Source organism: Hemitrygon akajei, chromosome 9, assembly GCF_048418815.1.
Source record: "Hemitrygon akajei chromosome 9, sHemAka1.3, whole genome shotgun sequence".
In the NCBI taxonomy this organism is placed as follows: Eukaryota; Metazoa; Chordata; class Chondrichthyes; order Myliobatiformes; family Dasyatidae; genus Hemitrygon; species Hemitrygon akajei.
This window is the reverse complement of record NC_133132.1, coordinates 9,980,674-10,052,762: the sequence shown is the minus strand read 5'-3', so window position 1 is coordinate 10,052,762 and position 72,089 is coordinate 9,980,674. Positions and strand designations below refer to the sequence as shown.

General features: G+C 45.5%; 1 long non-coding RNA gene and 1 other non-coding gene across 2 annotated transcripts; one reads left to right on the top strand and one right to left on the bottom strand.

The window, feature by feature from the left end:
- Window positions 1-43,824: 43,824 nt before the first annotated feature.
- On the bottom strand, window positions 43,825-44,015 carry LOC140733817 (U2 spliceosomal RNA). The gene has a single exon (XR_012100376.1). It is a non-coding gene; the product is annotated as a U2 spliceosomal RNA (small nuclear RNA).
- A 3,052-nt stretch (window positions 44,016-47,067) lies between these two features.
- Window positions 47,068-49,514, top strand: LOC140732871 (uncharacterized). The gene is made up of 3 exons (XR_012100171.1): window positions 47,068-47,281; window positions 47,786-47,850; window positions 48,079-49,514. It is a non-coding gene; the product is annotated as an uncharacterized lncRNA (long non-coding RNA).
- The last annotated feature ends 22,575 nt before the right edge of the window (window positions 49,515-72,089 follow it).

The following is a 72,089-nucleotide window of genomic DNA, read 5'->3' as shown; positions in this document are numbered from 1 at the left end:
AAAGCGACGGTAAACCAGACGGAACAGTCCAGAGCAACATGACACAGGACGTAGTGGACAAGGCAAAGGGGAGCGTTGGTTATGGATGGGAAGACCCGGTAAGTTTCATTTATCTGGTACATCAGCACCTCGATAATCACCACCGTTAGATCCGCCGCTGCCATCGCCACCAGGTATCGAGTGATACATTTGGAGAGACCGCACTTCCCTCGGCAGAGAATGACAATTGCCACCAAGTTAACTGGGAAAAGAAAGGATACAACTGTAGAATAATAGACGTGTAAACAATTGAAACTGGGAGGATATGGGAGCTATGCATTCTATGTCTCGTTGGCTAAAATCACTCTTTAGCGACTAAACGAGCGTGTGACGACAATGTCAGCAAACGTTTGCATGTACAACGCTGCTCTGCAAACCCGAGCAAGCACTGCGGCACCTTGGTCAGCACGCTGTACACGTCCTCCTTCAGAGCGGGGAAACAGAGCACGGCGAACACAAACAGGAAAACGGGAAACAATGATCTCAAAACAGCGTAAATACTTCGATTGCTATGAAATGGTAGAAAAGGTAAGTTGGAATGAATTTAGCACTGATTTAGCTATAGCTGCCGTAGAGGAAAATAGTTGCCCGTTGAATTTGACACCGAAGGACAGCCAGCTGCGACTGAGGCATTAAATTTCAAAGGAAGTAACAGTGAAAGCATTGAAAAGCAACGATGAAAACTTCATCTCCCATACCGCGTGCGTCTGGCAACAAGCTGTCATTAGAAATTTCAAACAAATAATGAAACACTTACCAGGGACACCGACCAGGACAATTAGTACGTAACCAAATTCCCTATGATACAGCATGGCGTTTATTTCGGACTTCACCTCGCCAGCAGCGGAACGAGTCACCAAGGCTTTGAGTCACGTTTCTTTCACAGGAACTTTAACAATCTGAAGTAGATTTGCATAACAAAATCAATGCAAACAATTGCAATAAAGGATATCTGGAAAATTCCACCTTCTGTCTTTGTCGCGGTTACGAAACTGCTCCAGCTCTGTTACATTGGAACGTATTTGAGAATTTGGTGAGATTTAACAGCTCTTTCCAAAGTGTAGATGAAACGCTGAAATACCCCTTTTTATAGAACCTAATAAACAACTTGCACAACATGCGGTGTTAATTGCCGTTACTTAACAAAGACGGCAGCATTTCTGCTTCGCTAAACCTGGTGTCAGAATAGTAAAACAACTTGCCCTGACACTCTACCGTTTCCATGTAAAGAAATGGGCTAGTTACACATTAACTTCGCCAGTGGAGACCCCTCTCCGGTTCAGGGGATTGTAATTTAATTCTGACAACCAATGTGCTGACACTGTTCAGAAATTTATAGCCATGCCACAAAGGTATTGTTTCGTTTTCATTCAGACCTGTTCTTGACAGACTTTTAGTCATGTTCCGGACAGTTTATAATTGCAACCTCACTGCGATCATGAGCAATTGAACCAGAGAAAAGTGCGAATAAAATATTAGTTGGAGAAATGTGGCCTCTCTTCACTGGCCGGATAGAAATAAAAGAGACACATGATAGTAGGTCTGAATCAAGTAAATGAACTTGACTGCAATTCTCACAGTTGAGAATCAGGAACCGGCCTTTTGAACGCTTCTGTAATTAAAGCATCCAACACCTCCGAGGGAAGTGTGAAAGGGTGCGCCGCCATCGCATTTGAGCTACTCGTTTTGCACTGCGTACATAAGTATTTCAACCTCGGGACAATATACTGGTTGTCAGCTCCGTCTATTCTTCTCATAATCTCTATCAGGTCGCTCGGTAGCCCTGCCGCTCCAGAGCAAAAACCCAAAGACAATACAACCTCCGTATAGAAAATGCAGTCTAATCCAGGCAGCCTCCTGGAAAACCAGACTGTCCCCTGTCAAATGCCTCGATTTCCCTCCTGGAATGGCCGACCAGAACTCAATGTTTATGCGGCCTTATTGGAGATTAATAAACTGCAATATAACCAATGAACCATAGAACATTACAGCACAAAACAGGCCTTTTGGCCCTTAGCTGTGCCAAACCATTTTACTGCCTAGTCCCACTGACCTGCACCTGGACCATATCACTCCATACACCTCTCATCCATGTACCAGTCCAATTTTTCTTAAATGTTAAACGTGAGCCTGAATTCACCACTTCATTTGGCAGCTCAGTCCACACACCCACCAATCTCTGTGTGAAGAAGCCCCCCGCCAATGTTGAATTTAAACTTCTCCCCTTCACCCTTAACCAATGTCTTCTATTTGTTTTTCTCCCCTAGACTCAGTGGAAAAAGCCTGCTTGCATTCACTCTATCTATACCCATCGCAATTTTATATACCTCTATCAAATCTCCTCTCATTCTTCTACGCTCCAAGGAATAAAGTCCTAACTTATTCACCCTTTCTCTGTAACTCAGTTTCTCAAGTCCCGGCAACATCCTTGTAAACCTTCTCTGCACTCTTTCAACCTTATTAATATCCTTCCTGTAATTCGGTGACCAAAAGTGCATAAAATACTCCAAATCCGGCCTCACCAATACCTTGTACAACCTCACAATAACATTCTGATTCTTATAATCAATACATTGATTTATAAAGGCCAATGTACTAAAAGCTCTCTTTATCTCCCTATCGCCCTGTGACGCCACTTTTAGGGAATTTTGTATCTGTATTCCCAGATCCCTTTGTTCTACTGCACTCCTCAGTGCCCTACCATTTACCTTGTATATTCTACCTTGGTTTGTCCTTCCAGAGTGCAATACCTCACACTTGTCTGTATTAAGCTCCATCTGCCATTTTTCAGCCCATTTTTCCAGCTGGTCCAAATCTCTCTGCAAGCTTTGAAAACCTTCCTCACTGTTCATTACACCTCCAATCTTTGTATCATCGGCAAATTTGCTGATCCAATTTATCTCATTATCAACCCGATCATTGATATAGAAGACAAATAACAATGGCCCCAGTACTGATCCCTGTGGCACACCACTAGTCACAGACCTCCACTCAGAGGAACAATCCTCCACAACCACTCTCTGACTTCTCCCATTGAGCCAATGTCTAATCCAATTTACTACATCATCATGTATACCTAGCGAGTGAATCTTCCTAACCAACCGTCCTTGCGGGGCCTTGTCAAAGGCCTTACTGAAGTCCATGTAGACAACATCCACTGTCTTCCTTTCATCCACTTTCTTGGTAACCTCCTCCAAAAACTCTAATAGATTGGTTAAACATGACCTACCACGCACAAAGCCGTGTTGACTCTCCCTAAAAAGTCCCTCTCTATCTAAATACATGTAGATCCTATCTCTTAGTACTCTTCCCAATAATTTACCTACTACAGACGTCAAACACACCGGCCTATAATTTCGCACTTTACTTTTAGAGCCTTTATTAAAGAACGGAACAACATAAGCTATCCTCCAATCCTTCGGAACCTCTCCCGCAGATATCGGCATTTTAAATATATCTGTCAGGGCCCCTCAAATTTCAACACTCGTCTCCTTCGAGGTCCGGGGGAATACCCTGTCAGGTCCTGGGGATTTATCTACTCTGATTTTCCTCAAGATATCAAGCACCTCTTCTTCTTCAATCAGAACGTGTTCCATGGCCTCACTAATTGTTTGTCTTATTTCCATTGATTCCATGCAGTTTCCCAAGTAAATACAGACGCAAAAAAAACCTTTTAAGATCTCCCCCATTTATTTTGATTCCATACATAGCCGACCACTCTGATCTTCAAGAGAACCAATTTTATCCCTTACGATCTTTTTACTCTTAATATACCTGTAGAAGCTCTGTGGATTATCCTTCACCTTGACTGCAAAAGAGACCTCATTTCTTCTTTTTAGCCCTCCTGATTTCTTTCTCAAGTATGTTTTTGCACTTTTTATACCACTCAGGTACCTTATTTGCCACCTGTTGCCTATACATGTCATACGTTTCTCTCTTCTTCTTTATCAGAGATCAAATATCCCTAGAGAACCAAGGTTCCTTATTCTTACTCAGTTTGCATTTAATCCTGACAGAAGCATACAAACTCCGCACTCTCAAAATTTCTCCTTTAAAGGCCTCCCACTAACCGACGACATCCTTGCCAGAAAGCAACCTGTCCCAATCCACGTTTTTGAGATCCTTTCTCATTTCTTCAAATTTGGCCTTTTTCCAGTTTAGAACCTCAACCTGGGGACCAGATCTATCTTTATCCATGATCAAGTTGAAACTAATTTTGTTATGTTCACTAGAACCAATGTGTTCTCCAACACACACTTCCATCACCTGTCAATAGACAATAGACAATAGATGCAGAAGTAGACCATTCGGCCCTTCGAGCCTTCACCGCCATTATGAGATCATGGCTGATCGTCTACTATCAATACCCGGTTCCTGCCTTGTCCCCATATCCCTTAATTCCCCTATCAATAAGATACCTATCTCGCTCCTTCTTGAAAGCATCCAGAGAATTCGCCTCCACTGCCTTCCTAGGCAGTGCATTCCAGACCCCCACAACTCTCTGGGAGAAGAAGGTTTTCCTTAACTCTGTCCTAAATGACGTACCCCTTATTCTCAAACCATGCCCTCTGGTACTGGACTCTCGCAGCATCTGGAACATATTTCCTGCCTCCATCTTGTCCAATCCCTTAATAATCTTATATGTTGCAATCAGATCCCCTCTCAATCTCCTTAATTCCAACGTGTCCAAGCCCAATTTCTCTAACCTCTCTGCGTAAGTCAGTCCGGACATCCCAAGAATTAACCTCGTGAATCTACGCTGCACTTCCTCTATAGCCAGGATGTGCTTCCTTAACCCTGGAGACCAAAACTGTACACAATACTCCAGGTGTGGTCTCACCAGGGCCCTGTACAAATGCAAAAGAATTTCCTTGCTCTTGTACTCAATTCCCTTTGTAATAAAGGCCAACATTCCATTAGCCTTCTTCTCTGCCTGCTGCACTTGCTCATTCACCTTCAGTGACTGATGAACAGGTACTCCTAGATCTCTTTGTATTTCTCCCTTACCTAACTCTACACCGTTCAGATAATAATATGTCTTCCTGATCTTACTCCCAAAGTGGATAACCTCACACTTATTCACATTGAACGTCATCTGCCAATTATCTGCCCACTCACTCAGCCTATCCAAGTCACCCTGAATTCTCCTAACATCCTCATCACATGTCACACTGACACCCAGCTTAGTATCATCAGCAAATTTGCTGATGTTATTCTCAATGCCTTCATCTAAATCATTTATGTAAATCGTAAACAGCTGTGGTCCCAATACCGAGCCCTGTGGTACCCCACTAGTCACCACCTGCCATTCCGAGAAACACACATTCAACGTTACCCTTTGCTTTCTATCTGCCAACCAGTTTTCTATCCATGTCAATATCTTCCCCCCAATGCCATGAGCTCTGACTTTACCCACCAATCTCCTATGTGGGATCTTATCAAATGCCTTCTGAAAATCGAGGTACACTACATTCACTGGATCTCCCTTGTCTAACTTTCTGGTTACATCCTCGAAAAACTCCAATAGATTAGTCAAGCATGATTTGCCCTTGGTAAATCCATGCTGCCTCGACCCAATCCTATCACTGCTATCTAGATATGCCACTATATCCTCTTTAATAATGTCCCAATTAATTTCCTAGTTGGAGATCTAATATTGCATCCTCCCTAGTTGGTAACTCTATATATTGGTTTAGAAAACTTCCCTGAACACATTTTACAAACTCTAACCCGTCTCGACCTTTAACAGTATGGGAGTCCGAATCAACATGTCCCTATCACTGACAATCAATAACTCAATAACGTCCCTACTTGTTCCATCTCTGGTTGCTGTCTTTTTTTCCTTATGTGGGGAGGGGATTCGGGTTTTGATGTGCCTTTTCAAATTTTATATGCGAGGAGATCTAGGGGTTAATGTGCCTGTTCCAAACTATCTATCTATCTATCTATCTATCTATCTATCTATCTATGTATGTATGTATGTATGTATGTATGTATGTATGTATGTATGTATGTATGTATGTATGTATGTATGTATGTGTTTATTTGCGCAGTGAAGGGAAATACAGGGTTTTGATAATCGGACTATCATACTTTCTTTTCCGTCTTGGTCTCATGGCTCACGCAGAAGAAAACTTTCAAGTTGTAAACTTTGATAATAACAGAGCCATTGAACCAGTGAATCTTTGAACAGCAAGAACAAGAAAAACCTGATACAAACAATGACTCTATCAAGGAACTTAGCACATCTGCTTGAACGAGATATCAAGTGTTTGCTTAGTGGCAAATTGCTGGAGATGGCGTGTTCTGTAATAATCTGCGATAACTTGTTCATTTTTTTAAAAAAATGTGCACTCTCTAATAAGTGATTTACTGAGCTTGTACAACCGAGGAACGATCTATTCTGGCAATCTCTCATAAATCAGGACAATTCACTGAACAGATGCTTACCGTAATGTATGTTTACCTAATACGCGTTGCGAAGTGCATTTCATACCGCGACGAATATTATGGCTAACTGTTTGTCTAAGCAGCCTGTTATTGCTTTGTACTTGTGGTAGAAGTTTTAAGTTGCTTGCCGTTGAGATCGGCATTATTCAGTATATGGGCAATCACCTCCAAATGAATACTGTTGGATATTGTGAATGACAATATGTGAATTTGACAGCTGAATTAAGGACATATTTTTGGTGTGGGCGTAGGGTTAGAGTGTGGCTTGGATTTTCTTTCTCTTCGGGCAGTTTCATTGCGGAAGGTTACTGGGCTGGGTGAAGCAACGCATAACAAATGCTGTATTTTCTCTGCAAACTATCAGCGAGATCCTGGCATAACTTCCAACGGGACACAAAAACATTCTGTTTTCGGAGAGGCGGTTGGTAGTTTATGAAACGTATCGATCTGCCGAAAGACTTGCTTGTTGAGTTACACTGCTGACCTTTGGGTTTCAATCGTTTCCTGTTCACTTCCATGCATTTACCTGCTTTGCATTTACAGTATTTGCGACTTCATTTCTGTGCGGTTTCTACTAAAGCCAATATAATCTGTCACTATATCCTGAGGTCTCTCCACTTAGTAACAGATATATTTTATTTCCCCGAAACATCTCATTTCTTAAAGATTCACCGTTTGGTTGTTGTAAGCTATTGACAATCTGCATACTTAATTCTCTCGTTATGCATTTCACTGAGATGTATAAACACATTTCAATTCCGTCCATTTAACGACAATGCGTGGATAACATGGACGGTTTCGGTATCAGTCCCGGAATCACTGGACATGACCTGGTCATGCTTGTTAAAATTTCGCAGTCAAACGGTAAACGATATGGAGAAACTTTACTACTTGTTCATGCTGCAGTGAAATCTCATCTGAATGGTTGGAAAGTCTTTGCTGTTGCCTGTGGCTCCCGTATCGATTCTCTCTTTCCTGTTTTCGTTCCTGATGAAAAGTCCCATACATGATATATGAGCTAACATTACCCACGGATGCTGCCTGTCCTGCTGAATGCTTTGATTCATTGTCCTCTTTACTTCACCACGAGATGATTGCAGCAAATGTTGATGAATAGACAGTCTGCTCTGCAGAAGGGTCATTGCCCTGTACATTCGTGGGGCGAATACTGAATGAAGCCAGATACACTCCATAAATTCGCCTTCAGGCCCACTAGATATATTCTTTCAATTACATATCCATTCACTCTCCGCTGATTCGATTGAACTTCAGAGATCTCTGGTCTCTGTATCTTGACGTTCAAGTTCATCACCTGCTTTTTAACTTCCTGGAAATTTCAGACTATACTCTCTATTGAATGGTGGCTTTCAGTCTGCAAACACCTTTAGGTGAAACATCTTTCCCTGACCGTCAATATTTCCAACTCCTCGGCTTCAGACTGTGTCAGCAAGCCTCACACACTATGACGTTGTGGAGTTGTTTTTCAAATGAAGAATGCTGCCAATATTGTGAAACATACAGTACACCTCCGACGATTCGACTGGACTACCAGATTACCATCTTTTACTTAGTACACAGAAAATCTCGCGCTCGGAAACACACTATCGGATCACTGCCGCTCCATTTCATCTGCAAACACGCCCTTCAATGCGGTCCAAATGCACACGATGTTGCCTCACTGATTCGGTGAATGTGGTTAAAACATTATGGTCGTAGCAATACACAAACATGCTGGAGTAGCTCGGCAGGCCAGGCAGCATCTATGGAGTGGAGGACAGTAGCCATTTCGGCCGAGACACTTCATCAGGACTGGAGAAATAGCAAGATGATGAGTCAGTGGACGGAGAAGGAGGGGAGGATAAAACACAAGGTGATAGGTGAATTGTGGCCGCAGGACGACGCCCTCCTCTTACAAACAACATCACTTCATATAGAGGCATAGAATGATTCAGTTAGAGTGAATGGAATGGATACAGATCATTGAGCCCATCTCGTCACTTCCGCGGGGTGTGTGTAAATAACCGAGCTCCATTTTATCGGTGACTCGTGTCACTTCAAACATTTCCTGTGATGTACCTGTATAAACGAGACCAAATATCGTGCATACGCCTCTCACCACCCCCATTCACTTGCACAAAAACCTTCAGCGGGCAATGAGCTTTTACACAATGTTCGCTGTGTTCCCATGTCCCTTAAAGCTCTGTCCTACCGTCTTAGAAACCTGAAATACGTCACCCTGTGATTGAATTACACCCGTGTTGATCGACCCAATATACTAGCTGATCATTTTCACCTTGCATATTGATACTGTCCTGCTGACTATTGATCTTCATGTTATCTTCATGTCATTTTCAATCTGAGTAGCCAAATATTTTACTTTTTCACAGAGGTAATCACTGTGTGTAATTGACAACGTAGAATATGGAAACATATCTGAGTACCTATTATATTCGTTCTATCCATATCATGGCGCGCTGTCGTACTTAGGCACCGTCCACAATATATTTTAACGTTTTAATAATACCCTTTGCTACAACAACTTTTGGCGGCTGTCCCATCAAGCTACCCCAATCATTATGGAGAGATGGGGTCATCTTTAGTTCTTCCCCATATGAGTCGTGCTCCATGTTACACAATCTAGTATCATTCAACGCTGGGGAAATTGCATTACAGATACATTTATGATTTTCAAACTTCTTTATGGGCAACTGCGGCCTTGTGCATTCCAGGGAAACACAGTCACAGAAGCTAGAACAGTACAACACAGAAGCAGATTCTTCGGCCCACAATGCTGTGCCGAACTAGCCAAAAGGTGAATCAAACTCCGCCAGAATTAATCACTCCCAACTACATAATGCCCATACCTCTCCATCGTTCTCAGATTCATGTGCCTATCTGAACGTCTCTTCAGAGCCTCGAATGTAATTGCCTCCACCACCACACCAGGCAGAGAATCCCAAAAATCCACCACTCTCTGAAGAAAAAATACTTATCACTCATATCTGCTTTGAACCTAACAGACGTTTCTTTCTTGGGGAAGAAAAGGTAAAAAAAAAACAACGAAAGATCCCAATATCCAACATCCCAATAAACCTCTTCTGCTCCGTTTCCAAAGCCTCAACATCCTTCCTATGGCGGAGTAACCAAACCTGAACAAAGTGCTCCAGATGTGGCCTTACCTCAGTATGGCAATGTTGCAAAATAAACTGTTGACTTTTGAAATTAATACCTTGACTAATGAATGCTTTCCCGGCCGAAAGGGTCTCAGTCCGAAACGGCGACAGCACCTTTTCCCTGCCGGAAGGGCTCTGCCGGAAACGTTCATTCCATGGATGCCACAAGGCCTACCAAGTTCTTCCAGCCCTTTGTGTGTGTGTTTGCAATCATTCTACAAGTTTTTTTAACAATCTTTTCGACCTGCGTAGCCACTTTCATGGAGCTATGAATTTCGACCCCAAGATGACTCTACTGAGTACCATTTAATACAATTAGAGAATCATACAACACTACGACGCTAATCAAGGATTTTCCACCCGCCGTGCTCTTGCCGACCGACAGTTTAGTCGCGTCCGATCGAACTACAACTCAATGGTAGCCCTGCATACTCCACCCATTAATATACTTACATCAACTGCTTTTAAATTTTGAAACCGAACCTCGGATCCAACATTTCCGCTGGCATTTTTGCTTTACACTCGCACGACTCTCTGACTGAATAAGTTCTGTTCACAACGTGACTTTGATAACTGCAAACCGTCGGATCCCTCAAGACCTCTGTGGTTTTATTTTTCTCCAAGAGCTTGTGATGGAGCGGAGGTAAAACTGGAGTTAGTCCTGCAGCCCCACTTGCAGGGAATGTGGCAGTTGCTCTCAGGGAGGGCACACTGGAGTGTTCATCCACTAAGACAAGATGGCAGAGCTCTGGAACTGGATATAAGCGAACACTCTAGATTGTAGAACAGAGGTCAGCAGGGGATAGGGGAACAAATTTGTGGAAAGGTTAGACAGATTACCATGTTACAGGTTTTGTTAAGTGGTTCGTTTTAAATTCCCCAGAATTGTCTCGGACTGGAATAATAGCATCATGTTAGAATCAGTGCTTAGATCCCATGCATCTTCTACCTCCACCTACCCCATCTACTCAACAGCCGGAGCAAGTACTCTGCACTTGGTGTTCATGGCGTGGCAATTTAAACAATGGAGAATTTAACAAACACGAGGCGACCGTTGTAGAGATTATCAATCGTTTTACGCACAGCCATTTTAAATACTGAATGTAATTCGAACTGCATTTACCAATCCAGAGCTGTCTGTTCTCCAATGTCTTTCTTGCACCGAAGAAGCCGAATGCACTTTGGATGACCAACGTCTAATGTTCCAGCAGGATGTGGCCAACTGATCTGCAGCAGGAATGCCTAAATTTCAGGAAACGTTCAGCCGGCATTTTACCCGGCGCGCACACACATTGACTTGTCGGCTCAGACTCTTTATCGGTGTGCTCACCATTCTCATCGGACCACTTCCATCCAGTCAATTTCATCGACTTTGCCTCTAACTTCCACCCAGCCCTCAAATTCACTTGCTCCATCCCGGACACTTCTCTGCCTTTTCTCGATCTCTCGGTCTCCGTCTCTGGAGAGAGACTGTCCACTGACATCTTCTATAAATCCGCTGACTGTCATAACTACCTCGACTATACCTCTGCCAACCATGCCAAATGCAAAAATGCTATTCCCTATTCCCAGTTCCTCCGTCTCCGCTGCATCAGCTCCCAGGATGAGGCTTTCCATTCCAGGACATCTCAAATGTCCTCTTTCTTTAAGGATCGTGGTTTCCCTTCTGCCGTCATCTATAATGCCCTCACCCGCATCTCCTTCATTTCCGCACTTCGGCCCTCACCCCATCCTCCCGGCACCACAACAGCGATCAAGTTTCCCTTGTCCTCACCTACCGGCCCACCAACCTCAGGATCCAGCATATTATCCTACGCAACTTCCGCTACCTTCAACAGGATCTCACCACTAAGCACATCTTTCCCTCTCTACCCCTCTCCACCTTCCACCGGGGTAGTTCCCTCCGTGACTGCCTGGTCCACACGTCCCTCCCCACAGATCTTCCACCAGGCACTTATCCCTGCAGGCGTAATTGCTACACCTGTCCCTACACCTCCTCTCTTACCACCATTCAGGTCCCCAAACAGTCCTTCCATTTGAGGTAGCACTTCACTTGTGAGTCTGTTGGGGACATCTATTGCATCCGGTGCTCCCGCAGCGGCATCCGCTGCATCGGCGGGACCCGACGCAGATTTTGGGACTGCTTCGTCGAGCACCTCCACTCCGTCCGCCACAACAGACAGGATCTCCCGGTTTCCACCCACTTCAACTCTGTTCACATTCCCATTCAGATATGTCCATACATGGCCTCCTCAACTGCCATGATGAGGCCAAACTCAGGTTGGAGAAGCAACACCTCATCTACCGTCTGGGTAGTCTGCAGTCCCTTGGCATGAACACTGAATTCTCCAACTTCCGGTAATTCCCTCCCTCTTCCTTCTCCCATCCCAGTTTCACTCTGCCTCCTCCTCCAGCTGCCTATCACCTCTCTCATGATTCTGCCTTCTTCTACTACACATACTGCTTTTCCCTTACATTCCTTTTTCACATTTCCTGCCTCTTCCCTCTCTGCTTCCCTTCCTCTACCCCTTGATCTTTCTTCTTATTGGTTTTTCATCTGGACCCACCAGCCTTCTCCTTCCCACCCTCCGCCCACATTTTTAATAGGGGATTTGCCCCCTCCGTCTTCAGTCCTGACGAAGGGTCTCGTCCAGAAACGTTGACCGCTCGTTTCCACGGATGCTGCCCGATCTGCTGAGTTCCTCCAGCGTGTTGTACGTGTTACTCAGATAAAGGAGCTGTGTTGGACACCCTGCATACCCATCCCCATCAATAGAGTAGATGCGAAAATCTAAGGCTAAGGCTACTAGGGAGAGTTTAAAATAGAATTGTTAGGGGGTGGGAACCGAACTGAAGACACTGGGGAAGGGGAAGAGGCGGTGGGCTCACAAATATGGAAAGTTTGGAAACAGGGTGTGATGGTGGACAGGCAGGTGATAGAGAAGTGATGCGCTAAAACCGACGGTTTGAGATGTGTCTATTTTAACGCAAGGAGTATTGTGAACAAAGCGGATGAGCTTAGAGCGTGGATCAGTACTTGAAGATATGATGTGGTGGCCATTACAGAGAAGTGGCTGGGTCAGGGACTGGAATGGTTGCTTCAAGTGCCGGGCTTTAGATAATTCAGAAAAGACAGGGAGGGAGGCAAACGAGGTGGGGGCTTCGCACCGTTGATCAGAAATTGTGTCACGGCTGCAGAAAAGGTGGAAGTCATGGAGGGATTGTCTACGGAGTATCTGTGGGTGGAGGTTAGGAACAGGAAGGGGTCAATAACTCTACTGGGTGTTTTTATAGGCCGCCCAATAGTAACAGGGATATCGAGGAGCAGATAGGGAAACAGATCCTGGAAAGGTGTAATTATTACAGATTTGTCATGATGGGAAACTTTAATTTCTCAAATATCGATTGGCATCTCCATAGAGCAAGGGGCATAGATGGGGTGGAGTTTGCTAGGTGTGTTCAGGAAAGTTTCTTGACAGAATATGTAGATAACCCTACAAGAAGAGAGACTGGCTCTTGATTTGGTATTGGGAAATGAACATGGTCAGGCGTCAGATCATTTAGTGGGAGAGCATTTTGGAGAGAGCGATCATAATTCTATCTCCTTCACAATATCATTGGAAAGAGATACAAATAGGAAAGCATTTAATTGGAGTAAGGGGAATTGGGCGTTTATCAGGCAGGAACTTGGAAGCTTAAATTGGGAACAGATGTTCTCAGCGAAATGTACGGAAGAAATGTGGCAAATGTTCAGGGGATATTTGTGTTGAGTTCTGCGTAGGTACGTTCCAATGAGACAGAAAAGTTATGTTAGGGTACAAGAACCATGGTGTACAAATCTAGTCAAGAAGAGAAGAAAAGCTTCCAAAAGGTTCAGAGAGCTAGGTAATGTTAGAGATCTAGAAGATTATAAGGCTAACAGGAAGGAGCATAAGAAGGAAATTAGGAGAGCCAGTATGGGGCATAAGAAGGCCTTGGCGGGCAGGATTAAGTAAAACCCCAAGGCAATCTACAAGTATGTGAAGATCAAGAGAATAAGACGAGATCGAATAGGACCTATCAAGTGTGACGGTGGGAAAAAGTGTATGGATGCGGAGGAAATAGCAGAGAGTCAAAATGAGCAGTTTACTTCAGTACTCACTATGGAAAAGGAAAATTATCTTGGTGATTGTAGTGATGACTTGCAGCGGACTGAAAAGCTCAAAGATTTTGATTTTCAGAAAGAGGATGTGCTGGAGAGTTTGGAAAGCATCAAGTTGGATGAGTCGCCGCGACCGGATAAGGTGCACCCCAGACTACGGTGGGAGTCGAAGGAGGAGATCTTTGCATTATCAATGTAGACGGGAGAGGTTCTGGAGGATTAGAGGTTTGTGGATGTTGTTCCCTTATTCAAGAAAGGTAGCCCAGGAAATTATAGAGCAGAGCAGAGAGTCTTACTTCAGTGGTTGGTGAGTTGATGGAGAAGATCCTGAGAGGCAGGATTTATGGACATTTGGAGAGGCATAATATGATTAGGAATACTCAGCGTGGCTATGTCAAGGAGCATAGGACCATAGAACCACAGAACACTACAGCACAGTCAGGCCCTTCAGCCCTCCATGTTGTGCCGACCCATTTCATCCTTAAAAAAGGTACGAAACCCACACTACCTAAAAACCATTTTTCCTTCATCAATGTCCCTGTCCAAGAGGCTCTTAAATACACCTAATGCTTTAGCATCCACCACCATCCCCAACAATTCATTCCAGGCACTCACAAACCTCGGTGTAAAAAACTTACCCCTGATGTCTCCCCTAAACTTCCCTCCTTTAATTTTGTACATATGCCCTTATGAGTACACGTCCCTTAGGAGCCTGAGGGCGTGGAGTGGGCTGCCGGCAACGATGGTGGAGGCGGGTACGATGGGGTCTTTTCAGAGACTTTTGGATAGGTACATAGAGCTAAAAAAATAGAGGGCTATGGGTAACCCAAGTAATTTCTAAGGTAGGGACATGTTCGGCATAACTTTTGGGCCGAAGGGCCTCTATTGTGTTGTAGGTTTTCTATTTAAGCATATAACAATTACAGCACCGAAACAGGCCATCTCGGCCCTTCTAGTCCGTGCCGAACGCTTACTCTCACCTAGTCACTCTGGCTCTCAGTCAGCCCATTACCCTCCATTCCTTTCCTGTCCATATACCTATCCAATTTTACTTTAAATGACAATATCGAACCTGCCTCTACCACTTCTACTAGAAGCTCGTTCCACACAGCTAGCACTCTCTGAGTAAAGAAATCCCCGCCCCGTGTCACGCTTAAACATTTGCCCCCTCTCTCAATTCATGTCGTTTTGTTTGAATCTCCCATACTATTAATGGAAAAAGCCAATGCACGTCAACTCTATCTACCCTCCTCATCATTTTAAACATCTCTATCAAATCCCCCTTCAACCTTCTACGCTCTAAAGAATAAAGACCTAACTTGTTCAACCTTACCCTGTAACTTAGGTGGGGATACACAGGTAACATTCTAGTAAATCTCCTCTTTACTCTCCCTAGTTTGTTGACATCTTTCCTATAATTCGGTGACCAGAACTGTAAAGAATACTCCAAATTCGGCCTTAACAATGCCTTGTACAATTTCAACTTTACATCCCAACTCCTATACTCAATTCTCTGATTTATAAAGGCCAGCATGCCAAAGGCTTCCTTCACTATCCTATCCACATGAGATTCCACCTTCAGGGAACTATGCACCATTATTCCTAGATCTCTCTGTTCTACTGCATTCCTCAATGCCCTGCCATTTACCATGTATGTCCTATTAAGATTATTCCTACCATAATGTAGCTCCTCACACTTATCAGCATTAAACTCCATCTGCCATCGTTCAGCCCACTCTTCCAACTGACCTAAATCTCTCTGCAAGCTTTGAAAACCTACTTCATTATCGACAACGCCACCTACCTTAGTATCATCTGCATACTTACTAATCCAATTTACCACGGCATCATAATGTAAATGGCAAACAACATTGGACGCAGTACAGATCCCTGAGGCACACCACTAGTCATCGGTCTCCAACCTGGCAAACAGTTATCCACCAATACTCTATGGCATCTCCCATCCAGCCATTGTTGAGTCCATTTTACTACTTCAATATTAATATCTAATGATTGAACCTTCCTTACTAACCTTCCGTGCGGAACCTTGTGAAAAGCCTTACTGAAGTCCATATAGACAACATCCACTGCTTTACCCTCGTCAACTTTCCTCGTAACCTCTTCAAAAATTTCAATATGATTTGTCAAACATGACCTTCCACGCACAAATCCATGCTGACTGTTCATAATCAGACCTCGTCTACCCAGATAATTATATATACCATCTCTAAGAATACTTTCCCTTCATTTACCCACCACTGACGTCAAACTGACAGGCCTATAATTGCTAAGTTTACTCTTAGAACCCTTTTTAAACAATGGAACCACATGAGCAATACGTCAATCCTTCGGCACCATTCCCGTTTCTAATGACATTTGAAATATTTCTGTCAGAACCCCTGCTATTTCTACACTAACTTCCCTCAAGGTCCTAGGGAATATCCTGTCAGGATCCGGAGATTTATCTACTTTTATATTCCTTAAAAGCGCCTGTACTTCCTCCACTTTAATCGTCATAGTTTCCATAACTTCCCTAATTGTTTCCCTTACACTATTCAATATCCTTCTCCGTTGTGAATACCGTAGAAAAAAAATTGTTCAAAATTTCCCCCCTCTCTTTCGGCTCCACACATAGCTGTCCACTCTGATTCTCTAAAGACTAATTTTATCCCTCATTATCCTTTTGCTATGAATGTAACTATAGAAAACCTTTGGATTTATTTTCACCTTACTTGCCAAAGCAACCTCATATCTTCTATTAGCTTTTCTAATTTCTTTCTTAATATTCTTCTTACATTCTTTATATTCCTCGAGCACCTCACTTACTCCATGCTGTCTATATTTATTGTAGATATCTCTCTTTCTCCTAACCAAGTTTCCAATATCCCTTGAAAACCATGGCTCTTTCAAACTTTTAACCTTTCCTTTCAACCTAACAGGAACATAAAGTTTCCGGACCCTCAAAATTTCACCTTTAAATTAGCTCCATTTCTCTGGTACATCCTTCCCCTAAAACAAATTGTCCCAATCTACTCCTTCTAAATCCTTTCGTATCTCCTCAAAGTTAGCCTTTCTCCAATCAGAAATCTCAACCCTGGGTCCAGTCGTATTATTCTCCATAATTATATTGAAACTAATGGCATTGTGATCACTGGACCCGAAGTGCTCCCCAAAACATGTCTCCGTCACCTGACCTATTTCATTTCCTAACAGAAGATCCAACACTGCCCTTCTCTAGTCGCTACCTCTATGTATTGCTGCAAAAAACTATCCTGCACACATTTTACAAACTCCAAACCATCCATCGCTTTTACAGTATGGGCATCCCAGTCTATGTGTGCAAAATTAAAATCCCCTACAATCACAACCTTGTGCTTACTACAAATATCTGCTATCGCCTTGCAGATTTGTTTCTCTATTTCTCGCTCCCCATTAGGTGGTCTATAATACACCCCTATAAGTGTTACTACACCTTTCCCATTCCTCAATTCCACCCAAATAGACTCCCTAGACGAGCCGTCTAATCTATCCTGCCAGAGCACCGCTGTAATATTTTCTCTGACAAAAAACGCAACACCTCCCCCTCTTGTCCCTCCAATTCTTCTTCACCAGCGGGGAGGATGAAGGCCGAATAATGTTCGCCGCGAGAGATTCACTGATGTACTTCTCAGTGGCTTCTCTCTCAGGCCGGGACAAGTAAAACAAACGACTGGTGGGTAACGAGGCCCCGGAGAGAAGGTCGATAGCACAATCGTATTGTCGGTGTGGAGGCAGGGAAAGAGTCCGTTGTTTACTAAATAAATGTCCCAGAGTCGTTGTACTCTGCTGGAAGGCTGGGCAAGTCGAGGGGTTCCACGACAGTCAAGGCCGCGGTGATCTCCCCAGGGAATACTGCTGGCTGGAGTGACAAAACGGGCTCCAGTTGCCTATCCTCCCAGTAGACCCGTCTATGTTGGGATTATGGTGGCTCAACCAGGGGTATCCCAGAACGATAGTGGCTTGAGGAGAATGGATTAGATTAAATTGTACATGCTCCCGATGGTTTCCAGACAGAATGAAAGTCAGGGGTAGAATACAGTGGATGACCCCGGCCAGAAGTCTTCCGTCCAACGCCCGGCCTTCCAGACGGTTCCCAACAGTTCCCGAGGAATCCCTGCCCGAAAGATTTCCCTCGGCACCGGAGTCCACCAAGGCGGATAGAGTCAGGGTCTGTTGGAGTTGTGTGTATCTGCATCCGGGTTTGATGGATCGAACGGAGTGTCGTCTGGCTCACCAGGATCCCGCTTTCTATTGGTGAGCTCTGCTATTTGGCCGAAGAGAACAGGTATCAGGGAATGTCCAGGCTGACCGCATTACAGACAATCCCCTGGTCTCAATCTCCGGAGTCATTGTGTGAGAGAGAGACGGCTCCGTCCCAGCTGCATCGGTTCTTCCCGCAGGGTAGTGGGAACGGTTTAGAGTGGGAGCTATGCCAGGAGCGGAAGGGAGAGAGCGGTTAGGGCTGGTCGAAGATGGTAAAACGGGCCGTGGGGTGACCCAAGGATTGGAGTGACCTGTTTTCTCTCTCTGCCGTTCACGGCGTCGGTTACCTAGACTGGTGGCTGGAGAGACCAAAGAGCCCAAACTGTTTGTGTCATCCTTCGCCACCAATTCGCCTTTATCCTGTCACAGAGGCCCTGTAGAAATACTTCCTGGAGTGCCTCATCATTCCGTCGCCGAGTTGGCCGCTGGTATCCGGAAATCTGTGGAGTATATGGCTACCCTTCGCGAGCCGTGATGGAGAGTCTGCAGGCTCTTAGCGGCCTCATTACCGCGAATGAGATGTTCAAAACTCTTCCTCATTTCAGAAATGAAGGTGGGAAAAGCAGAGCATGTCTTTGGCTCGTTATCCTAAAACGTGGTAGCCGATGCTAAGACCTCCCCTAGCGACAACCCCATGATGTATGCTATCTTTGATCTGTCCGTGGCGTACGTACATGGCTGCTTTGAATAAGAAAGCCCGGCAGTCTCCTAGGTCGCCAGCCTAGGGTTCCGGTTCGGGTACGTGCGGCTGTCTTGGTGATCGTATTGGCCGACACATAGGGCGTTGCCATCACAGGCTGTGCGGGTTGATCAGACTGGGTTCTCGGAAGGGACGAAGTTAGAGGAGCGGATAGTCGGTCGACCTGCTCAATTAATTTCTTCACGTTCTCGGACAGGGCACAGAGATTCCCCAAGATATCTCTGAGCATTTGACCATGTAGTCCCAGTAGGGTACCCTGACTGGCGAGGGCCTGTTCCAAAGGCTTCGCGTCCGTTGGGTTCATTCTTGGCCAGTTCGTTCTGTTGCAAGGAGTGACTGGGGCGAAAACAAGTGCAGGACACAGACACGGAGATAGGGTTGACGGGTGCTTGCACAGTCGCGACGTGGAGCAGAGAACCGGGGAGTCTTGACCCGGAGACGAGGTTTTCACAGAATATCTGGAGACCGGAACTGAACGTAGAACTAACGGTTCTAAGTGATCGGAAAAGTGATCGACCAATGAACTGGCGAGCCTTGGTTGTGACGCCAGAGTTCTTATCCTGCAGTCACAGATGGAAGTCAGGTGTGCGGTAATTAAGTGAACGAGCAGCAATTGGGAATCTACCGCCTGGAATTAGGGCATAATCAAGGAGATAGGAGCGAGACGGGACCAAGACAAAGATCGCATTTCGTTCCTCCTTGACGTGCATATAAATGGAAAGCAAAAACAACGTTACTGAAATAGAGCGGCATTAGTTTGAAATGCGGGAATTTTATGAGAGAGAAAAAGTCTGTCAGCCTTCTGTACAAGGGTGCTCTCATTTTGTGCGGAAGTATCGAGTAGACGAGAAGCAGACATGCTGTGGGGCGGAAAAGACAGAATATGTGAGAGACAGAGAGGGATGTAATTAGCTGTTGGCAATTGGATTCCCTCCAGTAAAATATAGATTAGACCAGAGAGTTGTCGATAAGTTTTCTTTGCACACAATGTTTCTGTAGTTTTACAAGTGGCTGATTGGGAGTTCTCATGTTATCTTGGTAGCGTAGTAGTTTAATAATCTTCAATGTATGCGTGTGTCTAACCTCCTTGCGAATTCGTCAAGCTGTTGACTCAGAAAGGAGCAAGGAATAATTTTGAAAACATTTCCTTCGGTTTATTTTATTATTCTTTTCCCTCTTTATTCGGTTCTTTAGAATCATTCCCCTTACTTGAGCAGGATCATCATTCATATATTACTTGAAAATCTTTGGACTGGGCGCATACTCCCCTTACGCTTACAAATAATATGGCATACCTATCTGCCTGCTAATGTAGAACCGAAACGGATGAACACACAGCTCTTCTTGTCTATTAATATAATATGTCGTGACTTGCAATAAGCTTCTCTGAAATATAAGAAATGTCCAAACAGCGGGACATTTATTCGCATTGTTCATCGCAATAAATTTTGAAAGGAAGGTGTGTAAAGTTCATAAGTGCTGTTTAAAAGTTTTAATGTTATATTAAAACATATCTCTTCGTCACACAAAACATCAGACAAACATTGTGTTCTACAACGCTCTACAAACCATTGCACAGTAAGTGTCGTTGAAAAGATATTAACAGGTTCTCCTGTCGACACCATTACTTCGGGGCACTGAATAATATTCAATAATATTACTTCCGGCCATCTGCTAATCCAATGAACAGTGTTCAGGTTTAAATTTAAACTTATAATTCACAAATGACTTCAGTGTAACGGTGGCCAATGCATTTTAGTCTTACGGATGTGAACAGTTGCTTTCTGCGGACTGCTCTGAGTGTTATCTCCTTCCGATGTAATAATAAAAATAAAACACAGCGAGTGTTCTTTCTAAATAGCTTGAGTGTTTGCTGATATCCGTACGGGGGAAAAAAACGAACTTCATGATCAACTTCATTCGTATAGTTCTGCTGTGACGTGTTTAAAGACAGACCTTCACATTGCCAGTTAAAATGTTCGACTAACAACGACATTATTTGTGAGGATCATCATGGGAGTTCAGAAGCAGCTTAGTTCTCCGTGTGGACAGTGGTGGCACTGGATATGTAGTGAAATTATCACTGTGATCAGGGATGTGGGATTTGATCTGTAGGGTTCCTGTCAGTCTGGTCAGTGATTTGTCTGAATCCGCAACAATAATATAGAAATAGCTTTTTTTCCATCAGCCATTGGATTTCTGAATGGACAGTCAACCCATAAACATCCCTCACTACAGTTTGTTCTCTCTGCGCATTAAATTATTTTAACTGTTTTAATTAATATTAATGTCAATGAGATTTCCATTTTTTATTATCTATTGTAATTAGTGCTGCCGCATAACGACATATTTCACGACGTTTGCCGGTGATATTAAACCCCATTTTCAGTGATTCCATTCTAAGAGCCGACTCTGCTGTGTTTCTGGCCAAGCAGGATCCCTTTGAGAAATACACTGCGCCTGAGATAGCTGTCAAGTTGGAGACAAGCAATCACGTTACCTTCCTCATATCTGGTAACCTTCACAACCGGCTGTGCCATTACACACACAAATACTCTAAATTTCCAGAGTACCTCTGACTTAGGGTTCAGAACCCCTGTTTCTTCTGCATCAACGGTCCCTTTGAAGGACTCCTTTGTCCGTCTCGCGGGAGGAGAAAGATGCCCATTGTGATTATTTCCACCGCAAGATGGAATGAAGGCCACGCTCATAATGATTCATTCTGTTTGTAAGTTTATATTATACACGTAGAATTTCAAACACTTTCTGCGCAGGAACTAAACTTCAAATGAGCCACGTGCCTGCTATCAAATTGCATTATTGGATTGTTCAGTCGTTTCACTCCGTTGTCTGATCTGATCTGTAAAAATAGGTTATATCTATTGGTGTTCATGTCATAATTCCCAATCCTGAGTGTAATGGCGTAACTAAATTGAAACCAGATCGGATTCATTTTATCAAATTGCAATCTTTTGGCTTTAAATAACGACTTACTTGTTGTACATCTAAGTTAAAAGCCGATGAACAGGTGAGGCGGTGATTCTGTATTTGAGGTTAGCGGTGAAGCTGCAGGGAGGTAGCACCTGGATTAATTGTCAACCTGTGCTGTTAGTTACGCTTTCATATGGGCAGTATTGCCAATGCGACCTACGCAGTTAGCAACGAAAACATCAATGTACAGCATACAGGATTGCAATTAGCTGATTCCATTTATCTAGATAACCGAACATCAGCTGACTGCAGGAATCGCACAAGGAGTTGAATAAATCTCCAATTGAATTCTATGCGGAGAGCAGGATATTAAAAGATAGAGCACGCTGAAGAATAGTTCACCTGCTGAAGAAATTCCTCTTCATCTCGGTTCTAAAAGGACGCCGCTCTATGTGGAGGCTGTGTACTTTGGTGCTAGACACTCCTACCATGAGTAACATCCTCTCCATATTCACTCACGATCGTCCATCGATAATGCTTAAATGGCAGCATTTTGCTTCTTCCACTCGATGAGACGGTGTAATTCAAGAAGAGATTCCTGAGAGGGGATGGGTTTGTTAATCGTAATGAGTGCTGTCTGTGGAGATATCAGAGGTCATGGGATTGTGCACTGGTGTTAGTTTACCGGCAATTTAGAACCGAGATTTAGAGGAAATTATTTAACCGAGTGTGGTGAATATGTGTAATTGTTTGCCACAAACGGATGTGGAGACGCGGCCGTTGACTATATTTAGAGATTGGCATGTTCCTACTTAGTTAGAACGGCAGAGGTAACGGGGAAAAGGCTCGAGAGGAGTATTGAGAGGGAACATGAGCCACGATGGAATGGCGGAGCAACCTCGATGGGTCGAATGGCCCATTTCTTCTCCAATCTCTTCCGGCTTATGGTTTATAATGGACAGTACAGGTCACTGCGCTTGATGTAAACAGTGGGAAATTACTTACCCGTCCCTATGGGAAGTGAATATGGTTTTGCGAGTATTTTCGGTAATTTAATGTGTGGAAACATGCATGATTCACAACCAGGGTCACTGACTCTTTAGCAGACGGTCTATGTGATGACGTTATAACATAACGTGAAGATTTTTCCCCTGGCTTTATGTATATTTTTTCTTTTAACGCACTGTGTTTGGGGAACAATAAAGATGTTTATTTGTACTGTTTCTCTAAAACTTAAAACGCCTCTGCAGTCATTTTTAGGAGGGATTATGGTTATTCAGAATCCAGGCTAATTCAAGATGTCGGCCAAAGCAGCCACTTTGAAATTGCCGGATGTTTGGGACAAAAATGCCATCGCTTGGTTCCTCAGAAAGACACCAGATATTATTACACAAACGTCGCTGTGCAGATTCCGGGCAGCCACTTGAATCCCCGCCTAACCACGATAATATCTATTACCGAAAGCTCACCGTTACAGGCATTTTGGACCATCGGAATCTGAGCGTGCAAAAGAGTTGATTCTCTTGTCCGGTCTGGAGGATGCGAGGCCTTGGGAGCTAATGGGCCACGTGCTGTCTCACCTGGGAAGGCACAATCCTTGATTTAATGTTAAACATCTGTCCATGTCTGATGAAGATCGCATAGCCTTCGCTAATACGCCCATAAAACTATAGGTCGCTTGATAAAATGGCTGATAGTCTGCACTCAGCCAGCAAAACGAATGTTTAAGAGCGAGGGTAGGAGCAAAGGTCGTTACAGGTAGGCATACGACGGGTCGGACCGAGAGTGCGCTGAGTGTGGGGCAGATGCAGAGAAATCCGAGAGGGGTGGGAGAGAGAGAGAGAGAGAGAGAGAGAGAGAGAGAGAGAGAGAGAGAGAGAGAGAGAGAGAGAGAGAGAGAGAGAGAGATGGAGTGAGAGAGAGGGGGAGAGAGATAGTGAGAGACAGACAGTGAGAAAGATAGACAGAGAGAGAGACAGACAGAGAGAGGCAGAGAGAGACAGACAGACAGAGAGAGAGAGATGCCTGTGAATCTCCAGTACAGAGAACCACCAGGTTTTTCCCGGAACTCGTATCTTTACCTTTAAGGTGAGGCAGAAGATTTATCGGAACAAGTGAACGAACATGCGGTAAAATGAATTGGACCAAATAGCCTCTTCTGCATCTTAAATTCCCCACACTTTTGTCAGTGTGAAAGACACATCAGCATTGAGAAATCTGTAAAGGTACCGCAGCGAGGAGTGACAGAGTCTGACTGGTCGAGGGGAAACGGAGAAACATGACAAATCAAAAAGCACAGACGGTCAAACCACGCACGGCGAAATTCTGAATTGTGGTGATTAATTAATATCTTCGGGAATGCATGCAACCGAGAAACACTTAGTTCTAGGCCGCGCTTTCCGGATTGCATTGTACGTAACAAAGGAATTCTGAGAAAGGATCTGAAAAGGAAAATAAAATATTGAATGACATCCCCACCCCCCAGTGACGTTATTGCTGTGGTCCCTTTCGTCAGAGGCTTCTGAGGCGGTGATCCAATGTAAAGCAGCAGGAACCAATCGACACCGAACCCAGTGAACGTCCAACAGCAGCAAAAGCCAATTTCACGAGCAGTGCCATTTTAACCCTGTAATTCTTAAACTCAAGCCGAACTTGAAAATCATTTTCCAGACGCGTTGCCGCCCTGACATGTCGACAAGGATTAACTATGAGGACAGTTGTCCTTTTATCTCATATCCCACTTATGCTGGGATGCTTTGTAGCTTCAGAATAAATTATTTGGTAATTTGACGAACCTCTTCTTGAGTGCAAAGTATTTTAGAGCGACTGCACATTCTTTGTCTGTACGATAAATAAACGTATGGCAATAATCATCCCGAAAAAAAACAGATGCTACTTAGAAAAATCTCCGAGCCTCCAAAAGAAACAGCGGCCACTACACCGTCACACACAATGAAGGAGCAGAAACAGGGATATTGTAAGGTGCTTACCATCAAGTCAGAGCGAAAAGGATAGACAGCAGTGCCAGATAGTGGTATTTTAGAATAACTGTGGCTTTCTCCAAATGCGATGGAATGAATTATTTCATTGCATTGGCGACCCATGTCGTCTGAGAGTTGTAACCAGCAGTTTAAAAGGGGCGATAACCGCAATCTTCAGCTGCTCTCTGAACCTGGTCTGCGTCACTCCATAAATAAAAGTATTTGTGCAGCAGCTGAAAAGCTGAACTACAGTCCCCACATCCTGAACCTGAAAGAGCCGGATAGACGTTTCCAAGTCAGTGTAAAGACATCGCATGAGAATGAAGACCAGAGTAGTTGTCGCCCAGCAGAGAAGGAAACTCGCCGACAGGGAGAAGAGCAGAATGATGGATTGTCTCCGACTTTCCATCTCCGGATCTCGATGCTTCTCGCAATTTTCCTGTCCTCGGAGACGCCTGCGGACTCTGCTGGCCGCCAGGATCTGTCTGACTGTCAGGGTATTGAGAATCAAAATGAGGAAAAAGGGAAGTAGCGGGTTCAATAGACGGTCTATCCAGTAAAACACTTCAAATGTTCCCGACTGAGGAAGCGCGGGTCTCCCGAAACACTTCCTCTTACCGCGCACGAGAAAAGATGCTGATTCGAAATACAAAAAATAAAAAGGAATATTTTTCAAAGAAAGCGTAATGCATATTGTTCCAATCACCGCACACGCAGTTCTGGGTGTGCAGTATTTTGTCTTAAGCTTAGCCCAGCAAATTGCCACAAAACGATCGAAAGTGAAAGCGACGGTAAACCAGACGGAACAGTCCAGAGCAACATGACACAGGACGTAGTGGACAAGGCAAAAGGGAGCTTTGGTTATGGATGGGAAGGTTGGGTAGGTTTCAGGTATCTGGTACATCAGCACCTCGATAATCACCACCGTTGGATCCGCCGCTGCCATCGCCACCAGGTATCGAGTGATACATTTGGAGAGACCGCACTTCCCTCGGCAGAGAATGACAATTGCCACCAAGTTAACTGGGAAAAGAAAGGATACAACTGGAGAATAATAGAAGTGTAAACAATTAAAAACATGAGGATATGGGAGCTATGCATTCTATGTCTGGTTGGCTAAAATCACTCTTTAGCGACTAAACGAGCGTGTGACGACAATGTCAGCAAACGTTTGCATGTACAACGCTGCTCTGGAGACCCGAGCAAGCACTGCGGCACCTTGGTCAGCACGCTGTACACGTCCTCGTTCAGTGCGGGGAAACAGAGCACGGCGAACACAAACAGGAATACGGGAAACAATGATCTCAAAACAGCGTAAATACTTCGATTGCTATGAAATGGTAGAAAAGGTAAGTTGGAATGAATTTAGCACTGATTTAGCTATAGCTGCCGTAGAGGGAAATTGTTCCCGTTGAATATTCGTCGACACCGAAGCTGCGACTGAGGCATTAAATTTCAAAGGAAGTAAACGGTGAAAGCATTGAAAAGCAACGATGAAAACTTCATCTCCAATACCGCGTCGGTCTGGCAGCAAGCTGTCATTAGAAATTTCAAACAAATAATGAAACACTTACCAGGGACACCGACGACTACAATTAGTACGTAACCAACTTCCCTACGATCTAGCATGGCGTTTATTTCGGACTTCACCTCGCCAGCAGCGGAACGAGTCACCAAGGCTTTGAGTCAGGTTTCTTTCACAAGAACCTGAACAATCTGAAGTACATTTCTATAACAAAATCAATGCAAACAATCACAATAAAGGATATCTGGAAAATTCCACCTTCTGTCTTTGTCGCGGTTACGAAACTGCTCCAGCTCTGTTACATTGGAACGTATTTGAGAATTTGGTGAGATTTAACAGCTCTTTCCAAAGTGTAGATGAAACGCTGAAATACCCCTTTTTATAGAACCTAATAAACAACTTGCACAACATGCGGTGTTAATTACCGTTACTTAACAAAGACGGCAGCATTTCTGCTTCGCTAAACCTGGTGTCAGAATAGTAAAACAACTTGCCCTGACACTCTACCGTTTCCATGTTAAGAAATGGGCTGGTTACACATTAACCTCGCCAGTGGAGACCCCTCTCCACTACAGGGGATTGTAATTTAATTCTGACAACCAATGTGCTGACACTGTTCAGAAATTTACAGCCATGCCACAAAGGTATTGTTTCGTTTTCACTCAGACCTGTTCTTGACAGACTTTTAGTCATGTTCCGGACAGTTTATAATTGCAACCTCACTGCGATCATGAGCAATTCAACCAGAGAAAAGTGCGAATAAAATATAAGTTGGAGAAATGTGGCCTCTCTTCACTGGCCGGATAGAAATAAAAGAGACACGTGATAGTAGTTCTGAGTCAAGTAAATGAACTTGACTGCAATTCTCACAGTTGAGAATCAGGAACCGGCCTTTTGAACGCTTCTGTAATTAAAGCATCCAACACCTCCAAGGGAAGTGTGAATGGGTGCGCCGCCATCGCATTTGAGCTTACTCGTTTTGCACTGCGTACATAAGTATTTCAACGTCGGGGACAATATACTGGTTGTCAACTCCGTCTATTCTTCTCATAATCTCTATCAGGTCGCTCGGTAGCCCTGCCGCTCCAGAGCAAAAACCCAAAGACAATACAACCTCTCGCAATACAACCCATAGGGCCATAGAACCATAGAACACTACAGCACAGTCAGGCCCTTCAGCCCTCCATGTTGTGCCGATCCATTTCATCCTTAAGAAACCTACCAAACCCACTCTACCTCATAACCCTCCATTTTTCTTTCATCAATGTGCCTGTCCAAGAGGTTCTTAAATACACCTAAAGCTTTAGTATCCACCACCATCCCCAACAATTCATTCCAGGCACTCACAACCCTCTGTGTAAAAAACTTACCACTGCTGTCTCCCCTAAACTTCCCTCCTTTAATTTTGTACCTATTCCCTTACGAGTACACGTGCCTTACGCGTCTGATTGATTTGTTTTCAGGATGTGACGAAACACATTCATGAAGGAAGAGCAGTAGATGCAGTGTATATGGATTTCAGCAAGACTTTGATGAGGTGCCCCATGCAAGGTTTATTGAGAAAGTTAGGAGGCATGGGATCCAAGGGGACATTGCTTTTTGGATCCAGAACTGGATTTCCCGCAGAAAGCAAAGAGTGGTTGTAGACGGCAATATTCTTCATGGAGTTCGGTCACCAGTGGTGTGCCTCAGGGATTTGTTCTGGGACTCTTACTCTTCGTGACCTGGAGGAGGAAGTGGAGGGATGTGTTAGTAGGTTTGCTGATGACACAGAGGCTGGGGATGTTGTGGATAGATAGATAGATAGATAGATAGATAGATAGATAGATATATAGATAGATAGATAGATAGATAGATAGATAGATACTTTATTCATCCCCATGGGGAAATTCAACTTTTTTCCAATGTCCCATACACTTGCTGTAGCAAAACTAATTACATACAATACTTAACTCAGTAAAAAATTATATGATATGCATCTAAATCACCGTCTCAAAAAGCATTAATAGCTTTTAAAAAGTTCTTAAGTCCTGGAGGTAGAATTGTAAAGCCTAATGGCATTGGGGAGTATTGACCTCTTCATCCTGTCTGAGGAGCATTGCATTGATAGTAACCTGTCACTGAAACTGCTTCTCTGTCTCTGGATGGTGCTATGTAGAGGATGTTCAGAGTTATCCATAATTGACCGTAGCCTACTCAGCGCCCTTCGCTCAGCTACCGATGTTAAACTCTCCAGTCCTTTGCCCACGACAGAGCCCGCCTTCCTTACCAGCTTATTAAGACGTGAGGCGTCCCTCTTCTTAATGCTTCCTCCCCAACACGCCACCACAAAGAAGAGGGCGCTCTCCATAACTGACCTATAGAACATCTTCAGCATCTCACTGCAGACATTGAATGACGCCAACCTTCTTAGGAAGTACATTCGACTCTGTGCCTTCCTGCACAAGGCATCTGTGTTGGCAGTCCAGTCAAGCTTCTCGTCTAACTGTACTCCCAGATACTTGTAGGTCTTAACCTGCTCCACACGTTCTCCATTAGTGTAGTGGTCTGTCAGAGGTTACAGCGAGACATTGATTGGATGCAAAACTAGGCGAGAATTAGCAGATGGAGTTCAACCCAGTGTGAAGTGGTTCATTTTGGTAGGTCAAATATGATGGCAGAATATAGCATTAATGGTAAGACTCTTGGCAGTGTGGAGGATCAGAGGGATCTGAGTGTCCGAGTCCATAGGACACTCTAAGCAGCTGCACAGGTTGACTCTGTGGTTAAGGAGGCGTATGGTGTTTTGGCTTTTGTCAGTCGTGGAAATTAATCTAGGAGCCGAGTGGTAATGTTGCAGCTATATGGGAGCCTGGTCAGACCCTATTTGAGTACTGTGTTCAGTTCTAGTCGCCTCACGACATGAGGGCTGTGGAAACAATAGCAAGGGTGCAGAGGAGATTTACAAGGTCGTTGCCTGGATTGAGGAGCATGCGTTATAAAAGCAGGTTGAGTGAACTCGCACGATGAAATCTGCAGCTGCTGGAAATTCAAACAACGCACACAAAATGCTGGTAGAACACAGCAGGCCAGGCAGCTTCTATAAGGAGAAGCGCTATCGACGTTTCGGGCCGAGACCCTTCGTCAGGACTCAGCTTTTTCACCTTGGAACGACAGAGGATGAGGGGTGACCTGAGAGAGGTGTATAAGATGATGAAAGGCATTGATCGTATGGATAGTCAGAGGCTTTTTTCCCAGGGCTGAAATGGTTGCCACAAGAGGGCACAGGCTGCGGTTGCTTGGGTACAGAGGAGATATCAGGAGTAGTTTTTTACGTAGAGAATAGTGAGTGCGTGGAGTGGGCTGCCAGCAACGATGGTGGAGGCGGGTACGATGGGGTCTTTTCAGAGATTTTGGATAGGTACATAGAGCTAAAAAAAAATAGAGGGTGTGTGGTTAAACTAAAGTTGCGGAGGGGATTGGAGTCAGAATGCCAGAACGGATAGTGAATTGGGTGAATCCTCTACATGAGGAGTAGAAATCTTTATACTACTTCTCCATCTAAATGTGCAATGTGTAATTTATAATAAATACTTTGTTTATAGGACAGTCATTCTAACAGAGGTTGTATCAGAATGAATTAATCAGTCTGTTGTCCAGGTGGAAGGAGCTGTCCCGGAGCCTGTTAGTCCTGGCTTTTATGCTGTGGTACCGTTTCCCGGATGGTAGCAGCTGGAACAGTTTGTGGTTGGGGTGACTTGGGTCCCCAATGATCCTTGGAGACATTTTACGCAGCTGTCTTTGTAGATGTCCTGAACAGTGGGAAGTTCACATCTACAGATGCGCTGGGCTGTCTGCACCACTCTCTGTAGGTTCCTGCGATTAAGTTCCCATACAGTTCCCATACCAGGCAGTGATGCAGCCAGTTAGGCTACTCTCAATTGTTCCCCTGTAGAAAGTTCTTAGGATTTGGGACCCATACCAAACTTCTTCAAGCATCTGAGGTGAAAGAGGCGCAGGGCCACATACCACACAGCTGGTATGTACAGACCACATGAGATCCTCGGTGATGTGTATGACGAGGAACTTAAAGCTGTTCACTCTCTCAAACCCAGATCCATTCATGTCAATAGGGGTTAGCCTGTCTCCATTCCTTCTGTAGTACACAACCAGTTCTTTTGTTTTTGTGACTTTGAGGGGGAGGTTGCTTTCCTGACACCCAGACAGATGTTGTTCAGACCTCAGATAGAGTCAGCAATCAAATGGTTGAGCATGGTGCGATGAATGTGCTGAGCTGTTTATCTCACAATGCAGGAAGCATCATAGGAAAGTCAGATGAGCTCAGGACAGGGTATTATGATATTGTAGCCATTACTGGGACTTGGTTGCACCCAACAGACTGAGGGATTTAGAGGAACAACTTTGTAGAGATCGCAGACGATGCCAAGAAACAAAGGTTGATATAGTATGCGGTTTTAACTTTTCATGTATTGAGTGGGACTCCCATACCATAAAAGGACTAGATGGGGTAGAGTTTGTCAAATGTGCCCTTAATCACGACGTAGAATTCCCGACGTAGAAGTATGCAATAAGCTATTAGGAAATGATCCCGCATTAACGACAGAAATTAGTGTATCGGAACATTTTGTATCTAGTGATCGTAATGACATAAGATTCCAAATAAATATGGAAAAAGATAGGGCTGGACCATGGGTTGAGGTTCTAAATTGGAGAAAGGTCAATTTTGATAGTATCAGAAAGGATCTGACAAGTGTGGATTGGGACAGGCTGTTTTCTGTCAAAGGAGTACTTGTAAGTGGGAGGCCTTCAGAAGTGAAATTTTGAGTGTGGAGAGTTTGTCCGTGCCTGCCAAAATAAAAGTTGAAAGGTAACTGGTGCAGGGAATCTGGGGTTTCAAGAGATATTGAGGCCCCGGATATTTTGTTCCTCTCAATCCCTCAGGCTGTTGGGTGCTACTGTGGTGGTTTCTTGAAATAACCAGGAGACGCAGAAGATTCTTCGAGAAGTTTAAGCCTTTATTTGCAAACAAAAGCTGAGACAATTAATGACCATGTCACTAATTGTCCGCCAAGCCCTAGTTCACAGTATTCTTTATAGTAATTTCTTATCTTAGTTTCATTAGCATACCCCGTCTCCTATCTCAGTTACATCAGCATACCCCGTCTCCTATCTCAGTTACATCAGCATACCCCGTCTCCTATCTCAGTTACGTCAGCATACCCCGTCTCCTATCTCAGTTACGTCAGCATACCCCGTCTCCTATCTCAGATACCCCGTCTCCTATCTCAGTTACGTCAGCATACCCCGTCTCCCATCTCAGTGACATCAGCATACCCCGTCTCCTATCTCACATTACCATACCCCGTCTCCTATCTCAGATACCCCGTCTCCCATCTCAGTGACATCAGCATACCCCGTCTCCTATCTCACATTACCATACCCCGTCTCCTATCTCAGTTACATGAGCATACCCCGTCTCCTATCTCAGTCACGTCAGCATACCCCGTCTCCTATCTCAGTCACGTCAGCATACCCCGTCTCCTATCTAAGTTACATCAGCATACCCCGTCTCCTATCTCAGTTACTTCAGCATACCCCGTCTCCCATCTCAGTCACGTCAGCATACCCCGTCTCCTATCTCAGTTAAGTCAGCATACCCGTCTCCTATCTCAGTTACGTCAGCATACCCCGTCTCCTATCTCAGTTACGTCAGCATACCCCGTCTCCTATCTCAGTTACATCAGCATACCCCGTCTCCTATCTCAGTCACGTCAGCATACCCCGTCTCCTATCTCAGTTAAGTCAGCATACCCCGTCTCCTATCTCAGTTTCTTCAGCATACCCCGTCTCCTATCTCAGTCACGTCAGCATACCCCGTCTCCTATCTCAGTCACGTCAGCATACCCCGTCTCCTATCTCAGTCACGTCAGCATACTCCGTCTCCTATCTCAGTTACATCAGCCTAACCCGTCTCCTATCTAAGTTACATTAGAATACCCCGTCTCCTATCTCAGTTACTTCAGCATACCCCGTCTCCCATCTCAGTTACGTCAGCATACCCCGTCTCCCATCTCAGTTACGTCAGCATACCCCGTCTCCCATCTTAGTTACGTCAGCAAACCCCGTCTCCCATCTCAGTCACGTCAGCAAACCCCGTCTCCTATCTCAGTTAAGTCAGCAAACCCCGTCTCCTATCTCAGTTAAGTCAGCATACCCCGTCTCCTATCTCAGTTACGTCAGCATACCCCGTCTCCTATCTCAGTCACGTCAGCATACCCCGTCTCCTATCTCAGTTACGTCAGCATACCCCGTCTCCTATCTCAGTCACGTCAGCATACCCCGTCTCCTATCTCAGTCACGTCAGCATACCCCGTCTCCTATCTCAGTCACGTCAGCATACCCCGTCTCCTATCTCAGTCACGTCAGCATACCCCGTCTCCTATCTCAGTCACGTCAGCATACCCCGTCTCCTATCTCAGTTACATCAGCCTACCCCGTCTCCTATCTCAGTTACATTAGAATACCCTATCTGCTATCTCAGTTACATTAGAATACCCTATCTGCTATCTCAGTTACATTAGAATACCCCGTCTCCTATCTCAGTTACATTAGAATACCCCGTCTCCTATCTCAGTTTCATTAGCATACCCCGTCTCCTATCTCAGTTACATCAGCATACCCCGTCTCCTATCTCAGTTTCATTAGCATACCCCGTCTCCTATCTCAGTTACATTAGAATACCCTATCTCCTATCTCAGTCACATTAGCATACCCTCGTCTCCTATCTCAGTTACATTAGCATACCCCGTCTCCTATCTCAGTTACATTAGCATACCCCGTCTCCTATCTCAGTTACATTAGAATACCCCGTCTCCTATCTCAGTTACATCAGCATACCCCGTCTCCTATCTCAGTTACATTAGAATACCCCGTCTCCTATCTCAGTTACATCAGCATACCCCGTCTCCTATCTCAGTTACGTCAGCATACCCCGTCTCCTATCTCAGTTACATTAGCATACCCCGTCTCCTATCTCAGTTACATCAGCCTACCCCGTCTCCTATCTCAGTTACATTAGAATACCCTATCTGCTATCTCAGTTACATTAGAATACCCTATCTGCTATCTCAGTTACATTAGAATACCCCGTCTCCTATCTCAGTTACATTAGAATACCCCGTCTCCTATCTCAGTTTCATTAGCATACCCCGTCTCCTATCTCAGTTACATCAGCATACCCCGTCTCCTATCTCAGTTTCATTAGCATACCCCGTCTCCTATCTCAGTTACATTAGAATACCCTATCTCCTATCTCAGTCACATTAGCATACCCTCGTCTCCTATCTCAGTTACATTAGCATACCCCGTCTCCTATCTCAGTTACATTAGCATACCCCGTCTCCTATCTCAGTTACATTAGAATACCCCGTCTCCTATCTCAGTTACATCAGCATACCCCGTCTCCTATCTCAGTTACATTAGAATACCCCGTCTCCTATCTCAGTTACATCAGCATACCCCGTCTCCTATCTCAGTTACGTCAGCATACCCCGTCTCCTATCTCAGTTACATTAGCATACCCCGTCTCCTATCTCAGTTACGTCAGCATACCCCGTCTCCTATCTCAGTTACATTAGCATACCCCGTCTCCTATCTCAGTTACGTCAGCATACCCCGTCTCCTATCTCAGTTACATTAGCATACCCCGTCTCCTATCTCAGTTACATTAGCATACCCCGTCTCCTATCTCAGTCGCATCAGCATACCCCGTCTCCTATCTCAGTTACATCAGCATACCCCGTCTCCTATCTCAGTTACCCTATCCGCTTGCAACGCTTATCACCAGCACATTAGCTTCTCGATTCGCCACCAATATTTCTGCTCAGTAGCCCATACTTGCTCTAGTCTACTCCTTGGAACACGTGTCCCCCTTCCCGGCCTTGACTGGTCCCCACACCATCACACCATTCCATAGCCCATACTTGCTCTAGTCTACTCCTTGGAACACGGGTCCCCCTTCCCGGCCTTGACTGGTCCCCACACCATCACACCATTCCATAGCCCATACTTGCTCTAGTCTACTCCCTGGAACACGTGTCCCTCTTCCCGGCCTCGACTGGTCCCCATACCATCACACCACTCCATAGCCCATACTTGCTCTAGTCTAATCCCTGGAACACGTGTCCCCCTTCCCGGCCTTGACTGGTCCCCATACCATCACACCACTCCATAGCCCATACTTGCTCTAGTCTGCTCCCTGGAACACGTGTTCCCCTTCCCGGCCTTGACTGGTCCCCACACCATCACACCACTCCACGATCCCGTCTACCACCACTATCTCTACATGCTTACTTTCACTGTTAGGTACATTCTCAAGGCATTGATGTGTTCAATAGTACAGAGACATTACAGAGATTTCATTCTGGCTAATAAATTGGATACATAGCAAATAGCAAACACAAGGCTGGTTACATAGTTTTGGTTACACAGCAAACAATGCAACTTTATTCTCCAATACTACCAAGACTCATTAATGACTACAATATCATAATTCCATGTCCTGAGCTCATTTGAGACAGGAAGAGCATCAGAGAATTTGATGGTCATTCCGGAAACCAGCACTATGCCCAGTTACAAGATGATTTCTCTTTTCAACTTGGGTTGAACTTCACTGTGACAGTGTGATGTCAGATCACACCTTGACAACTCAAGTGATCTCGTCTGAAATGTTGTCCTACACCCATTGATGGATTTTGTAAATGTTTTTACAGGTTAAAAATGACAAAGAATTTGTCTGCAGGAATCTCAAACACAACACACCAGTTTTGCTGTCTCTGTCCAGATATTTAAGAAGTGGAGCAAGGGATTCACTCGATCATCCTTCCTACTCAGACTGTGGGGAGGGATTCACTCGATCATCTGACCGACTGGCACGCCTGTCATTTTACACAGGGGGGACCCATTCACCTGCTCAGACAGTGGGAATGGATTCACTCGGTCATCTGACCTAATGGCTCACCAGCAAGTTCACACCAGGGAGAGGCCGTTCACCTGCTCAGACTGTGGGAAGGGATTCACTTGCTCATCCCAACTGAAGGTACATCAGCAAGTTCACACTGGAGAGAGGCCGTTCACCTGCTCAGACTGTGGGAAGGGATTCACTCGGTCATCTAAACTGAAGGAACATCAGAGAGTTCACACTGGGGAGAGGCCATTCACCTGCTCAGACTGTGGGAAGGGATTCACTTGCTCATCTAAGCTGAAGGTACATCAGCAAGTTCACACTGGAGAGAGGCCATTCACCTGCTCAGACTGTGGGAAAGGATTCACTCAGTCATCTGAACTACTAGCACACCAGTCAGTTCACACTGGGGAATGGCCGTTCATATGCTCACACTGTGGGAAGGGATTCACTCGGTCATCTCAACTGAAGGTACATCAGCAAGTTCACACTGGGGAGAGGCCGTTCACCTGCTCAGAGTGTGGGAAGGGATTCACTCGGTCATCTAAACTGAAGTTACATCAGAGAGTTCACACCGGGGAGAGGCCATTCACCTGCTCAGACTGTGGGAAGGGATTCACTTGCTCATCTAAGCTGAAGGTACATCAGCAAGTTCACACTGGAGAGAGGCCATTCACCTGCTCAGACTGTGGGAAGGGATTCACTCGGTCATCTAATCTGAAGGAACATCAGAGAGTTCACACTGGAATATGGCCGTTCACCTGCTCAGTCTGTGGGAAGGGATTCACTTGCTTATCTAAACTGAAGGTACATCAGCAAGTTCACACTGGAGAGAGGCCATTCACCTGCTCAGACTGTGGGAAGGGGTTCACTTTGTCATCTAAACTGAAGGAACATCAGAGAGTTCACACTGGTGAGAGGCCGTTCACCTGCTCAGACTGTGGGAAGGGATTCACTTGCTCATCTAAACTGAAGGTACATCAGCAAGTTCACACTGGAGAGAGGCCATTCACCTGCTCAGACTGTGGGAAGGGGTTCACTTTGTCATCTAAACTGAAGGAACATCAGAGAGTTCACACTGGTGAGAGGCCGTTCACCTGCTCAGACTGTGGGAAGGGATTCACTTGCTCATCTAAACTGAAGGTACATCAGCAAGTTCACACTGGAGAGAGGCCGTTCACCTGCTCAGACTGTGGGAAGGGATTCACTACATCATCTCACCTACTGAGACACCAGTCAGTTCACACAGCGGAGAAGCCATTCACCTGCTCAGACTGTGGGAAGGGATTCACTCGGTCATCTAATCTGAAGGTACATCAGCGAGTTCACACTGGAGAGGGCCGTTTACCTGCTTAGACTGTGGGAAAGGATTCACTCAGTCATCCCATCTACAAGCACACCGGTCAGTTCACACTGGGGAGAGGCCATTCATCTGCTCAGACTGTGGGAAGGGATTCACTCGGTCATCCCACCTAGAAGCACACGGGTCAGTTCACACTGGGTAGAGGCTGATCACCTGCTCAGACTTTGGGAAAAGATTCTCTCAGCCAAATCAATCAAATGTGCATCACTGAGTTTACACTGGGGAGAGGCCGTTCACCTGCTGTGAATGTGGGAAGCGATTCACTCAGTCATCTAACCTTATGTAACTCTCACTTCAGCTAGCAGCTTAATATTGGGGGTGATAGCCCTCCAGCCCGGCCAAACTTAAGAAATCTCATTTGAGTGGATGCTGCGTGATGCGTCCCCTGTAACAGATCAGTATCCTGAAATAACAGACAGTACACAATATGTGATTAAATGATTGAGATTTATAATTCTTATTTTGACTATAGGGTTAGTGAAGTAAACAAAAAAATTAAAAAAGGGCCCACTCTCTCCATTCATGTCTTCTCATCTCTCCCCAGCAAAAGACCATGAAAATCTCTCTTCCAGACTCACAAGGAAGAACATTTCTCTCATTGGATAGTCCCTCACTCCAAAACCCTGTTATCTCTGGTCGTAACCTAAACATTGCTACTACAGAGAAACTATTACCTCAGCAGTGAAACACTGCAGAGAGGCCATTACATGATCAGTGAAACCTTACAGCGTGTTACAGTTGTGACACACTACCTGGTTCACACTGGGGAGAAAGTTTCAATAAGCTGCATACTGGATATTTGTCCATCGCCGTTGCTGAATGCAATTTCGAGAGTGACTGTCGGTGCTGAACTCTGCAATTATTGCTGCTGCTCACCACACCCAGTTCTGCACCCTGGTCACTGGGCACGGGAGGAGTTTCTTCTGCTGCACATTCACCTTTAATGGGACTGGAGTTTAATATTCTGGATCTGAGACAAATAAATCAGTTCTATTTTGAACTCTGCCTCCAGTACTTAGTGAATTTATAACACACCCATTATACGGTAGAGAGTCAACTCAGGCCGGCTGGACCCTGCCAGTGATTCTGTTCCACAACAGTCCTTTTAAATCCTCCCCTGTTGTTCCCCTCTCGCTCTCCCTGTGGTGATGGGTTCCAAACAGTCACCACTCTGTGGGTGAAGAGGTTTCCCTTGAATTCTCTGCAGACTGAAGAAGTCGAGCTGACTGCAGTTCTGTCTGAGATGTTCTTCACCCCTCAAATCTCTGGGCTGATGGAGAATGACACTGGGAGTTAACCTCCTTATTCAGTGCTCATTTCCACATTATGGGTCATTTTCCCTGCTTCTAAAGGGTTGTTAGAAAACACCCCGTCCTCTAAAGAGTGAAGGCAGAATGGGAAACCATCAGTTGGATGTTCAACGGAGCAGGGTCAGAAACCAGAGGCGGGTCCGCACAGGGCAGAGTTTGGGGCTCTGGACGATGGTCGGGGTAAGAACGTATGATGAGGAGAAGGGAATCAGCAGTGGGGCGTGGCAAAGAATGACAGAGTAGCAACATTTGGAAGCTGATTGACAGAGAAAATAATGTGTTTGTCTGACTGGTGACACAAACAATACCTGTAGTGAGGTGCTCCACTGTTCGAGGAACATGTGTGTGTTGGGAAAGGTTTTATCTATTGAGGGAGTTGTTCCTGCTTGTTTATCTTGTAATATTATATCCAGATGGTTATTATGGATTGTCGTATCTGAAATAATGTATTGATTGTCATATAATTTGTATGATTTTGACTCTAAAACTGGATCAGGTTTGAATTTATGGTGCCTTTATGAAGTGATGGAGGACATTCATGAGTTTGTATTTTAAAGCAAGGTTTTGGTGAATGATATTTGCCACTTGATTGTACCTGTGTAAGTAATCAGATTGAGTTAAACTGCTGCAGGATCCTGGAATGTGTTGGATTGTGTCTGGTTTCTCTCATCATTTTCTGCATTTATTGTCTTGTTTGTTTGTTTTGTATGTATTTTTAATTTTTTTTCTTACTTTTTGTTAACCACCTTGTCCTGTATTTCTGTAAGGAACCCCTCTGTTTCTGGGAAGAGGTCTCCAACTCTCTGTCAGGTGCTCGATGCTTCCTTGTCAACATCTTGTCTGCTCAGATCGTTGGGATGTCTCCCATGGAGGGTCATACTCATTCCACTGGTTAATGTTTTCTTCCATAGTGATGATTCATTTTTCTGAGTTGGCCTCTCATTTAGGTTTTCTGGTCTGTATTTCTTATCACGATTGCATATACACACATGGAGTGCTGAATCCTGGTCATTTTTGATGAAAATATATACTCAGAAGTTTTATCTGACTGTTGTGTGATTTTATTTTTCATGTGTGTTATTTCTCTTCCTCCTTCTGTCCAAAGTAATGTTAATCTAAGTGGGTATGAGTGTAAATAGTCTTTTCTAAAGTTCTTATTTGTCTTTGCAAATTTTACTGATTGAAATGGGGCCAAGAAATTTTCGTCAAAAAAAGTCAATGTCGGTATTGATGAAAGTGTTTATTGCCTGTGTTGTATTTGTTAACTAGTGGGCTCTGTTTGGCAGGTTTTTTTTAAGCCTTGAACTAAATTCTGTCAAAGGTTCTCCCTATTACACACTACTTTCTATTTTCTTTGCTTGTTGATATTCCAGATACGTGGGTGTCAAGAGTCCCGATGAAGGGTCTTGGCCTGAAATGTTGATTCCCATCCATAGATGCTGCCTGACGTGCTGAGCTCCTCCAGCACTTTGTGTGTAGTTCTGTAGATTGCTAGAATCTGCAGGTCCTCTAGTTTCCCAGATACTTATGTTTCTTGAAAGAACAAGCTGGTAGTGGGGTTGTGTGGCTCTGTTGGTAAAATATTAAATAAAATCATTAGAAAGAGGTGGCATGGGTTGGAAGGTGTAGAATCTGTGGGTAGAATTAAGGAACAGCAAATATATATATAAAAAAAACAATCCCTGAAGGCAGTTGTATCGAGTCCTCGAAACAGTAGTAAGTATGTGGTCCACAAATTACAATGGGAGATAGAAAATGCGTGCCAAAAGGGCAATGTTACAATAGTCATGGGGGATTGTCATACAGGTGATTAGGAAAATTAGGATGGTTTTGGTCTCAAGAGGAGGAATTCCTAGAATGCCTACAAGATGCTTTTTTAGAGCAACTCGTGGTTGAGCCCAATTGGTGATCAGCTATTCTGGATTGGGTTCTGTAATGAACCGGGATTAATTAGGTCACTTATGTTCAAAGAACCCTTAAGGGCAAGTGATCTGAATATGATCAAATTCAGCTTGACATTAGAGAGGCATGAGAGAAAAATTGGTCAAAATTGATTAGAAAAGAACACGGGTAGGGATGAAAACAAAGCAGCAATGGCTGGGATTTCTGGAAGCAATTCAGAAGCCACAGGATATACACATCACAAAGAGGAAGAAGAATTCTAAAGTTAAAGTGACAAAACCGTAGCTGATAAGAGAAACCAAAGACAACATTAAAACTAAAGAGAGGACACAGAACAAAAATTACTAGGAAGTTAGAGGATTGGGAAGATTTTAAAAACCAACAGAATGCAATTAAAATAATTGAGGAAAAGATGGAATACATAGGTGAGTTAGTCAGTAATATTAAAGAGGATACCAAATTTTTCTTTAGGTACATAGAGTGTAAAACAGAGGCGGAAGTGGATATCAGACCACTGAAAAATGATGCTGGGGAGGGGATGCAAGGTGATGGCAGATGAACTGAATAAGTATTGTACATCATTCTTATCTGTGTTTTCTTCACTACACCCCTCTCCCAGTTTCACCTATCACCTACCAATTCTTCCACCCCTTTCATCCCCACACTTCTTCCTCTGACATCTCATCTTTTTTTTTCCCAGTCCTGATGAAGGGTCTCGGCCCGAAACGTCAAATGTTTACTATTTCCCATATGTGCTGCCTGGGCTCCTAGGTTCCTCCAGAATTTTGTGTATGTGTTGCTTGGATTTCCAGCATCCACAGATTTTCTCCTGTTTCTGATAAAAACAAAAGCCGGGTCATATAATATAGCAAGAAAACACTGGGAAGTTAGAGGATTGGAAAGCTTGTACATAACCAACAGGAGACAACTGAAAACAACATACATGAGAGACAAGATGAAAAATTGAGATAACTGAACCAATAATATCAAGTATCAAAAGTTTTTTTCAGATATATAAAGAGTAAAAGAGAGGGAAGAGTTGATATTGAGAGATGATGCTGGAGAGTTAGTAATAGAACAAAGAAATAGCGGCCAAACGTAATAAATATTTTGTGTGAATCGTCACTGTGTGAGGCACCAGCAGTATAAGACCATCTGACATAGGAGCGGAATTAGGCCGTTCAGCCCCATCGAGTCTGCTCCGCCGTTCTAGCACGGCTGATCCCGGTTCTCACTCAACCCCGTGCACCTGCCTCCTTGGCATATCCTGACCCTTTGTCAGGCAAGATTTCCCTGTACAGAAGCTATGCTGGCTTTGACTTATTTTATCATGAGTCTGATAAAGGTGAATGAGCAAGTGCAGCAGGCAGTGAAGAAGGCTAATAGAATGTTGGCCTTTGTTACAAAGGGAATTGAGTACAAGAGCAAGGAAATCCTCTTGCATTTGTACAGAGCCCTGGTGAGACCACACCTGGAGTATTGTGTACAGTTTTGGTCTCCAGGGTTAAGGAAGGACATTCTGGCTGTCGAGGAAGTGCAGTGTAGGTTCACGAGGTTAATTCTTGGGATGTCCAGACTGTCTTACGCAGAGAGGTTAGAGAGACTGGGCTTGTACACGCTGGAATTAAGGAGATTGAGAGGGGATCTGATTGAAACATATAAGATTATTAAGGGATTAAACAAGATAGAGGCAGGAAATATGTTCCAGATGCTGGGAGAGTCCAGTACCAGAGGGCATGGTTTGAGAATAAGGGGTAGGTCATTTAGGAAAGAGTTAAGGAAAAACTTCTTCTCCCAGAGAGTTGTGGGGATCTGGAATGCACTGCCTCGGAAGGTAGTGGAGGCCAATTCTCCGGATGCTTTCAGGAAGGAGCTAGATAGGTAACTTATGGATAGGGGAATCAAGGGATATGGGGACAAGGCAGGAACCGGGTATTGATAGTAGATGATCAGCCATGATCTCAAAATGGCGGTGCAGGCTCGAAGGGCCGAATGGTCTACTTCTGCACCTATTGTCTATTGTCTCCTGGTACCCCCAAATCCTCATCTGTTATAATAGACTCCAACACCTTCCGAGTGTCTGAGGTTAGGCCAACTGGACTATAATTTGCTTTCTTTTGCCTTTCTCCCTTCTCAAAGAGTGGGGTGACATTTGCAATCTTCCTGTCATCCGGGACCATGTCAGAATCAAGTGATTCTTGACAGGTCATGATCAATGGATCTGTAATCTCTTCAGCAACCTCTCTCAGGACTCTGGGATGTAGTCCATCTGGTCCAGGTGACTTATCCACTTTAAGAACCTGAGTTTGCCTTGCATGTTTTCCTTTGTAATAGCAATGACACTCACTCCTGCTCCCTGACACTCTGCTAGTGTCTTCCACAGTGAAGACTGATGCAAAGTACCTATCAAGTTCATCTACCATCTTTTCCCCATTTCTACCCCACAAGTATCATTTTCCAGTGGTCCAATATAAACTCTCGCCTCCCTTTTGCATTTTTTATAATGGTTTATATTATTGTCTATTTTGCTCTCATATTTCACCTTTCCCCTTCATATAGCTTTCTTTTTTCAGTTGCCTGTTGTTGGATTTTAAAAGCCACTCAATTATCTAACTTCCTACTCACTTTTGCTACCTTATATGCACTTCCCTTGGCTTTTATACAGTCCTTAACTTCCTTTGACAGCCACGGTAGCCTAGCCCTGCTGTTTGAGAACTACTTCTGCGGGACATATCTATCCTGTACATTATGAACTATTCCCAGAAACGTCAGCTGTTCCTGCTCTGGCATCATCCCCACCAGTATCCTTCTCCAATCCACCTGGAAAATCACCTCTCTCATGCCTCTGTTATTCCCATTTTTCCATTACGATACTACACATGTGACCTATGCTTCTCCCTCACAAATTGCAGTAGGAATTCAATCATATTATGATCACTGCCTTCTGATGGTTCCTTTACATTAACCTCCGTAATAAAATCTGGGATATTACACAACACCCAATCTAAGATAGCAGTTCCCCGAGTAGGCTCAACCATCAGCTACGTTTGAATGCTGTTCATAGACTTCAGTTCAGCATTCAACACAATCATTTTTCAGCACCTGATTGGAAAGCTGAAACTGCTGGGCCTGAACACCTCCCGCTGCAACTGGATCCTAGACTTCGTGACTGGGAGACCTCAGTCGGTCTGGATTGGAAGCAGCATCTCCAACACCATCACACTGAGCACGGGGCCCCCGACTGCTGTTCACTCTGCTGACCCACAACTGTGCTGCAACACACAGCTCGAACCACATAATCAAGGTGGCCGATGACTCGACCGTGGTGGGTCTCATCAGCAAGAACGATGAGTCAGCTTACAGAGAGGAGCTGCAGCGGCTAACGGACTGGTGCAGAGCCAACAACCTGTCTGTGAATGTGAGCAAAACAAAAGAGACTTCAGGAGAGTATGGTACAACCACTCTCCACTGAACACCGTTGAGATCGTTCAGAGCACCAAATTTCTCGGTGTTCGCCTGGTGGAGAATCTCACCTGGTCTCTCAACACCAGCTCCATAGCAAAGAAAGCCCAGCAGCAGCATCTCTACTTTCTGCGAAGGCTGAGGAAAGTCTATCTCCCACCCCACCCCACCCCACCCTCATCACATTCTACAGGGGTTGTATTGAGAGCAGCTGCGTGAGTGCCTGGTTCAGTTGCAGCATCTCTGATCGCAAGACCCTGCAGTGGATAGTGAGGTCATCGGGGTGTCTCTTCCCGCCATTACAGACATTTACACCACACGCTGCATCCGCAAAGTAAACAGCACCATGTACCCCTCGTACAAACTCTTTTTCATCTTGCCGTCTGGGAAAAGGCACCGAAGCATTCAGGCCGTCATGACCAGACTGTGCAGCAGTCTCATCCGCTAAACTAATTCTTCAAAACCCAGAGCCTGACATCTTCCTCATCGGGCTTAAGTGAAACCGTATAGGCTGGTTTACCCAAGCGGGTATATACCTTCAGCATTCACTTCTAGTTTTGGTTTGTTGGTGATTCTCCCCGAGGGGAGGTGCACCGGTCCCGGAAGCACTGCAATACCGGGTCGATGCGTGGAGTGGACGGAGCAAGCCCCTATTCCATCTCCCTGTTCCAAAAATCAATTTAATATATGGTCCCCAGATAGGGGACGTATCAGATATTAAACTGATAAGAACAGATACTACACTTGATCTTAGCCAAAAGGCCGAGAAGCGATACCAATAGCTCTCCGGACCTTTCGGATCATGCTCGCCTTCCCTCTATTAAGTTAAAGCGACTGTCTACAGGACACATACTTACCCTATTTCTCTTCAAGTTTTGATGTAGCTTTGGTGTAATTTCTCTCAGTCTTTGGCATATGTTGTCTTTTTCTCCCTTGTAGCGAAACCTTGTTTGTAATATAGCTGATAATGTAAAATAGCTGAAATTGCACCAACCAAATGAGAGAGGCGGACCTTGTTTGCATGAATACTCCACCCGTCTCTAGCGTCTGATGTCATTGTCAGCGTGATGACGTTTACGGAAGGCGTCGCATAGTGAGTTGCAAATGGGGGAGTGAGGCCGTTTGATGGGGGCGATGGGTGGTTGAGTTGGTGTGGGGAGAGGGATGGGGTAGAGTCGGACGAAAGGGAGGGGCAATATTTAAGTGTGAGCTGGCATGTGGCAAATAACGGCATTGCAGTCAATGGATTATTTCGACAGAAAATAATCTAACCATCTGGCTGGACTTCATTGGTAATGAAAGCTGATTGACCAGACGGTTCCATTAAGAAATCGGTAATAATCAGGGGAGAATGTGCAGTGACTACTACTCTCCTGACACTCCCAGGCCTTTCTGCTATATCCCACAAGCCAAATACTGGAAATAATTATGAATATTCCATATTTGCCTAAATTTGTGCAGCTCCATCCAGCATTTAACAACATTCTCCAACCTATGGCTTGTATCACTTGCTACATCTCCAAGGAGAAAAAAAGGTGGAAATCTGGGGGAAAGTAGCATAAAAAACTGAAAAGGATTCGGTGGTAATGTAGCATTCTGCAGAGAAAGAAGCAATTAGTGATTCAGACGTGATGTGATTCTTAATCATGGCAGTGATCTTTCATCAGTTCTAACGAAGAGCCATTAACCTGACACACTTGCTCTGTTTCTCTGCAGAAAGCTGACTGAAGTGCCAAGTATTCCCAGCACTTATTTTAATTGAAAAGATATGGCCACTCCATCATTGTGGTGGCAAGGTCTAAATCCTGGAAGGCCATTCCCATCAGGAGTGCAGAGATCCTGAACCAGAAGAAGTGCAGTTGTTCAGGACAATGATGGATGTGCAGTAAAATCTGGCATTGGTAATGAAGTGTGGATTCTGAAAAGTCAGTAACTAGAAACATCCTTAAAGCACAGCACAGGTCCTTCACCTCACAATGTTGGGCCCAACCACTCCCAACTAAATCACCCTCTACTTTTCTAAAATCCATGTGCCTCTCCAAAAATTCCTTGAATGTCTCCAATGTATCTGCCTCTGCCACCACCCTGACAGTATGTTCCATGCACCACTCTCTGTGCATTCTTACACCTGATGTCCCCTGTACTTTTCTCCAGTCACCTTAAAATTATGCCCTCTCATATTAGCCATTTCTGCACTGGGAGGAAAGGTCTCTGGCTGTCCTTCTTGTGAGTCTTCAAGTGTACCTGAAGAATACTTCAGCTTGTGATGATGTGCTCCCTTTTTCAGCATCATTCCTGATCGTTCAGGGTGATGACAGTTCCATTTGTGGAAGATTGGGATCTGGTGCAGACTTTGGGTGAAGGAGCATATGGCCAGTGAGTCATGCACTTAGCTGAAGTGAATTAAACATAAATCTTAAAAACTACTTTGGTAGATCAGCAATAGCACTCATTTCAGGAGGTATTTCTTAACTTGCAGCAAAAGTTTGGAGAAAGAAACGCCCCATGAGAAGGGTGCACCATCTGTGGAGAGTTCCCAAGGAAATTAGGATGATATAACTTTGAAATAACGTGCATTATAATGTGGATTAATTAATTGATGGCAGGCAAGAGGACTGGGAAGGTTTAAAACTACAAGGTATGCCACAAGAATTGTAAAGAATGTGGGACATATGAGAAAATTATTAAAACTATTGACAGGGTTTTTACAGAAATACAAGCAAGAAGCCAAAAGTAATGTTGGTTTTTGAGGCTCAATGTAAAATTGGTAATGAGAAGGTACAAATTCTAAATAATGAAAATAATAATAAATAGCAAAGGTCTGTAGGAAGAGGGAAACTTTTATTTTTATCAGTGAAAAAGTATAGGACAAATTTGTTGTACCTTTACAAATAAGTGGCATCAGAGATAGCGGATGCATTGGTTGTAATCTGAGGAGAGCGGATGTATGTTCTCAAGTTTGTTGAAAGTATAAAGATAATTCTGGTGATGTAGAGTACACAAGAGCCTGCAAAGTGAGCACAGGTTAAGTGAATGAGCAGGAAGGTGGCCTTCGAAATATAATGTAGAACAAAAAATGAAATTGCCTGCCTGCTCTGGATGGAAGAACGAAAAACTTGATTGTTAAATAGACAGGTGATGATAGAACGTTGCAGTGCAAACTAAATCTCTGTAGCACACAAGACTAGTACATAGGTTAAACAAATAAGTAGAAAGGCTAATGGAATGTTGGCCTTTATCATAGTGGTTATGGAGTACAAGGGTAAGGATATTTTGGGAGCTCGTGAGACAACACCCGCCGTTCTGTGTACAGTTTAGATCTCGTCTTTAAGAAAGGACGTACTTGGATCAAGGGATTCACATGTGGGGGCGAGGGATGAGCAAGTAGGGAAGAATGAGAGGTGATCTTACTGAAGCAAGTTTCTGAGGGTGTTGTCAGACAAGATGCTGAGAGGATGTTTCTCCAAGTGAGGATATCGAGAAAATGGGATATAGTTTGAGTAATTGGTTTCCCATTGATCAGGAGATGAAGGGGAATTTTTTCTGCAGGTTGTGATCCTTTGGAATTCTCCACTGAAGAGTTGTGGTAGAGCCATAGAATATACAATATATTGCAGGCATATGAACCACATGGAAATCTACAGGTGCAGAGAGACTTCCAAAGTGGTGTTGAGTCCAAAACCAGATCAGTAATGATCTTATTGCATGGGGAAGCAGGGATGAAGAGCCAATTGGCTCATGCTCTGTTTCTGATGCATTTAACTCAATGGAGCATTCAGAAGTTTTGCAATGTACATAACTGTTTTGTATTTGATCATAGGGTACAATTGGCAATTAATCGAACAAAGGAAGCAGTGGCAGTGAAGAAAGTGGACACCACACATCCTCATGACTGCCCTGATAACATCAAGAAAGAAATCTGCATCAATAAGATGTTGAACCATGAACACATTGTCCGCTTTTACAGGCATCGTCGAGAGTCTCATATCCAATACTTGTTCTGGAGTATTGCAGCGAAGAACAGCTCTTTGATAGAATAGGTAGGATCTGTGCTTAAACTTAGGGTTTGAAATGGAGTGAGGGGGGAAAGGGTTAAAGATATTTTGTATATGGATTAGCTAATTTTAATAATTTTGGTTATACTGTTGCTGTCGCTTTTACAGATATGCTTGTGTGGGTTCTTTAGTAATTGCACCATTGTGTCCTGAGGTAGAAAAAGCTGGCATCCACTCCCAGACATTCTCCCTACAGAGCACCCAAAAAACTAAATTATGGGAGAAATGGAAAATCTGAAGTTGTACATAGTACGTTTCCAGATGTTACGGGAACAAAATAGGACAGGCTTTAAAGTTCACTGTGTGAGCTGCTTCAGTTGTCCTATGTTTTTGGTCTACGGTCTAAAGAGGGTGAGTTGGAGAATCCATCGACTCGGGCACCTGAGTGAAATGAGGCCTGGGAATTGGGAGTGATGTAAAATGACAGAATTTCAGACAGTGCTCATGATTTGCAAACTGATACCGTTGGTTTGATCTGCCTTCCCACAGAGCCTGATGTGGCGATGCCTGAAGCAGATGCTCATAGGTTTTTCCAGCAGCTGACAGCAGGAGCGGTAAGTGCTCCTAATCATTTTTCTTTTGTTTTAACTGAGTGTTTATGATGTGCAGCAGCAGTTTTCCCGAGATGGATTGTGGTATTTACCTGACCATGTTTGCTCTCGAAGAGCTTTGTCTGCCAGAATTGAATTAGCACTATAACCGGCAGTAAGGAGATTAACAATGCTTTGTCCCAATTTTCAACTGAGATAAATTTTGGAGCTCACCTTAATTCCCTTTGACAGAAAAATGCTGTTCCTGGATGGATAACCTCCCAAAGTACATCACAGCCTATGAACATCTTTAGAAGTTTCATCATTCCTCTAGGCAAGCCTGAATACTCAACTTTCATATAGGCATTGGAAGTCCAGTGTGCACCCAGATTGTCACAAAATATTCTCTGAACCAATTGTCCAGCAATTGTATCTGACTTATTAGTGTTACTAATTTGGCCACAAATCTGTTGCATTTGTATAATTGATATTTTGTGGGTTTGGAGATTTAGAAAAAGATGTAAATTCAAAATACCTGATTTGTATATGTCTTTTCCTATTTCCATGAATATCTTCATAGCAGGAATTACACACAGGGACATCAAGCCAGCGAATCTGTTACTTGATGACTGAGGTATAAGAATGTAAATCTTTTCACTTTTATTGTGCAATAGAATAAAAATTGGGTATTGTTATGCCTTATTCACAACATTTCAGACATTTAGAACTATACTCAAGCCCAAGGCAAACAATAACCAGTTAGCAATAATGAAAAGCTGAATGGGTCTTGAGTCAGTGGTCCGTTTTGTATCTTTGTTCTCTTTGCTTGTGCAAAGGATTTCTAGCAATGTAACAGGCTGAGATATAAACATTCATCAGTAACTGCAGTCATCTACATGCTAGCTGCTGGTGAGCATTTGTTCGATATGGTTCAACAGTTTTAAGATCCATTAGCCCATAGGATGTGGGAGGAGGCTGCCCATTAAGCTTGAACATTTCCCCGCATGTCACCTAAACTTCGGAACCAGAGCTTTGGTCTTCATAGCAACATCTGAATCAATGGCAGTATTGCAAACCATGGGTCTATTTGTTTGATGTGTTTGCTAAGAGAAGGTGAAAGGGGTTCCAGCTGATTTTTTTCTCTCCCATTCCCTGCAGCTTATCTCAAATTAATTTAATGGTGTTTTGACCTCGGCAAACCTGGTGATTGAACGGCCCGTTTTGGTTCTGCAGTAAGAATGCTTTGGGCAAGGTCCAACCCTGGTTATTATTGACTGATATGTGATATTTGGGAAATGCTCATGGCCGTGTTGGGTGATTGATAGTTTAAAGTTTGGGTATCTTTTCTACTTTTATGTACAGATATCTCAAATGCAAAGAATGAAGGTGGTGAGTGGCCTGGTTCAAAGCTTAAAAGAAAATGTTGCTTCGTAATTTCATGTCATTTTTCCTGGTTGAATAGAATAGGACTTGGAGGTGCACAACAGCACAGGAACACACGTTCGGCCCATCACCCTGAATTTCCTATCACATTAGGGTCAGTCACAGGCACAACAGCACAGGAACACACGTTCGGCCCATCACCCTGAATTTCCAGTCCCATTAGGTCAGTCACAGGCACAACAGCACAGGAACACACGTTCGGCCCATCACCCTGAATTTCCAGTCCCATTAGGTCAGTCACAGGCACAACAGCACAGGAACACACGTTCGGCCCATCACCCTGAATTTCCAGTTCCATTAGGTCAGTCACAGGCACAACAGCACAGGAACACACGTTCGGCCCATCACCCTGAATTTCCAGTCCCATTGGGTCAGTCACAGGCACAACAGCACAGGAACACACGTTCGGCCCATCACCCTGAATTTCCAGTCCCATTGGGTCAGTCACAGGCACAACAGCACAGGAACACACGTTCGGCCCATCACCCTGAATTTCCAGTCCCATTAGGTCAGTCACAGGCACAACAGCACAGGAACACACGTTCGGCCCATCACCCTGAATTTCCAGTCCCATTCGGTCAGTCACAGGCACAACAGCACAGGAACACACGTTCGGCCCATCACCCTGAATTTCCAGTCCCATTAGGTCAGTCACAGGCACAACAGCACAGGAACACACGTTCGGCCCATCACCCTGAATTTCCAGTCCCATTCGGTCAGTCACAGGCACAACAGCACAGGAACACACGTTCGGCCCATCACCCTGAATTTCCAGTCCCATTGGGTCAGTCACAGGCACAACAGCACAGGAACACACGTTCGGCCCATCACCCTGAATTTCCAGTCCCATTGGGTCAGTCACAGGCACAACAGCACAGGAACACACGTTCGGCCCATCGCCCTGAATTTCCAGTCCCATTGGGTCAGTCACAGGCACAACAGCACAGGAACACACGTTCAGCTCATCACCCTGAATTTCCTGTACCATTAGGTCAGTCACAGACACAACAGCACAGGAACACACATTCGGCCCATCACCCTGAATTTCCTGTCCCATTAGGTCAGTCACAGTCACAACAGCACAGGAACACACGTTTGGCCTATCACCCTGAATTTCCTGTCCCGTTAGGGTCAGTCACAGGCACAACAGCACAGGAACACACGTTTGGCCCATCACCCTGAATTTCCAGTTCCATTAGAGTCAGTCACAGGCACAACAGCACAGGAACTGACATTCGGCCCATCACCCTGAATTTCCAGTCCCATTAGGTCAGTCACAGGCACAACAGCACAGGAACACACGTTCGGCCCATCACCCTGAATTTCCAGTCCCATTAGGTCAGTCACAGGCACAACAGCACAGGAACACACGTTCGGCCCATCACCCTGAATTTCCTGCCCCATTAGAGCCAGTCACAGACATGACAGGACATGTCTGCCCATCGCGGCGCTGCTACTGTCCATTAGAGTCAGGTACAGACAGAAATCTACAGAGACAGACCTTTCAGCCCATCATCTGCTGCTCCATTAGATAATAAGTTAGATGAGCAGAAGCTTTTCCTTCTCAAATTGCAGAGTGAATTCCATCATTTTATACACAAAATGCTGGTGGAACGCAGCAGGCCAGGCTTATAGAGGCAACCGACAGGGACTTCTCGGACAGTGTGACCCGGCTGACGACAAACATTGTAAAACTGACAAACTCTGTGCATTAATAAAGGCCCTTGTTAAATGTATAAAACATGTCTGCATCAGTATTATCTTGTATTTCCATACAATGTTACATTCGGCTGTTACACACCTATTGTCAGAGAAGTACTTGCATAAATAGGTAAACCACCTTCATACGAGCAAGGACAGAAAACAGGGCCAAGTCAGTATACTTATTTATTCAGTAAGTTATGGGTCAAAGTATTTGGGGAGTACATTTCTAACTCTTCAGGCTTCAGTCTCGTTGCCATCTGTTCTGAAATTGTTAGGTTGCGTTCAGGAAAACAGTGAAATGACACGCTGCCGTCACCATCTGTTCTGAAATTGTTAGGTTGCGTTCAGGAAAACAGTGAAATGACACGCTGCCGTCACCATCTATTCTGAAATTGTTAGGTTGCGTTCAGGAAAACAGTGAAATGACACGCTGCCATCACCATCTGTTCTGAAATTGTTAGGTTGCGTTCAGGAAAACAGTGAAATGACACGCTGCCATCACCATCTGTTCTGAAATTGTTAGGTTGCGTTCAGGAAAACAGTGAAATGACACGCTGCCGTCACCATCTGTTCTGAAATTGTTAGGTTGCGTTCAGGAAAACAGTGAAATGACACGCTGCCATCACCATCTGTTCTGAAATTGTTAGGTTGCGTTCAGGAAAACAGTGAAATGACACGCTGCCATCACCATCTGTTCTGAAATTGTTAGGTTGCGTTCAGGAAAACAGTGAAATGACGCGCTGCCGTCACCGTCTGTTCTGAAATTGTTAGGTTGCGTTCAGGAAAACAGTGAAATGACACGCTGCCGTCACCATCTGTTCTGAAATTGTTAGGTTGCGTTCAGGAAAACAGTGAAATGACACGCTGCCATCACCATCTGTTCTGAAATTGTTAGGTTGCGTTCAGGAAAACAGTGAAATGACACGCTGCCATCACCATCTGTTCTGAAATTGTTAGGTTGCGTTCAGGAAAACAGTGAAATGACACGCTGCCATCACCATCTGTTCTGAAATTGTTAGGTTGCGTTCAGGAAAACAGTGAAATGACGAGCTGCCATCACCATCTGTTCTGAAATTGTTAGGTTGCGTTCAGGAAAACAGTGAAATGACGAGCTGCCATCACCATCTGTTCTGAAATTGTTAGGTTGCGTTCAGGAAAACAGTGAAATGACACGCTGCCATCACCATCTGTTCTGAAATTGTTAGGTTGCGTTCAGGAAAACAGTGAAATGACGAGCTGCCATCACCATCTGTTCTGAAATTGTTAGGTTGCGTTCAGGAAAACAGTGAAATGACACGCTGCCATCACCATCTGTTCTGAAATTGTTAGGTTGCGTTCAGGAAAACAGTGAAATGACGAGCTGCCATCACCATCTGTTCTGAAATTGTTAGGTTGCGTTCAGGAAAACAGTGAAATGACGTGCTGCCGTCACCATCTGTTCTGAAATTGTTAGGTTGCGTTCAGGAAAACAGTGAAATGACACGCTGCCATCACCGTCTGTTCTGAAATTGTTAGGTTGCGTTCAGGAAAACAGTGAAATGACACGCTGCCGTCACCATCTGTTCTGAAATTGTTAGGTTGCGTTCAGGAAAACAGTGAAATGACACGCTGCCGTCACCATCTGTTCTGAAATTGTTAGGTTGCGTTCAGGAAAACAGTGAAATGACGCGCTGCCGTCACCATCTGTTCTGAAATTGTTAGGTTGCGTTCAGGAAAACAGTGAAATGACACGCTGCCGTCACCATCTGTTCTGAAATTGTTAGGTTGCATTCAGGAAAACAGTGAAATGACACGCTGCCGTCAGCATCTGTTCTGAAATTGTTAGGTTGCGTTCAGGAAAACAGTGAAATGACACGCTGCCGTCACCATCTGTTCTGAAATTGTTAGGTTGCATTCAGGAAAACAGTGAAATGACACGCTGCCGTCACCATCTGTTCTGAAATTGTTAGGTTGCATTCAGGAAAACAGTGAAATGACACGCTGCCGTCAGCATCTGTTCTGAAATTGTTAGGTTGCGTTCAGGAAAACAGTGAAATGACACGCTGCCGTCAGCATCTGTTCTGAAATTGTTAGGTTGCATTCAGGAAAACAGTGAAATGACACGCTGCCGTCAGCATCTGTTCTGAAATTGTTAGGTTGCATTCAGGAAAACAGTGAAATGACACGCTGCCGTCACCATCTGTTCTGAAATTGTTAGGTTGCATTCAGGAAAACAGTGAAATGACACGCTGCCGTCAGCATCTGTTCTGAAATTGTTAGGTTGCGTTCAGGAAAACAGTGAAATGACACGCTGCCGTCACCGTCTGTTCTGAAATTGTTAGGTTGCGTTCAGGAAAACAGTGAAATGACACGCTGCCGTCACCATCTGTTCTGAAATTGTTAGGTTGCGTTCAGGAAAACAGTGAAATGACACGCTGCCGTCACCGTCTGTTCTGAAATTGTTAGGTTGCGTTCAGGAAAACAGTGAAATGACACGCTGCCGTCAGCATCTGTTCTGAAATTGTTAGGTTGCGTTCAGGAAAACAGTGAAATGACACGCTGCCGTCACCGTCTGTTCTGAAATTGTTAGGTTGCGTTCAGGAAAACAGTGAAATGACACGCTGCCGTCACCGTCTGTTCTGAAATTGTTATGTTGCGTTCAGGAAAACAGTGAAATGACACGCTGCCGTCACCGTCTGTTCTGAAATTGTTAGGTTGCGTTCAGGAAAACAGTGAAATGACACGCTGCCGTCACCATCTGACAGCGATTTTAGATTTCTCCAGTTACCCCGTCCACACTGTTCCCGTCAATCCGGCATTTTCAAAATTACACACTCTGGAGAGAGTTTCTGAAAAGCTCCATTTTCGGGGGACGGAAATGCCGTTTTAGTGTGGACGGAGGGTAAAAACGAAGAGAAAAAGCTTCGGTTACGGATTTATCCGGTGTAGTGTGGACGTAGCCTCAGTCAGTCAGGTTTGGTGACACAATGCCGAGGACTGTGGGGAGTCGGTCAGAACACTCCGGGAGGGGGAGGCACAGAATCACGACTTTAAACAGAGACTGTCTGAGGGCTGAACAGCAGATTCCCTTGAGAAGGCCGCAGGACAGGGCGAAACTGCAGAGGCTCTCCATTTCCATAATTAATAACTCCACCACCTGAACATACAGGTAACTTTAAACTTTAAAATGGGATTGACGAGGAGGAAAATCCCAGTGAAGATCAGTGGGGGAACCTGGATAATGAAGACGTGGGGCAAAACAAAGTGACAGGGTGAAGTGATACGGAATCTCCAGGACGAGATCGACAAACACCGGAGGGATATTTTCCCCGCTGCCCGCACAGTCACATCCTTACAATGAAGCTGATCGGGTGTTTACGCTGTGTTGGCCGTCATTATTCGGGGCTTTTATCGAGACAATGTTACAGCTCTCTCAAAGTCCAGTGAGACGACACTGAGAATTTTGTGTTCAGGTCGGGTCTCCTCCTGATAGGAAAGACGTGGGAGTTTTAGGGAGGGTGAGTCGGAAATTTACCCGGTATGGTTTTATTTTAGATGTGTGCTGTGTACGGCTGAATCACGGTGAACTGGAACTTGATGCAGCGCACACAAAATGCCGGAGGAACTCAGCAGGCCAGGCAGCAACAGGTAAAAGAGCACAGTGGACATTTCAGGCCAAAACCCTTCGGCAGAACTGGAGAAAAAAGCTGAGGGTCAGAATGAAAAGGTGAGGGGAGGGGAGAGACAAACACCAGGTGACAGGAGAAACCTGGAGGGTGGGGGAGAGGGAAAGAGCTGGGAAGCAAATTGGTGAAACAGACAGAAGCCGTGGAAGAAAGACCAGGTGAGGGGAAGGAGCACCTGAGGGAGGGGGCAAGGGGATAAGGTGAGAGAGTGGAAAGGGAAGGGGAAGTTGCAGGAGAGAGGTAAAGGGAGGCATTACCAGAACTTAAAGCCGTCGAGGAAAGGCTGTTCAATAGTAACCGGCCTCAGCATAAATGAGCCAGCTCCACATTAACCCTCCTCCCTCGCAGATTCCAACACCTATGAATGTGAAAATCACAAAAATACTGAAAAGAAAGTTGCCAATATAAAAAAAAAACAGATTGCAACAAGGAAGCACAAAAATAACTCCATCCTATGTCTGTCCAGTGTGACCTCTCTCACCTACTGAAAGCAACGATCCCGTTTATTCAGTAACAGGACACACCATCTTTAATTACTCACAAAGTTAATTTAAGACCACACATGAATTGGACCATGATGCACCCCACAATGTAGTTAAAATCATGTTACAAAATAATCAGAATTATTCATCTGTATCCAGTATATAAACAACAAACACATTTACACATCCCCATCACCAGAGTCATTGAATATTCCATTGATCGTATTGGGAAAGGAAAAGCAGGTGATGGGCTGGAGCGGTCTTCCTGATTTTGCTGTCCCGTAAGAGTCAGTCACATTCACAGCAGCACAGGAAATCACCTTCATCCATCACCCTGATGTGCCTGTCCCATTAGAGTGAGTCACAGACACAACAGCACAGGAACACCCCTTTGGCTCATCTTCCTACAGTTCCTGTCCCTTATGAGACAATCACAGGAAACCCCTTTGGCCAAGCCTCCTACCTTTCCTCTGCCATTCAAGTCAGTCACAGGCACAACAGCACAGGAACACATGTTTGACCCATCACCCCTAATTTCCTGTCCCATTAGAGTCAGTCACAGGCACAACAGCACAGGAAAACCCTTTGTTGCATCGCTGTGAATTTTCCAGCCCCTTAGAGAGAACCACAGACAGGACAGTAGAGGAACTCACCTTCAGCCCATCACCCTGAATTTCCTGTCCAATTAGAGTAGGTCACAGGCACAACAGCACAGGAACACACGTTCGGCCCATCACCCTGAATTTCCTGTCCCATTAGGGTCAGTCAGAGGGACAACAGCACAGGAACAGACATTGGGCCCATCACCCTGAATTTCCTGTCCCATTAGGGTCAGTCAGAGGGACAACAGCAGAGGAACACACGTTTGGCCCATCACCCTGAATTTCCTGTCCCATTAGGGTCAGTCACAGACACAACAGCACAGGAACAGACATTCGGCCCATCACCCTGAATTTCCTGCCCTATTAGAGCCAGTCACAGACATGACAGAACATGTCTGCCCATCGCGGGGCTGCTCCTGTACATTAGAGTCAGGTACAGACACAAACCTCCAGAGACAGACCTTTCAGCCCATCATCTGCTGCTCCATTAGATAATAAGTTAGATGAGCAGAAGCTTTTCCTTCTCAAATTGCAGAGTGAATTCCATCATTTTATACACAAAATGCTGGTGGAACGCAGCAGGTCAGGCTTATAGAGGCAACCGACAGGGACTTCTCGGACAGTATGACCCGGCTGACGACAAACATTGTAAAACTGACGAACTCTGTGCATTAATAAAGGCCCTTGTTAAATGTATAAAACATGTCTGCATCAGTATTATCTTGTATTTCCATACAATGTTACATTCGGCTGTTACACATCTATTGTCAGAGAAGTACTTGCATAAATACGTAAACCAGCTTCATACGAGTAAGGACAGAAAACAGGGCAAAGTGAGTATACTTATTTATTCAGTAAGTTATGGGTCAAAGTATTTGGTGAGTACATTTCTAACTCTTCTGGCTTCGGTCTCGTTGCCGTCTGTTCAAAAATGCCCACCCTAGAAAGCGTTTCTGAAAAGTTCGGGTTTCGGGGGACGAAAACACCATTTTAATGTGGTTGGGGGATAAAAACGAAGAGAGAAAGCTTTGGTTATGGATTTATCCGGTGTAGTGTGGATGTAGCCTGAGGCTGTCTCCTCTGTTCATAGGTCGCCACACTACAAATGTGTTCTCTACATCCACTTTAGGCCTTTTACTATTCTGTAGGATTCAATCAGCACCTCCTCGTTCTTCCAAATTCCACTGAATACAGGCCTGGTGCCTTCAGACGCTCTTCATATCTTTCATGTCCAAATCGGTTTTGTGAACCTCCTTTGAACCCTCCCCAATGTCAGCACATCCCTCCCCATATGATGAGACCAAAACCTCTTACATAACTCCAAGTGAGGCATCACCAGTGGCTTAACAGTCCTCAGCAATACATACCTGCTTTTAGATTCTCGTCCTCTCAAAACGAATGCTCACAATGCAATGGCCTTCCTCACCATTGATTCAACCTGCAAGTTCACCTTTTGGGAATCCTGCACAAGGACATATAATTCTTTTCGCACCATGGATTTTGTCACTGACTAGAAAAATAGACGACACTATTACTCCTTCTACCAAAGTGTGATCAAATGCTTTTCGACACTGTGTTCCATGTGCCACTGCTTTGACCTAATTCCATCTGTAGCTCCCCTGCTTCCTCAACACTACCTGCCCCTCCACCTACCATCATATTCTCCACAGACATTGCCACTGAGGCATTAAATCCATCATTCAAATCATTGACAGAACATGTGGACCCAACCCTGACCCCTGTGGAACACCACTAGTCACTGCAGACAACCAGGAAAGGCTCCCTTTATTCCCACTCTTTGCTGCCAATCAGACAACGCTTTATCCATGCTAGTATCCAGTATAATACCTGCACCCTTATCTTCTTTAGCAGCCTGACCTTGTCAAAGACCTTCTGAAAATTGAAATTCACAGCATCCACCGATACTACGTTGTCCATCTTGCTTGTTATTTCCTCAACAAATTCCAACAGATTTGTCAGGCAAGGTTTTCCCTTCAGGAAACCACCAAGCAACAGCAAACACCAGAGAGAAACCATAGCAACACACACAGAATGTCAGCGCCCCCCACCACCAAGCAACAGGAAACACCAGAGAGAGACCATTGCAACACACACAGAATGTCAGCGCCCCCCACCACCAAGCAACAGCAAACACCAGAGAGAGTGACCATAGCAACACACACAGAATGTCAGCACCCCCCACCACCAAGCAACAGGAAACACCAGAAACCATAGAAACACACACAGAATGTCAGCACCTACCACCACCACCAATCAACAGGAAACACCAGAGAGAAACCATAGCAACACACACACACACAGAATGTCAGCGCCCCCCACCACCAAGCAACAGGAAACACCAGAGAGAGTGACCATAGCAACACACACAGAATGTCAGCGCCCCCCACCACCAAGCAACAGGAAACACCAGAGAGAGTGACCATAGCAACACACACAGAATGTCAGCGCCCCCCAACACCACCAATCAACAGGAAACACCAGAGAGAAACCATAGCAACACACACAGAATATCAGCCCCCACCACCACCAAGCAACAGCAAGCACCAGAGAGAAACCATAGCAACACACACAGAATGTCAGCGCCCCCCACCACCAAGCAACAGCAAACACCAGAGAGAGTGACCATAGCAACACACACAGAATGTCAGCGCCCCCCACCACCACCAATCAACAGGAAACACCAGAAACCATAGAAACACACACAGAATGTCAGCACCTACCACCACCACCAATCAACAGGAAACACCAGAGAGAAACCATAGCAACACACACACACACAGAATGTCAGCGCCCCCCACCACCAAGCAACAGGAAACACCAGAGAGAGTGACCATAGCAACACACACACACACAGAATGTCAGCGCCCCCCACCACCAATCAACAGGAAACACCAGAGAGAAACCAAAGCAACACACACACACACAGAATGTCAGCGCCCCCCACCACCAAGCAACAGGAAACACCAGAGAGAGTGACCATAGCAACACACACAGAATGTCAGCGCCCCCCAACACCAAGCAACAGGAAACACCAGAGAGAGACCACAGCAACACACACAGAATGTCAGAGCCCCCCAACACCAAGCAACAGGAAACACCAGAGAGAGACCATAGCAACACACACAGAATATCAGCGCCCCCCACCACCAAGCAACAGGAAACAACAGAGAGAGACCACAGCAACACACACAGAATGTCAGCGCCCCCCAACACCACCAATCAACAGGAAACACCAGAGAGAGACCATAGCAACACACACACACACAGAATGTCAGCGCCCACCACCACCAAGCAACAGGAAACACCAGAGAGAGACCATAGCAACACACACAGAATGTCAGCACCTCCCACCACCAAGCAACAGGAAACACCAGAGAGAGACCATAGCAACACACACAGAATGTCAGCGCCCCCCACCACCAAGCAACAGGAAACACCAGAGAGAGTGACCATAGCAACACACACAGAATATCAGCCCCCACCACCACCAAGCAACAGCAAACACCAGAGAGAGTGACCATAGCAACACACACAGAATGTCAGCACCCCCCACCACCAAGCAACAGGAAACACCAGAAACCATAGAAACACACACAGAATGTCAGCACCTACCACCACCACCAATCAACAGGAAACACCAGAGAGAAACCATAGCAACACACACACACACAGAATGTCAGCGCCCCCCACCACCAAGCAACAGGAAACACCAGAGAGAGACCATAGCAACACACACAGAATGTCAGCGCCCCCCACCACCAATCAACAGGAAACAACAGAGAGAGACCACAGCAACACACACAGAATGTCAGCGCCCCCCAAGACCACCAATCAACAGGAAACACCAGAGAGAGACCATAGCAACACACACACACACAGAATGTCAGCGCCCACCACCACCAAGCAACAGGAAACACCAGAGAGAGACCATAGCAACACACACAGAATGTCAGCGCCCCCCACCACCAATCAACAGGAAACAACAGAGAGAGACCACAGCAACACACACAGAATGTCAGCGCCCCCCAACACCACCAATCAACAGGAAACACCAGAGAGAGACCATAGCAACACACACACACACAGAATGTCAGCGCCCACCACCACCAAGCAACAGGAAACACCAGAGAGAGACCATAGCAACACACACAGAATGTCAGCGCCCCCCACCACCAAGCAACAGGAAACACCAGAGAGAGTGACCATAGCAACACACACAGAATGTCAGCGCCCCCCACCACCAAGCAACAGGAAACACCAGAGAGAGTGACCATAGCAACACACACAGAATATCAGCCCCCACCACCACCAAGCAACAGCAAACACCAGAGAGAGTGACCATAGCAACACACACAGAATGTCAGCACCCCCCACCACCAAGCAACAGGAAACACCAGAAACCATATCAACACACACAGAATGTCAGCGCCCCCCACCAGCAAGCAACAGCAAACACCAGAGAGAGTGACCATAGCAACACACACAGAATGTCAGCGCCCCCCACCACCACCAATCAACAGGAAACACCAGAGAGAAACCATAGCAACACACACACACACAGAATGTCAGCGCCCCCCACCACCAAGCAACAGGAAACACCAGAGAGAGTGACCATAGCAACACACACAGAATGACAGCGCCCCCCAACACCAAGCAACAGGAAACACCAGAGAGAGACCACAGCAACACACACAGAATGTCAGAGCCCCCCACCACCAAGCAACAGGAAACACCAGAAACCATAGCAACACACACAGAATGTCAGCGCCCCCCACCACCAAGTAACAGGAAACACCAGAAACCATAGCAACACACACAGAATGTCAGCACCTACCACCACCACCAATCAACAGGAAACAACAGAGAGAGACCACAGCAACACACACAGAATGTCAGCGCCCCCCAACACCACCAATCAACAGGAAACACCAGAGAGAGACCATAGCAACACACACACACACAGAATGTCAGCGCCCACCACCACCAAGCAACAGGAAACACCAGAGAGAGACCATAGCAACACACACAGAATATCAGCGCCCACCACCACCACCAAGCAACAGCAAGCACCAGAGAGAAACCATAGCAACACACACAGAATGTCAGCGCCCCCCAACACCACCAATCAACAGGAAACACCAGAGAGAGACCATAGCAACACACACACACACAGAATGTCAGCGCCCACCACCACCAAGCAACAGGAAACACCAGAGAGAGACCATTGCAACACACACAGAATATCAGCGCCCACCACCACCACCAAGCAACAGCAAGCACCAGAGAGAAACCATAGCAACACACACAGAATGTCAGCGCCCACCACCACCACCAAGCAACAGCAAGCACCAGAGAGACACCATAGCAACACACACAGAATGTCAGCGCCTACCACCACCAAGCAACAGCAAACACCAGAGAGACACCATAGCAACACACACAGAATGTCAGCACCCCCCACCACCACCAAGCAACAGGAAACACCAGAGAGAGTGACCATAGCAACACACACAGAATGTCAGCGCCCCCCACCACCAAGCAACAGGAAACACCAGAGAGAGACCATAGCAACACACACAGAATGTCAGTGCCCCCCACCACCAAGCAACAGGAAACACCAGAGAGAGACCATAGCAGCACACACAGAATGTCAGCGCCCCCTACCACCAAGCAACAGGAAACACCAGAGAAAAACCATAGCAACACACACAGAATGTCAGCGCCCCCCACCACCAATCAACAGGAAACACCAGAGAGAGACCATAGCAGCACACACAGAATGTCAGCGCCCCCTACCACCAAGCAACAGGAAACACCAGAGAAAAACCATAGCAACACACACAGAATGTCAGCGCCCCCCACCACCAAGCAACAGGAAACACCAGAGAAAAACCATATCAACACACACAGAATGTCAGTACCCCCCAACACCAAGCAACAGGAAACACGAGAGAGAGACCATAGCAGCACACACAGAATGTCAGCGCCCCCTACCACCAAGCAACAGGAAACACCAGAGAAAAACCATAGCAACACACACAGAATGTCAGCGCCCCCTACCACCAATCAACAGGAAACACCAGAGAAAAACCATAGCAACACACACAGAATGTCAGCGCCCCCCACCACCAAGCAACAGGAAACACCAGAGAAAAACCATATCAACACACACAGAATGTCAGCACCCCCCAACACCAAGCAACAGGAAACACCAGAGAGAGACCATAGCAGCACACACAGAATGTCAGCGCCCCCTACCACCAAGCAACAGGAAACACCAGAGAAAAACCATAGCAACACACACAGAATGTCAGCGCCTCCCACCACCAAGCAACAGGAAACACCAGAGAAAAACCATAGCAACACACACAGAATGTCAGCGCCCCCCACCACCAAGCAACAGGAAACACCAGAGAAAAACCATAGCAACACACACAGAATGTCAGCACCCCCCACCACCAAGCAACAGCAAACACCAGAGAGAAACCATAGCAACACACACAGAATGTCAGCGCCCCCCACCAGCAAGCAACAGGAAACACCAGAGAGAGACCATAGCAACACACACAGAATGTCAGCACCCCCCACCACCAATCAACAGGAAACACCAGAGAAAAACCATAGCAACACACACACACACAGAATGTCAGCACCCCCCACCACCAAGCAACAGCAAACACCAGAGAGAAACCATAGCAACACACACAGAATGCTGGAGGATCTCAGCAGGTCAGGCGGCTTCTATGGAAAAGAGAACTTCTGCAGTCAACAAAAACTCTTGTTTACCCGACAGCTCGACATGTCAAAGGCTCCCTCTCTCACGATTAGGGCACAGAGAGATATCACCCATTTTCACAGCGAAGGGGAAACAGACAGTCGTTGTCACGATATTACAGTCTCCCGGGACAATTTTCCATACATCCGCCGCAGCAAAATCCACAGGTCCGCACCCCGGAAGCGCCAACTTCCCCCCACGCCTGGAGAATGTCAAAAATCAGTCGGCCGACGAGCTCCAGAAACGGGAACTCATCCTGTAAAATCGACCTCGATAAACCCGAGCCACCCTGAAAAGGGAAAAGAGATATTAAAGAGAGGGATTAAGCTGTTTTCGCAGATAATCTCGAAGAGGCAGCCACTTGGCGCCATCTTAATGACACCCTAATTTTTTTTGCTTTTCTGCTGCTTTGGGAAACGCCTTGTGTCTGTCCCCCTGTTTTCAGAGCGTACACTGGTGTGTCGGCCTGTGCAGTGGACGGTATCGGCCCCGGGATACTGAAGGGCCGTACGAGCCGGCTGTCTGGTACTTTACAGCACATTTACAGTCTGAGTCTGAGTCAGGAATAGATACCGGTGCTGTGGAAGACTTCCTGATTGGTTCCTGTCCCCAAGAACACCAGAGCACCACGACCTGATGACCGCAGGCCAATTGCTCCAACATCTCATGGGATGAAGGTGCTGGAGAGGCTGGTGCTGACCGACCTTGGACCGCGTTTGGGATCTTCATTGGCCCCTCTGCAGTTGGCCAAGCAGCCTCTTGTGGGAGTGGATGACGTCATCGTCAGCGAGCTGACTCTCACCCGGATGACGCTGCTGGCAGAGTGAGCATCACACTTTTTGTTTTCTCTGGCGCCTTCATTACAATTCAGCCGCTTCTTCTGAGTGAGAATCTGCAAAGGACGGGCGTAGAACATTCCACTATCTCCTGGATTACTGATTACCTGACATAGACCCGAGTTTGTAAAGCTGGGTGGTTCTCTGCCTGAGGTGGAGGTGACTGGCAATGGAGTCCCACAAGGGACCGTCCTGTCTCCGCTTCTGTTCACACTGTACACCTCAGACTCTGTAACTCTGACTCTCGTCTCTTGCAGAAGTTCTCAATGACTCTGCGATAGTTGGGTGTATCTGAGATGGACACGCCTGTGGGAGGAATCACCTGCTCCTGAGTGTGGCCAAAACCAGGGAGATGGTGATTGATTTTGGAGGAAGAGGACGGTGACGAGTCCTGTATACATTCAGGGAGAAGAAGTGACGGAGGTGGAGGAGTACAAATACCTGGGTGTTCACCTCAACAACAGACTTGGCTGGAAAACCAAGACCAAGGCTGTTTACAAGAAGGCGATGAGCAGACTCCATTTTCTAAGGAAGCCGTGATCCTTGAATGTGTGCAGCAGGATGATGGAGATCTTTAACCAGTCTGTTGCAGAGTCTGCAGACTTCCTGACGGCTTTATGTTGGGAGAGCAGCATCGGTGCTGGTGATGGAAAAAGACTAAATAAACTCATCAAAAAGGCGAGATCCATCCGTAGCTACAACCCGGAGTTAGTGCCGGAGAATACTGTTCTCCATTATGGACTATCTGGTACATCCTCTGTGTGACCAACTGAATCAGTAACGGAGCATGTTTTTGAGCAGACTACACTGTCACAAGGATCGTTCAGAATAAGCGTATACAACAATTCATACACGAGGAAATCTGCAGATGCTGGAAATTCAAACAACACACACAAAATGCCTTGGAACACAGCAGGTCAGGCAGCATCTACAGGGAAATCTGCAGATGCTGGAAATTCAAACAACAACCCACACAAAATGCCGGTGGAACACAGCAGTCCAGGGAGCAAACAAGAGGAAATTTGCAGATGCTGGAAATTCAAAAAATAACACACACAAAATGCTGGTGGAACACAGCTGGCCGGGCAGCATCTATAGGGAGAAGCACTGTTGACGTTTCGGGCCGAGACACTTCGTCCGGACAGCAATTCATATTTGTGCGACATGAGAACACACATAGTACGATAGTTTCTGCTTTATTATTTCCTTTATTTTCTATATTATTGCAAATTGGTACATTATTATAGTTCTACATCTTATTTTTCGTAAAGTCTTCAGACTTCTAAGTGAGTTTTTAAATGTTGTTACAGTAACGAATTCCCCACTCGGGATCAAATGCGCATGCGTAGAGGTCTGATCCCGGATATCGCGCGTGATCTCAGTAGACGAGAGGGTCAGAAGGATCGGCCACAAGTCGGCTGCGGCTCTGGGCGGGACTTTAATCGCCGGTGTTTGAAACGCGACTGAAGTATAATTACTTTGTGCTTCGGCTACACTGTCCCTACACCCCGGGGCAGCCCCGATGCTTTCCCTCTTTCTCAGCCCCACAATCTGTACTCGGCCCCAGGGACCTTTCAGCTGATGAGCGCTGGAGCTGCAGCCAGCCCTACGGCGCATGCGCATCACTGGATCTTTGTACCGCGAGTCGATCGGTTTCTGGTTCGTCGGGCATTCTGGGTAAAGAGGCAGCCAAGGGTGTAAATCCCAGCCTTGTCCCTATACAGGCGGAACAAATGGAGGGAGCGGCTGTATCTCCCAAACACTGCCGAGCTCCAGCTGTGTAAATCCGAGGATTCAGAAGTCGGAATAAAAATATAGTTCCCAGTTAATCTCGATGAAGAATCTACCTTGCAGTCAGTGAAAATGTCATTTAGTGCTGTATGGAAATAAAACCTTCCGTCAGCTTTAGTTCTCTCTAAGTAAATAAGGATATGAAACACCTTTGTTCTCGATGACAAGTGTCTTGTCGCTTTCACATCACAAAAGTGCCACACCTGAATAACTACAGCCCTCCTCTTCATATTCATTGGCATTGCCATCGATGGGTTCATCACTGTCAATCAGCTCGGTAGGAATTAGAAAATCTCCAGGATCAGAGATGTAACAACAAAGGCTCTTTGTAGTGTTGTGGAACATGACCAAAACTTAAAATAATACCAAAGGACAGAGACAAATTGAGTGAAGTCACAGGTTGATTGAAGGCAGAAATAGCTCATTCTCATACAGACAGGAATACAGTCAGAATATTTTCTGGTCAGTTAGGATGCCTGATCCCTGCCCAGTTAGAAGATGAGGAGTTCATAGATATACATGGAAATCTACAGTACATTACAAACCCTTTGGCTCCAACTGGAGATGGACTTCCTAACATTGTGATGCCAGAGCTCACGAGAGACTAAAGTCTCACCTGAAATATTGTCCTTCACCCACTGATACCTTTTGCAAATATTTTTACAGGTTTAAAATTTCAGAACACTTGTGCAGGGGAATCTCACGACAGTTTCGCTGTCTCTGAATGGATATTTAAGGAGTGAGCATATATTTTCTTTGCAACAACAACACATCTGTTGCCGATCCTTGGAGATGAAGAAGTATCTCATCCAAACTGGAAATGTACTTTGTGTCTGAAATGAAGTTTTCTGTTGTAACTCAGTGTTATTCACTGGAACCAGGGTGTTGAGAACACGCCAGCATTTGTTCACTGGAGATCAGTTCTTCAACTGCATTGATTCTACAAGCGATTCAAATGTCTGACATTCACCTGCTCTGTGTGTGCGAGGGGAACTACTCAGTAATCCAGCCTGAAGATACATCAGCAAGTTCACACCGTAGTGAGATGCTCCACCTGTTCTGACTGTGAGAAGCAATTCATTCTGCAATTGAATCTAAAGATATATCCAAAAATTTACTAGCTCAGATGGTGAGAAGGACGGTGGGAAGGCATTCACACACTCAACCACAGCACAGTGACATCAGCGAGTTCACACCGGGGAGAAGCCAGTCACCTGTTCTGAATGTGGGAAAGGGTTCACGCAGTCATCTCAACTGAATGAACACCAGCGAGTTCACACTGAGAAGATGCCGTTTATCTGTTCAGACTGTAGGAAGGGATTCACTAACTTTTCAACACTACAACGACACCAGCGAGTTCACACTGGGGAGAGGCCATTCAGCTGCTCAGACTGTGGGGAGGGATACACTCGGTCATCTCACGTACTGACTCACAAGTTAGTTCACACCTGGAACAGGCCATTCACATGCTCTGAATTTGGAAAGGGATTCATTCGGTCAAATCAGCTACCGAGTCACCATTTTGTTCACACTGGGGAGAGGCCATTCACCTGCTCAGACTGTGGGAAGGAATTTGCACGGTCATCTGACTTGAAAGTTCATCAATGACTCCATCGCGGGGAGAGGCCATTTACCAGCTCCGAATGTGGGAAGAGGTTCACTCGAACATCTCACCTACTGACACACCAGTTAGTTCACACTGGGGAGAAACCTGCTCATCCTGTGGAAAGCAATTCATTTGGTCATCTGACTTGAAAGTTCATCAGCGAATTCACACTGGGGAGAAACTATTCAAATGCTCAGACTGTGGGAAGGAATTCAATTGGTCATCTCAACTGAACAAACATCAGCGAGTTCACACTGGGGAGAGTCCTTTCACTCGGCATCCCTGTAAACCCTCCACCATCCACCCTCGCACATTCAGGTGGCAGCTGACCCAAGAAAGACACTGACCGTGGCAGGTGGCAAGGCTCACAAAACTTTCACACCAGCTGACTTTTCTTATAACCTCCGGATTTACACAGTTATCTTGACTAAACCACTTCCTACCTTCATATCTTTACACCCCGCCCCCCCCATTAATCTCCTTCCTGTAATATTCCTTGCCAACAAGGGAAGTTCTAGGCAATCCCATTTACTTCCTCCGTCAGCTCCATTCTGGATCACAAACAGTCCTTCCAGGTGAGGCAACACTTCACCTGCGAGTCTGTCAGGTTGATCTACTGTAACTGATGCTCCCAGTGCGGCCTCCTCTACATCCAATCCAGACCGGGAGTCCACTATGCAATTATATTCACTCTGTCTGCAACAAACTGAATTTCCCAGTCACATAAAGGCAAAAATCTGCACACAGACACAGGCTTCTCAATGATTTAGAGTTCGCTGCCCTGGTCAGCTTATTTTCACTGTGGATACCCTGTCCATATACACCTCCACCTCCCACCGGGAAAGCCACCGATGTCTCCATTTCCTTCTGGATACCAGACCCAACGAGCTCCGCTCATGAAGTAATCCACTTCTGCATCATATCAAAGTCTCTCTGCAATCTTCAACAATCCTCTACACCACCAACCTTTGTTTCATCTGCAAACTTACCAACCCACCCTTCTACCCCCACATCCAGGTTGTTAATAAGAATCACGAAAAGTAGAGGTCTCAGAACCGATCCTTGTGGGACACCACTAGTCACAACCCTCCAATCCAAATGTACTCCCTCCACCACGACCCTCTGCCTTCTGCAGGCAAGTCAATTCTGAATCCACCTGGCCAAACTTCCCTGGATCCCATGTGTTCTGACTTTCTGAATAAGCCTACGGTGTGGAATCTTGTCAAATGCCTTACTAAAATCCAAGTATATCACATCCACTGCACTACCCTCATCTATTTGCTGGTCACCTCCTCAAAGAACTCTATCAGGCTTGTTAGACACGTTCTGCCCTTCACAAAGCCATGCTGACTGTCCCTGATCAGACCATGATTCTCTAAATGCCCATAGATCCTATCTCTAAGAATCTTTTCCAACAGAGTTCCCACCACAGTCATAAGGCTCACTGGTCTATAATTACCTGGACTATCCCTACTACCTTCTTTGTACAAAGGGACAACATTCACCTCCCGTCAAATGTCCAGTACCATTCCCGTGGACAACAAGGACATAGGATCCTAGCCAGAGGCTCAGCAATCTCTTCCCTCGCCTAGTGGAGCAGCCTGGGGAATATTCCGTCACGCCCCACGGACTTACCCGTCCTAATGTATTTTAACAACTCCAACACCTCTTCTCCCTTAATATCAACATGCTCCAGAACATCAACCTCACTCATATTGCCCTCACCGTCATCAAGTTCGCTGTCATTGGTGAATACTGAAGAGAAGTATTAATTGAGGACCTCGCTCACTTCCACAACCACCAAGCACATCTTCCCACCTTTATCTCTAATTGGTCCTATCTTCACTCCTGTCAACCTTTTGTTCTTCACATAATTGAAGAATGCTTTGGGGTTGTCCTTTACCCTACTCGCCAAGGCCTTCTCCTGCCCACGTCTTGCTCTCCTCAGCCCCTAATTAAGCTCCTTTCTTGCTACCCTATATTTCTCAATAGACTCATCTTATCCTTGCTTCCTGAACCTCACTGCCTTCTTCCATCTGACTAGATTCTCCATCTCACCTGTCACCCATGGTTACTTTATCTTCCTCACAGGGACAAATTTATCCCTTACATCCTGCAAGAGATCCCAAATCATTGACCACATGTCCATAGTACATTTTCCTGCAAAAACATCATCCCAATTCACAACCACAAGTTCTACCCTTATAACCTCATAATTTGCCCTTCCCCAATTAAAAAAAAATCCTGTCCTTTCTGATTCTATCCATTTCCATGATAATGTTAAAGGCCAGGAAGCGGTGGTCACTGTCCCCCAGATGCTCACCCACTGAGTGATCTGTTACCTGACCCGGTTCGTTATCTAATACGTTATCTAATATCTAGTATGCCATTCCTCCTGTTCGGCCTGTCAACATACTGTGACAGAAATCCTTCCTGGACGCACTTAACAAACTCTGCACCGTCTAAACCATTGGACCTAATCAGGTACCAATGAATAACAGGGAAGTTAAAGTTACCCATGATAACAACCCTGTTATTTTTGCACCTTTCCAATATCTGCCTCCCAATCTGCTCCTCGGTATCTCTGCTGCTACCAGGGGGCCTGTAGAATATTCCCAACAGAGTAGCTGCTCCCTTCCTGTTCCTGACGTCTACCCATACTGACTCAAAATCCTGATACATTACCCACCCTTTCTGTAGCTGTAACAGTATCCCTGATCAGTAATGCCAGCCCTCCACCCCTCCAACCCCCATCCCTTTTAAAGCACTGAAATCCAGGAATATTCAGAATCCATTCCTTCCCTGGTGCCAGCCAAGTCTCTGCAATGGCCTCTACATCATAATTCCATGTATGCATCCAAGCTCTCAGTTCATCACCTTTGTTCCTGATGCTTCTTGCATTGAAGTACACGCACTTTAGCCCTTCTACCTTACTACCTTTATGCCCTTTATTCTGCTTATCTTTCCTCAAAGCCTCTTTATATGTTAGATCTGGCTTTACTCCATGCACTATACTTGCTGCTCTCACATGACCTTTATCCACCTCCACCTCTCTATCTGCTCTAACACTCTGGTTCCCCTCCCACTTCAAATGTAGTTTAAACCCCCCCGGAGCAGCACTAGCACACCTTCCCGCAAGGATGTTAGTCCCCCTCCAGTTCAGGTGCAACCCGTCCCATCGGAACATGTCCCGCCTTCCCTGGAAAAAGGCCCAATTGTCCAGAAACATGAAGCCCTCCCTTCTGCACCAACACCTTAGCCACGTATTTAGCTGCATTATGTTCCTATTTCTAGCCTCACTAATACGTGGCAGGGGTAACAATCATGAGATTGCAACCCTTGAGGTCCTGTCCTTCAACTTTGCACCTACCTCCCTAAATTTTCTTTGCAGGAACTCCTCCTTCTTCCTATCAATTTCATTGGTCGCTACATGGAGGCAACAGACCTTCCGGGATTCTCGATCTCTTCCACAGAACCTCCTATCTGTCCCCCTAACTATCAAATCCCCTATCACAACTGCTCTCCTCTTTTCCCTCTTTCCCATCTGAGCTGAGGGTCCAGTTTCGGTGCCAGAGACACAACCACTGCAACTTGTCCCTGGTAGGTCGTCCCCACCAACAGTATCCAAAACAGTATACTTATCATTGATGGGAACGGCCACAGGGGTGCTCTGCTGATTCTGTCTATTCCCCTTCTCTCTCCTGACAGTCACCCAACTACCTGTCTCCTGACTCCTAGGAGTGACTATCTCCCTGAAACTCCTGTCTATTTCTGCCTCTGCCTCCCGAACGATCCGACGTTCATCCAGCTGCAGCTCCTGACAAACCGAGTTAGGTGAATCCGCTAAGTAAGCACAAAGTACACTGCAGATGCTGTGATCAAATCAAGACGTACAAACAAGCTGGATGAACTCAGCAGGTCGGGCAGCATCCATTGAAAGAAGCAGTCAACGTTTCGGGGCGAAACCCGTCATCAGGAGTAAAGAAGGAGGGGGTAGGGGCACTATAAAGAAGGTGGGGCAGTGTGGAAATCCAATCAGAGGGAATATCAAGGGGTGGGGAGGGGATAGGCAGGAGAGGTGAAGGAGGAATCTGAGGGGAAGGCACTATGGGTAGTAGAAGAAGGCTGAATCATGAGAGAGGTGATAGGCAGCTAGAAGAGGAGGCAGAGTGAAAGTGGGATGGGGGAAGGGAGAGGGAGGGAATTACCGGAAGTTGGAGAATTCGATGTTCATACCAAGGGGCTGGAGACTACCCAGACGGTATATGAGATGTTGTTCCTCCAACAGAAGTTTGGCCTCATCACGGCAGTAGAGCAGGCCATGTATGGACATATCCGAATGGGAATGTGAAGGAGAGTTGAAGTGGCTGGCAACCGGGAGATCCTGTCTGTTGTGGCGGACGCTCCGTAGGTGCGTAGGTGCTCGACGAAGCGGTCCCCAAGTCTGCGTCTGTTGGGGTAATCTATTGCATCCGGTGCGGCCTCCTCTACATCGGCGAGACCCGTTTGGAGGAACAACATCTCATCTACCGTCTGATTCCTTCTTCATCTCTCCTGCCTATCCCCTCCCTGCTTCCCCTCCCCCACCCCTTGATCTTTCCTCTGATTAGTTTTCCACCCTCCCCCCACCTTCTTTATAGGGCCCCTGCCCCCTCTTTCTTTCGTCCTGACGAAGGGTCTCGGACGAAATGCTGACTGCTCATTTCAACGGATGCTGCCCGACCTGCTGAGTTCATCCAGTTTTTTTGTACGTCTAGGTTAATCCGCTGCCTTAATCTGCTCGCTTTTTAAATTCTCTCGCTGCCTCACGGGATGACTTTCACGCGCTTTCGCAGTCGTGCCCCGTTCAAACTGCCGAAGAAAAAAATTGCGACTGGTAAACTTGATAGAGTGTTCCCAGTCAGACAGCAGAGTGTGACGTCAGTGGATACTGTAGGAGCTGGATACAGGGGCTGAAGATTTTGCAGCTGGCATATAATGTGGACCTATTGGGAGGGATTGAGGAATGAATGGGGGAATGGGGAGGGATTGGGGAATGAATGGGGGAATGGGGAAGGATTGGGGATTTGATGAGATTGTGGAATGAATGGGGGAATGGGGAGCATATAATGTGGACCATTGTGTGGCGTTACACTTTGCCAGGAATAACCAGGTAGGAATTACACAGTGACTGGTAGGGGATTGTGGTCCGTGGAGAACAGACCGATCTGGGAATATAGTCCCGTACTTCCAGGTAGAGTCATGAAGAGAGCTTTTGGCACGTTGGGCTTCATAAATAAAAGTACTATTAACACGAATTGGAATGTTATGTTGCGGTTATAAAGGAAGTTACTCCGGG